This window comes from Dipteris shenzhenensis, chromosome 2, assembly GCF_047967505.1.
Source record: "Dipteris shenzhenensis isolate YYH24624 ecotype China chromosome 2, Dip_SZ_1.0, whole genome shotgun sequence".
NCBI classification, from domain to species: Eukaryota; Viridiplantae; Streptophyta; class Polypodiopsida; order Gleicheniales; family Dipteridaceae; genus Dipteris; species Dipteris shenzhenensis.
Window position 1 is genome coordinate 39,283,035 of NC_141597.1, and position 72,089 is coordinate 39,355,123.

At 42.8% G+C, this 72,089-nt stretch overlaps 1 protein-coding gene across 1 annotated transcript; it reads left to right on the forward strand.

Annotated features, from left to right (window-relative positions):
- Positions 1-28,567: 28,567 nt before the first annotated feature.
- On the forward strand, positions 28,568-54,752 carry LOC147904741 (proteasome subunit alpha type-2-A). Its single transcript, XM_087395317.1, has 10 exons — positions 28,568-28,887; positions 31,093-31,157; positions 31,376-31,422; positions 31,603-31,678; positions 31,776-31,843; positions 35,085-35,154; positions 35,273-35,358; positions 53,865-53,927; positions 54,197-54,262; positions 54,371-54,752. Exons 1-10 carry the CDS (start codon positions 28,770-28,772, stop codon positions 54,417-54,419), a joined length of 708 nt encoding a protein of 235 aa, XP_087251443.1. The 5' UTR covers positions 28,568-28,769; the 3' UTR covers positions 54,420-54,752.
- Positions 54,753-72,089: the final 17,337 nt, after the last annotated feature.

A 72,089-nucleotide genomic window follows, 5' to 3' on the forward strand; every position in this document is an offset into this window, starting at 1 on the left:
TAAAGGGCAGTCTTAGGTACCCCATCTGACCATTATTCTTATAGTGTGGGTGTAAGCATATATGGGTATTGAAAGGTATTAGATTCTAGCATGCCAATGTGTGTCATATAGCAAGTTGTGTGCTGTTAAGGCCACCTAGTCACCCACCTAGAGAGCCATGTGTAAGGTTGATGCAAAGCCTTGCATCTAGGCCGACCCAACCATTGATGACTCTCTAGAAGTCCCGAGATAGAGTTGAGATCCTAATGTCCATATTATATGTGGGAGTAAGGTAGCTTGGACTTGCCACATAGTGACTAGAATTGGAGGGGCTAAGGAGATGACTAAAAACCTCCCTTAATCTTATATAGGGTGCATGGCCCTATCTCTTCTTCTCTACAGGTGGACTTGTCCACTTTAGGTCCGTGCATTGCATTTATATAGGATTCTAAGCAGACATTGGTCCTAAGTTTGCCTACCCCATCATTGCCACATGGGCATGCGTGCACATGTAGGCTCTCTTCTTGTTTTGAATCATACTATTAGCCAGGTACAGTCTCAGAGTCTAATATGAGTGCCTTATTGATCAACTATTTGAGCACAGTCTTTGAATATGTGCCACTTTTGCCAGAGTTGCTAGGTGTTAAAGCATGAGATCTAATTTCTATTTTGTGTAGGTTTGCCACATGGGGTGCTTAAGCCCGCTAAAGTGGTTGCAGTCTGATGTTCCATGTTAGATGTTCGCTCGATATTCGCTCATACCATTATGTCATAATGAGCCACATGCCGTTAATGCCACCTAGCCCCTCACCTAGGGTTGGTGGGACTTGTAATGTCCATATTGTATGTGGGACTAAGGTATCTTGGATGCACCACATGGACTTTGAGGGCGATGGTTCCATATGGTGTATGGCCATATTGTGCCATGTCTTCTTATCTGTGGGACATCACTTTCAAGAGGATCATCATGAGTGTTCTATCCAGTTTAGGTCCATGCACCTATGCAGGGGGATCGTTGCACACTAGTTTTCAATTAGCTTGCCCCATAGCCAGCATTTGTGCTTCTTATTTTGACTAACTATCAGCTGACAGTCGATCACAATCTAATTTGTTGCAAGCACTTTACTGATCAACTATTTGAGCATAGTTTCTGCACAAGCACCACTCTTGTTAGAGATGCCAAGTGTTAAAGCATGAGATCGAACAACTATGAAGCCTAGTTTTGCCATGGGGTGCTCAAGCCCACCCATAGAGGCTATGCTCTAATACCATAGTAGATTCTAGCATGCCACATGTTGTGTAATTGGCCATATGTCATCAAGGACATCTAGCCACCTGCTAGGAAGCTATGTACGAGGGTTTCCCAAACTAGCCACTTAGCCATTCCCATCATGGAGCACTCCCCAAAAGTCATGGGATTGGATGGTGTGTTCTTGAGACACCTAGCCCTTATATGGTGGGGTCTTTGATTATGTGGGACTAAGATCTCTTGATCTTGTTAGATGGCCTCCGAGGATGAGGTGCATTTTAACCCTCCCTTAGTTTTTATTAAAATGGATTTATCATCTTTGAAGATAAGTATGATGTATGAAGATAGGGCATAAGTAGAGCACAACTAGTGGACTCAAACAACCTTCTAGTCACAACTTTTGATATGATCACGAAGACATGCAAGGTAAGGTCAGATGTATTTAATGGGCCATGAAGAGAAGCATAGGCATGGCGTGCAGGTGAGTGATGGTGGTAAAAAATGTCTTATGTAAGCTTCTACCTAAAACCATAGACCTAGCTAGGGAGAAACATAGTGTGAAACACATTGATGTGATAAAGGTAATTAAAAATGGGTTCACATTGATGTGATAGAGGTAATTAAAAATGGGTTCACATTTACAAAAGGCAACATTAATTTTATGACCAATGCACCTTTGTTCATCACCCGAACTCCCCTCTTCCCTCCCCTTCCCCCCCTCCTTCCCCCCCCCCCCCCTCTCTCTCTCTCTCTCTCTCTCTCCTTCCTATACTAACCTTTGAAAACTTTACTAGTCTAAATCTTATTCATGTGTTTCAAATTGGAGCATAATCTTTCCGTTTATAGCCTAGGTTGAGAGTATGACCTCTCCACGTGTACGAGTAATATCTTGACCAATAGTAGATATTCTATAGCGACCATTTATAGCTAATTCCTCCAAGTCAACCTGCCACAATCATAGCATGAAATCAAAGAATTGTCAGAAGTTCCTAGTATAGCCATAAAGGTATACTACAAGCCTTTACCAAAAGCCACCATATTAGAAAGACCAAACTTCTAACTCTGATCAAGTTAGTCCTACACACGTGTAATCACAAGAACTCGGATTTCATACATACATACATACGTGTACACACTCGTAATCACAAGAACTAATATTACATACATATATACATACATGGTTCACACTCCTAATGACACGAACTCATATGTTGTGTGCGTGTAGTCTAGTTCTACACACTCATATAAATATAGATAAGTACATGCATACACACTTTTTTTTTTTTTAATCTCTCTCTCTCTCTCTCTCTCTCTCTCTCTCTCTTTCAAATCTCTCTCTCTCTCTCTCTCTCTCTCTCTTTTTTTTTTTTTTTTTTTAACGCACTTTTTTGGCACAACTACTTGTTATAAATTTTTAAAAATGCATGCCACACACTTTCGACAAATTAAGATGTTAATCAGACAAAATTAGTGTATCTTGTCGACGTGGAGGTTAATATATTGGAGTTAGTGGTGTGCACCTCATCGCTGAAGAGGAGAGCTCGGATGTCGAGACCAGCCTGCTCGAAAAGCCATGCAAGGTTCTTGTGGTTCCACATGCCGCGGCGGGAGATGTTGATCACCGGCACTCTACTCCATCCATCCCTTCCCGTCAGCGTGTTATGTAGTATCCAAGCGTAGCATATTGCCGCTATGATGGAGCTGAAACCTGCAATGCAATGCAATGCTATATCATCCCATCAACCTTCCATCACGATCAAAATTTGATTGAAGACGTTGCAATAGACATTGTAGGCAAGATCAGCTCGAGAATGGATCATCGGCCTTTCATGAGGAGCTATTCATCAATGGCAAAAAACTCCATCAGATTCCTACGTTTATAGCCGCTATGATGGAGCTGAAATCTGCAATGCAATGCTATATTCCCATCAATCTTCGACTAAGATCATGTCGCTGCAATAGTACATGCTGAAATCTGCAATGCAATCCTATATTCCCATCAATCTGCGATTAAGATCACGTCGCTGCAACACATGCATGCATAAGCTCGAGAACGGATCATCGAGCTGTTTCTTCAATTACACAAAACGCATCAGCTCGACAACGGATCATCGTCCTTTCAGGACGTATTCAATCGATGCACAAAACTCCATCCGACTGCTAAGGTTTCGACCTTGACAGATTCGCGTTCCTTCCGTTGAAGAGCCTCAGTGAGCTTCCACATTTTGCACTCGTAGAAATAGAAGGAGAACAATCAGAAAAGTGAGAAGTTTTTGAACCTGCATCAGAGAGGATGAGATGCACGCGCGCGGGGTTCCTTCTCCAGTCTCTCAAAGAATTCCGTTGTTGCAACAGGAAGTCATTCACCACCTCGATGTCTCGATCCTGCGTGGGAGCTGTATGGTCGTTATCGTTATTAATGTTGTTGATGTTCTTCTTGCTCCTGAAGTTGCCGTATCCCTCGCCATCTCGAACCACTGGAGCTTCGCTTGCATAATTTGCAGAGGCCGTCGTAGCAGGAGCTGATCGCAAGGGAGAGCTTCTAGCTGACCTGCTGCGCGAGGAGACTGATCTTCGAGGGGGCTCTTCGACCACAGGCAGTCGCGCAGGAGCTCCATGTACTGGTGAAGACCTCTGCGATTTGTTGCCATTAGAGGTGCTATAGCGTGGCTCTTCCTCTCGTCTTGCCGCTGAAGCTTGCCGCGATTGCTGCCTTACTGGGGAGGATCTCTCGGACTTGCTGCCGCCCGAGGACGGCACCGGCATTCTCTGTAATTCAACTTGCCTTGCTTGTCGTCCACTTCCATTCTGCGTTCTCCTCTCGGGAGAAGACCTCGCAGATTTGCTGCCCGAGGATGCCATCCTTTGACTTCTTGCACCAAGGTCGTCTCTTGCAACCTGGCGCTGTTGGTGCAAGTGCAGAGGTGCCCATCCATTTTGCGCTCTCTTCTGATCGGGAGAGGACCTCGCAGATTTGCTGCCCGAGGATGCCATTCTCTGACTTCTAGAAGCAAAATCGTCTCTTGCGACCTGGCGCTGTCGGTGCAAGTGCAGAGGTGCCCATCTCTCCGATTTGCTGCCCACCGCCCCTCTTTTGGGTTCGTCGATGATTCTTCGGCCCGAACGGCTGCCGATTTCCTGTCGTCCTCCGTTAATTTGGTTCTGTACATTCCACCGATCCATCAAAGCTGCTCCTCTTGCACCTTGGTCATCGCCGTGAACCGCAGCATGACGGGAACGAGGAGCCGATCGGCTTCTTTGCACATCCGCTGCGGCTTGTGGCAGAGTGTCTCTCGGCAATGGCGCAGCACCTGTCCTCTCCGGCTTGGATCCTCCTAGAGCGACGTGGATCGTCGATTTTCCAGTAGGCAAGATATTCTGTTTGCTGCCGTTATTTAGCACATCATGGATGGTTGTTCCAGGCGGTAGCTTCTCCGCTTTTTGCAATGAATCTGATGAGTTCCGGCTCCCATCCTTTGAATGAGAAAATCCGCTGCGTGGTGGCTTTCCGCTCTTTGCATCCGCTGGCCCTTTCGGAGGCTTTCCTAATATAAGCTTCGAGAACCAATTCTGCACTTTGGTTGCTGCCGATGGCGAGGTCTCTAGAGGGGTCCTCCGATCGGGTTGGAGCTGGGGCGCGTCTCTCGTAGACCTGCTATGAATGAGTTTAGGTCCCTCCTGAGTGTTCATTGTCTTCGTCTGGACAGGCAAGAAGTTGTCCTCATTGGGATGCACCTTCATCGTCGGCATCTTCCTTTGGCCTTTCGCATCGAAGCCGGGCGCTGTGCTTCGTCCTTCAGTTGCACGGGAGCTCACAGGCACCTCCCTCGCGGATTTGGCTAGACGGTCGTATCTATCGTAGTGGCTCATTGCGTTGGGCCTCTGCATATTGCGGGCGCGTTCTGCATCCATCGGCTTGGGAGCAACAGAGGGCGCGCCATTGCCGCAAGACTGGCATGGAAGCTTGCAGGTCGCACTGGGGCCATGGCCAGGGTCAAGGGCGTTGTGTGAGCCCGTGGGCGTGGAGGGACTAGTCGATTTGAAGCGGTTCTTGTCCAAGCCTACGGGCAAGGTACTGCCGGCAACTCGGTCGGGGTCACGAGAAGCAGAGGAAAGACGACGGGAGGAAGCAGAAAGAGGATCAGAAGCAGTGGGGTGACGAAAGGAGGATGCGCGGGGGTCAAGGCGCTGGATAGAGGAAGAGGAAGGGTTGGAAGCAGCAGCGGGGGGGAGGCGAAAGGAGGAGGAGGTGTAGGGGTCACGGGAGATGGAATAAGCAGCGGGAGGAGGAGCTGGAGGGCGATCGAGGGATGGGGGGGGAGCAGCAACGAAGGAGGATCGGGAGGTAGATGAACGGTGGGAGGAGGGAAGGTTGAGTTGATCTGATCGGGAGCTTGATCTACGAGGGGTGGGAAGATAGGTGACGTCGAAATCATCGGGAGGGGGAGGGGGAGGGCGGGAGCTTGATGATCTACGAGGGTTGGGAAGGGTATTGAGCTCGAAATCATCATCGGGAGGAGGAGGAGGACCTGAAGGAGTTCGCGAGCGGATGGATGGAGAAGCAGTTTTGCTTGCTTCGCCAACCCATTCTAACGTTCTTGTGAAGCGAGTCATCACTTCTCCATCAGAAGCAAACCTCGAAATGTTCGCAAACTCGCTCGATCTGTTGTTGTTGTTGTTGTTCATCATTCCTCCTCCTCCTCCTCCTCCCCTTCCTTCTTCTTCTTCGTTCTCTTCCACTGCTGCTGCTGCTGCTCCTGCTTCTACCGCTGCCCTTAACGCCGAATTGTAGAAGAATTGATCCTCCATATACCCCGATAGATCCCCCGATGAATCCCCTCCCATGCTGTCGAACCTCTTGATCGTCCTCCTCGACTCGCCTGCTCTCCTCTCTGCCGCTCCGCCTCCTCCCTCCTGCTCCGCCACAACCCACAACGTCCTTTAGTTATATCTTGCACCCGCTCATCGCCGTATAATCTAGTTATATCTTGCACCCGCTCATCGCCGTATAATCGTTAATGCTCTTCGAATGCTTCTCATTTTCATATAGAAATCGCGATCAGTTTACGACCCAACGTCGTTACTATCGAGCACCCTCCCTTCGACAATATCTTGCAATGCAACAACGCGAAGCATTCTATCCTCGTTTTCAATACAATAGAGCCTCCCGATAGCTATTTACACGCAGCGGCTTCCATACACAGCAGCAATTCATCAACCGCCTACCGCAAAATGCAACGGACGACTCTCCTGGTATGTTTTCTATACAAGCCTAAAGCCAAACTCGTATCCTCCATTCCCACTCACTCCGATAATCATGCATGCGAATTCTGAAAACAGATGCCCAACATTTCATATTCACACCGAGAGTCGTTAGCTCTACGTCGCGCGAAAAACTTACAATACTGGAAGTGGAAAGAAGCTGCTGCCGTGATTTTTCCAGCTTTGCTCTGATGCGCGAAGGGCTGTACTTCTGGTCGGGGCGGGGCTTCCAGCTGAGGGAAGCCGAACTGCGTTCATGATAGGAATCCATGGAATTAGAACACTCTCAGAATGGAATGCAGGGGCAGCACCAGCAGCAACAACAACAACAACGCGAACGCAGCAGAAGCAGCATAATCAACGAACAGGTGTGAATAAATCAAAGAGGGGGCAAGCTCAATAATGTCCTATTCTCTCCGATCATCCATCCCATAAGCGAGTGGTGAAATGAACGAGGCAGCTAGTATTTGCCCATTCGCAAACGTTAAAAGCTGGCCGTTTTGCTCCCTTGGCTTCTCCCCCACAGCTAAACCCTCTTTGTTAACCAATGTTTCCTAAACACTCCCTTTCCCCTAACCATACCCTCACCAACATGCATTCGGAACTCTTCTCATTCAAACCCACTTTTAGTTTATTTCTTTAATGGCTATCAAGGGCCCAAAACCTTCGGACATTTCGCCCATTCCTCCGGTCTTGCATGGCCTTTATTCAAGAGCTCAATTCCAGACACCTAAGCTCCATAAACCAATACTTATCGATTTTGTCATCAAAAAATTGATCATGTGCAAGAATGAACTTTATTTTATCAAGTTAGAAAATATGTGTCTTCCTAGCAGTGACCTCAGGCTGCAAGTGATGTCTTTTTGCCTAATGATTAGATATTTGAAGGAATAGGTGTAAATATAAGGGTCCACCTATGATCCTAGAGACTTAAGCGAATGAAAACTTAATCGTAAGGCTTGCCTTCAAAGGCAAGGCCATCAAAAAAGCATGGAAAAAAAAATCAATTTTCCCATCGAGAAGTCTAAAGCTTGGGCCAAAATGAACTTGGTAGTCCTCATGGAACCAACAGAAACCACACACTGGCCTACTCCTCAATAAGGGGTGCAATTCACATTCCCCAATCCACTTGGGCCATCTTGAGAGACAACATAAAACCATGGAGTCATAGGAACCAACCTTCATCACATGCAAGCATGCTAGGGGGGACATGGACATGGCAAAACCAACCTTAGTCACATGGTACCATGCGAAAGGCACATATATAGGATGATAACAGTGCCCCTAGCTTATGTTGTAATAATCAATACTTACAAGTTACCGTATTTTATTCACATGATGGGCCCATCAAATTACCCAAGCATGCTAGGGGGGACATGGACACAGCAAAACCAACCTTAGTCACATGCTACTATGCGAAAGGCACATACATAGGATGATAACAGTGCCCCCAGCTTATGTTGTAATAATCAATACTTACAAGTTACCCTATTTTATTCACATGATGGGCCCATCAAAATACCCCATCCTAAAGTCTTGACCATCTAAGCCTTAAAGGGAGGCATCCAAGGTACTAACCCACCACCATTATTTAGTTTCAAAATCTTACAGTAAGGCATCCAAGTAGTTACCAACTCATTTGTAAAGTTGTTGTAGCACATACTATTAATTTGAACATTGCATCCAACCACCTAATTCAAAAAGATATAGCACCCAATATTCTCATAGTTAACATCACATACTCATCACATATCATTAATTTAAAAGATTGGCTCAATGCTTTCTAAAATAAAGACAACTAGCATTCTCAATAATGGAGGTTGTTGCAATTATAGAACTCGCCCAAGTTTTTATGTTCCTTTAAATTCTATGTAATACAAAGTTTACATCTATGTTATGTGGTATGAGGTTGAAAACTTGTTAGAATGTCAAATATGTTGGATGTTTTAACTATAAATAAGTCATGTATGCTAGAGAGTGAAAGTCTATATACTCAGTTTAGCTATATTGTATAAGACATGTAAGGTTGAAAATGTCAAACATATTGGAAGTTTTAGTTACTATAAATAAATAGACATGTTATGTTAGAAGGAGAAATTCAAAGGTGTATGTATGTTAGCATGATTTTGAAGCTTTCAATGTAGCCTTGGAACTATACATGCAATATATGTATTGTCCTTACTAATTCATATATATACGAATGGAAGCTTCCATACATATATGAAATAGTAAGGACAATACACACTTACATTATGAGAGACTCTAAATTTTGGGAGACTGAATGGGATATGGAGTACACATGCAAGATGTTCGGAACCAGATTCTATGAGAATGTTACTACTACAGGTTGGTCCATTTCCATTGCCATTTTTGAATACTATTTTGTCCCAAATGACAAAATATCATAATCAATTGTAGAGCAATGAAGTCATTGATATATTTATGGAAGAATTTTCAATATTGGTGTTTTTATTAACATCTATATACTGAGATATTATGAAGGTATTAATGATATCAACATACACTGATGCCTATAGCAATGCCTATAATGACATTGATATTTTTAAAAAATTGTTAAAAATATAAATTTCCAATAGCTCCAAAATTGATATTGCCTAGGATTTTATAGCATTTGAAGGATAAAAATAATTAGCATATCCACACCTAATTCAACGTGTCATAATGTAAGTACATGTAAAGTAACAAAGGACAAAATTCCCTCTTCATGGTAAATTAATAAAGAGGTTGTTATATAAGGGGTTGCATTTTCATCTAAGTTCATCCCACCAAATAAGTTTATCTCTTATTTATCCCAAGCTCACCTATATCTTTAGGATCTACACTAGCTAAAACTTTATATCTAGTTTTATCCCAAGCTCACCTATATCTTTTGGATCTACATTAGCTAAATCCTTATCTTCTAATGGTAATGATGATCTAGAAGGTGTGCTAGAAGATGTACTAGCCTTACTCGCCATGGTTTCCTCAAAAGATAATATATGAATCAGGATCTCCATGTGTATTAAATAAACTACTACATGGGATTCCATTTCTTACACTTATTTCCTAATGATTTGTGGGCCTTCGAATGTTTTTTACACCATAATTAGCAAATCATCGGTAGAGTTTGTGGGCACAAAATGGGTTGGTATAGGTGTCAGTATATGCATCAGCATTATATGCATCAGCATGTGCATCAGGCACACTTCTATGCCAATGTAGATACTAACATAGATACTATGACCTATACTTACGCTGGCATTCATCGATGAAATTATAGAAAGTAGTTTGCAATAGGACCCAAAATCAATTTGACTTACAAGCCCCCTGCAAGTTTGATCATGTTGAAGATAAAAGTTCAGGAACATATACACCAAGTTTGGGATCAAAATATTCATATATTCATGATAAACTTAATACATACAAACTGACATAACGCAAGTATAGAAGTGAAAAAGACATGGATAAGATGCCCTCTCAATGACAAAAGAATCAATTAGTAGCATCCACAGCAAAGGTTGTGTCTTTAGCCAAGTCACTATCCCAAATAAGTCTATCTGTAGTTTGATTCTCAACTCGTGATCCTATATCATTAGGGTCTATACTACCCCTATACTACCTAAGATTTGATCCTCTGATTCATCCTCTTCAATAATATCAAGTAATACATGATCCCCATCTTCTTCCGTACTGTAACAATTTGCACATTTCTCTATTGCGATGTCCTTATTTCCACCATCTTCCCCCATATCATGATCTTCATTTTCTTCCCTAGATCCATCAGCATCAATTGGATCCATTGGCATCTTTGTATTCACATCCCTACCTTTGAAAGTCTGTTTACTTCAAGGAGCAACTTGGACCACATACCCCTATTTTGGATCAAAATAAGACCACCTGTGTTCAAGATGAAACTACCATTAATTATATTAATTTATGCTTAATTATGAACATGTTACAATTGTTTTGAACAAAGGCTAATTAGTACATACCTATTCACATTGCTCAAGAAGAACAAAGAAGCACCTTATTGGTGGAGTCTATGGCAAAAAAACCACTACTATCTTTTGTAATTATAGCATTGAGACTGTTTTAGATAGTTCTCAACCATTTGACATCAAGAATAAAAATGCTAAATTTTTTGAATTCAAATTCTAAGATATCACATATTGTCCCACAATAATCCTCCAATAATCTAATTGTGAAAAAAGAGATTGGTATCAAATATGCTTATTATGTTATCTTGTATTCATTCCACATAAAAATGTTTTACATAAGACCATAATACACTATACCTTTTGTACTACAAAGGCAAATCATTAAAATAATGAGAATGAATTTCATAGCACTTATTGACCATGATTAAAGTAAGCAAATCAAAAAGCAAGAAACTTACATGATCACATCTTGTGCAAACTCTTGCTCTCTTTGGCTTGATGAAGAGATTGTTGTAGCCAAGCACGCGACATGTCTTTGGGGAGAAGAGAAAGGTCCCATGGATATGGTTGCTTCGGCTTGTTCCTTCTCTAAATCTTCTTCTCACACTTGGTCTTTCTATTTTGGCCTCTTTACATCTCTAAATCGATTTTTGCATGTCCTTGCTATAGAGGATACAAAACTTGATGATTTTCTCCCTCATCTCCTTGCCCATATGCCAATGAAGTTGCATATCAAGATCTATGGATACAAAAAACTCAATTATATATACTAATGATGCTTGTACAAACTAGCCCTGTGCCCTGCTTCCCTCATGTCTTACTTTTTGCATTATAAATCCATTAAAAAAATTTATAAATCATTTGAAGAAAATCCAATGATTATGAAAGATTCTTGCAATGGTGACCTTCTTTACTATATGTACAAGCAAGTGCACATGAGTTGTCATAATGCTTGAGGGGTCATTGTTTGCTTGGGTGTAGCCATTTTTGGTGAGGTTTAGGGACTTTTCTGTATATAGTTATCTTGCATGACCCATAACTTATGCATTGCTCAATGGAATTCGGCAAAATTTGTCTTCAAGTTTTAGTACACATTACAAACTTGAACATGAGAGCAAAAAATTGTGGAATAAGGATTTGGAACAAGATCGTTAAAGCATTACAAGTGCTATGTTGCATGTGAAGCATGCATCCTGAAGACTATAGGATATAGTAATTTATTCAAAAACATCAAAATTTTGTTCTATACATACATGCAACCAAGTAATCATTCAAAAGTACATTACATGAGCTTCTCCTCAACCCAAGGACACGTCTAAATGAGATAATTATGCATGGGTTAATGGGCCTCCAATGTTGTGCTAAAGTGATGCATACCCATTTGAGGACACACTCCATAACTTTTTTTTGATTTGTTGAAAACCAAAACGGATTGAAAATTTGGAATCCAAACTATTGGGACTAGTGCATGGTGGTCTTAAGACAATCATAGTTGTTGGTATTGGTATCTAGATTCACCCTAAAATGCAAGAAGCTGGAAAAGTGCAATTTGTGCATGTGAAAAGCTATTTTAATAAATCCACAACTATTTACAATTTTGAATTATTTCTTTTTCCATGCACTTGCTTGCTATATGGCTCATAAGCATGCCAAAGTTCATTGCATTTAATAATACACAACATCAAACCTGATAGCATGCCCTTTGGCCTATTTGTGTTTTGAAGCATTTTAGGCCACATTGCACTTGTTTGGGATATCCAATTCGGCTGATATGTATTGCTAGAGGGGGAAAAATCGACAGCTAAAATTTTGCTACTCCCACGAATTTTGAATTTTCACACCTCCTGCCCATCAAATCTTAGAAGATTATCTATAACCTACCCCTGCCCTATAACCCGCAGGCACCTCGATGTGACCTTGCGTAGACTTGGGTTTGCCATTGTCTTCTTTTAGGTAAGTTGTCTTCTATTCTTTGCTTACCTCACCAGCTAGCTTCTCTTGGTCTATTCTGGGCTGATCATGGCCATGGCATCAATAACAATATGCAGCTCGCCATGGCTTGCAAGAGAAGAAGACAGAGGCTGCGAGATAGGAAAGTTGAAAAGCTAGGTCAAGGCACAAGGAACAGAGTGCGGGTTGAGGAAAGCACTAGCACGGTATCGAATCGGCAATGGAAGACGCTTTTGCAACATTTGCGAAGGGAGAAACAATGAGAAGAAAGAAGACTCCTTGCAGAGCAACAGCAAGAAGCATTATAGATGCATGCATTTGATCATTACCATCGGAGCAAAGAACACAAGCTATGGTGTCACGATTGGTGGGAGCATTCGAGGCAGCAACATCAGGCCATTCGAGTGATTACCAATCTCAAGTCTTCACAAGCTTTAGCCTACACCCTAAAGTTTGTAGAGTAACAATCGTACCAACACCTCGGGAGATGCACGTCCAAGAGGCGATGCTCTCTAACCTAAGAAATGGCCTACAAAAAGTGAAAGGGGTGCTAGCTTAGATCAACTAGCTACAAAGAGGGTGACATTAGCTATGTTGGTGTCCCTTGAAACAAAGGAGAAATGGCTTGGGTGCACAATGCCAAAGATATTCTCAATCAGAAGGGCCAACGTGGCTTCAACCGGTTGAACGTAGAGCAGAAGCAATGCATGATCATTTTGATCCAAGAAGTCTTTGGGCTTCAACAGAATGCAAAAAAGGAGAGACAGCCTAAGTGCGGAAGTCATTGCTACAACTGTGATGACATTTTGGCACGAAAATACGAGAGTTTCTCCAAATAAAAAGGACATATGTAAGAAGTGGACGGGACGCAAGGTGTTTGAGGTGCACATCATACACATGCTAGATACAACGCAGGTCAATGGTGCCTAAACCATCCTGGTGGTTGTTTGTGAATTGAGCTTTGGGATAGTTTACTTGTTTCATTTCTTACACCAAGCTTGGACTAAATGTGATTGTCCTAAACCGGCCGGTAGTTGGAACATCATTCAGCTATAGGCTGGTTCAGCTCAATCACTAGTTATGTGATTGTCTTGAACCAGCATGGTTGAACAGACATTAGTTGTTGTCTAGCCCAGTGGCATGGTTGAGCAGAAACTAACAGCAATATATTTCGTAATATATTGTTATTTGACCAAACCAGCCCAGTGGTGAGAACATCATGCAACTGTGGCTGCTTCATCTCAATCACCATTTATGTGATTGTCCTAAACCAGTGTGGTTGAACAAACATTAGTTATTGACTAGCCCGGCGGTTGAAATTATTATGTTTCTTAGTACTTAAATTCACTAAATTTAATTTCTTGCTATTTGGGTCATATACCACTGTTAAATTGCGATATTTAAAAATGAAAAGCAATACATTATTATTTTCTAATGGTGAAATTCAAAAATGAAAAGCAATATACTTGTTATTGTCTAATATGTGAAGTTGAGACCATCAAGCTAAACCATCCCAGTGGTTGAAACTATGACAATATCCTAAACCATCTCGATGGTTTAAATTATGACTGTCCTAAATATGTCCTAAACCAACCCAATGGTTGATTGTCCTAAATGTGTCCTAAACTAGTCCAATGATTGAAATTGTGACTGCCCTAAACCAGTGCAGTGGTTGAAAATTGTTTTGCTTCATTATATACTTTAATTGGACTGTGTTTTGTATTCTTTTAGTAGTACTAGCAAAAAGGGGACTCATTGTTCTGTTGTTCCCGCATGTTGGATCAGCAGACGGAGTTGTATCTCAAGTTTATGGATCAGAATTTGGACATTTCAATTGGGCAGAGGACCTTTGGGCATTGTAAGCCCTGGTACATCAGGAAACTCAAAGATAGGAATGTTTATTGTTGCAGAACACACATAGGCTTTGACCTGGCCCGCCAAGCTATGCATGACTTGAGATCTGGTCGTGTTGGAGCATTGCTCCATGGGAATCGATGCCCATGCCTCCTCGATGAATGTGCAGTCTGTAGGCCATGGATCCTCATCATGTGTTGCAAGGGAGGGCAGGTTTTGTAGCCTAAGGTCTTTGTGGGAGCCAGTGGTTTGGCCAAAGCAGACCGTGAGTGGCACAGGATTGAATGCATTCGCGTCACATGCAAGCATTGTAGTTTGAAGCTAAAGAAGAAGACATTCAATGTCTATCCAAATGTCTTCATTTCCTCAATGGGTCGCATTGCCACATCCTCGTTTACATTGAAACTATGCATTTTTGTCAAAATGGTTCCCATGATAGGTCTCTCCTTTGGATCACTCCTACATAGCAAGTTTCCACAATCAACCAAGAGCTTGACTGCAATGTCTCCCTTCACCGAGTTGTCACTAAGAGCTTCTGCAACATCTATGAGAAAGCTGGCAATTTCCCTAAATAGCCAACTAATGGCAAAATAATCTAACTCTAGTGCCCATGAGCCCCTGGGATTTGCCTGTGTAGTTGTAGTGGCATATAATTTTGGTGCTAACCATGGAAATGCCTTTGGATGAGCATAATCCGGGTCTTGCAAGATATCTACTTTTGGTCCAGTGGAGGCTTCTTCCCCAATCAATAATCCCAACTCAAACAAACGTGTCATCCCCCTTGAAGTCCAGCATGTAGTTGGTTGCTTTTTGCAAATCGATGTGCGCATATCTTTGTTCGTGAACTACTCTCAAACCACTGGCAATAGCAACAGCAATGGATAATCCATGGTGACAAAACAACCTTGCTCACAACCTGGTGAGTGGAGAGTTTTAGTTAAAGCAAGGTTCTTCTTTGGGATGTATGGTCTTAACCCATCTCACAACGCTATGGGAGACACATCAGCATATCGTGCACACTTCCACCATGAAAAGCAAAGTGACGACCCACCCCAATACTCAACAAATAGCTCTATATACCACTGTCATTTGCTAGCTCATTCTTTAGTGCTAGATGAGCATGGGCATCGTCTCTATTACTCTTCTTGCCAACATACCACGATGTTGGCCTAAGACCTGGGACATCCACAACCTGTATCCAAAATACCTTACCTTCTCCTCCCTTGCCCACCGGTTCGTGCAAGGTTTGCGCTTACAATGGAAAGTGTACTGTGTGGGAGCACATGTCGGCAAATTTAGTCCATAGTTCTATTTGTGCTCTCCCTTCAGCTTGGGCTAGATCGGCATTTGCTTGTAACCCACTATTCATCTTGGTCATATGGACCAGGGCACTGGCTATTGCCTTTCCAACAGACCCTTTCTCCTCGCATTTTTCTACGATTAGAAATCTGTGATGCCTTCCATTCAAATGTCCAAAGTGCAAGCCTCTCCTCTCCATTGACAGGTAAGGCTACATTGCTCACCTTTGCATATAATTCCCATTGTCCTATAGGATCTCTCAACACTCGAGGGACAAATTGATCAACTATCACTTTAACATTCGACCATGCCATTCTCGACCACAGTTGGGCCAACTCATGTACATAAGGTCAAATATTTGGGATACGATTTGATCGCATAAAAATTTTGAGATCTCGTGGGCATGGATTTATCCTATCAAGTGTTTGATCATTGTCTTATGGACAAGCATCAGAACCTGAGTGTTCATCAATTGCTCTTGTGTTGCCATCAAGGATGGCTGTGTAGTGATCTAGTACATGCAACAATCATTTTGTAAGCACCCAAACATCTTCAAAATAAAGAACACCCAAAATACACATGCAAATTTGCAATGCTAGTGTAAATTAAACCACTCACAGGCAACATGCAACATGCAACATCATTAATGTTTCTAAATAACTTTCACATAACTTTCGATCCTTAGAATAATAAACTACTAAATACGTTTTGCTTTCCAAGGCAATGGTATATTGCATCAAGTAATTCGTAGCTCATGACATAATCCACTACTATAGCAGTCACTACATGATCTACTATTATAGAGCAAATTTTGTAAAGTCACTATTGAGTGTCAATCTATCAGCTGGTGGAGGCTAGAACAGGAAACATATAACAGCACCACATAACCAAGATGATCTAGATTGGCTTTGCCAATCACACATCCGATTGGAAAAAGTTTTATCGGGATGAACCAATCGACAAAAGCGGGCCATCATCGGGATAAAATCCGACTCTACTAACACCTATTTACATAGATAGATATGGTATATAAGAAGATCAAAGCAAGGGGAATCGACTAGTAGATGCTAGCCATCACCCAGCTTTGATCTTTAATACCGCTTGGTATGGTTATATACCACACGGTGTTTGGAAGCTCATACCATGCGGTAAGAGGACAAATCGCACAGTAGGCTCCCGATCGATAGCCAGTGTGGAGTTTAGGGCGTTAGGTCGCTTTTTTAAGTCAAAAAGTACATATTTTATTTTTTTGACATACTTTTTAAATCCTTGCCTGCCATGTACATGTCCATATTAACATCTTGTACTTCCCTGCCACAAGGAGGGTAGGCATAAGGTGTGTCTTTCTTTATTGTCAATCATGGTGGGATTTAATTCACCAAAACTATGGGCTATTTTTACCAAGACATCAAGCGTAACTTGAAAAGGATTCATAGCACAACAATGACCCCTTTGGCATCTAAGCCAGTGTTCCTACCAATGTCATATGCACCAATAGCCATTCTTCGTAAAGGTTCCCTCAACACAATACATCAATGATGGATACATTTTTAGAGACAGGATACTAATGTTCACAACCAACATAAAACTACATGGTCTTCAAATGAGCTAGTTGGACCTATAAGGAAGTACATGGTCTTCAAATGTTAACAACCTACATAAAACTACATGGTCTTCAAATAAGCTAGCTGGACCTACATGGCCTTATAAGGAAGTACATGGTAAGGATCAATATGGATGTATGTGACCTTATAAAGGCTTGTATGGCAAAATGAACATGGAGCTACACGTTTCTTAACTACAATGTTTTTTAAAATGGCCTATATAAATCATGGTATTATAAGGACCTAAATGGTACTTATAAGGGATATCTTCTATGCTTAGAGCAATAAATTTTGAAACAAAAAAAAAATCATTTGTGATCCGCTTAGAGAAATAACCAACCTAATTCGTCATGGGACTACATGGTCCTTGTAAAGAACTAAAAGGTCCTTAAATGACCTACATTGAATTTAAGTATCTTTGCTCCTTAAAGCTCCATATGGTCCTATAAAGACCTTTATAGCCAAAACCTATGGTACATGGTCCTCACACTTGCATAGTGAGTGGACCTAGCCTCGATAGCTAGTTGATATCGGGTCCTAAACAAAAATTGTCACAATTTCAAATGGGTGTCAAACCCATTCTATCAATACCTCACCCACTCATTTCTAAAGTCGATCTCAATTATCCCTTAGAGAAAATTTGTGAAAAATAACCAAAAAGGGCTACTAAAGAATAGGAGACAATCATGTGTGGTAGTGAGGCAAAGCATGTCAAAAGATTAAATGGACTGGTCACAATGTCAAACCCATGATTTATGAATGCACTATTTTCCCACCTTGGTCTCAATTACCCCTTCCCCATCTTGAGCTCATGAAAAAGGCTGAAAAGCGAGGAAATTGTAGGAAAAGAACATATTTGGTTATTATGACAATGTAAATGAATGTCCATGCCTCATGCACTCTTTTTCCACCTCGTCTCAATTACCCCTACCCCATCTTGAATTCATGAAAAAGGTTGAAAAGCTAGGAAATTGTAGGAGAAGAACATATTCACTTATTATGACAAGCTAAATGAATGTCACAGCGGGCAACCTTATTTGACCCCAATGATACTCATAATCTCCTCTGTCCATCCGGCACCTGTCCAAACTCAACCTGAGATTCTCTCATAGAGTGCCACAATAGCCCATATTATCTCCTGGTCATACCCCACCTCCTACAGTGCCTAATGAGGTGAGCCCACAGGCTTTACAGAAGTCCATAAAGCAACAATATACCTTTTTCTTTCGTGATCTAGCCTCCTCTATGATGCTCTAGAGTGTAAGCACATGATCCATGGTCCCATGGTCTTGTCGGAATCCTACCTGCCCCTTGCTCTGAGTCCCTGCATCTTTGCGAACTAGCGAACCTCTGTGTCAAGTACTGATGCATATATACATGACATGCCCAATCATAATAGTCGTGCAGTTTCCTAGATTCATAGGATCCCCTACATTTTGAATAGGAACGATAGTGTTAAGGGTCCAGGCACATGGGAAGCCAAGGTAAATCGCGTCATTGAAAAGCTTAGCTAGGATCAAGTCTAGGATATCCCATATGCTACAAATTTCACTCAAGTTGGGGTATGACCAGGAGATAATATGGGCTATTATGGCACTCTATGAGAGAATCTCAGGTCGAATTCGGACAGGTGTCAGATGGATAGAGAGATTACGAGCATCATTGGGGTCAAAAAAGGTTGCCCACTGTGACATTCATTTACCTTGTCTTAATAACCAAATATGTTCTTCTCCTACAATTTCCTACCTTTTCAATCTTTTTCATGAATTCAAGATGGGGTAGGGGTAATTGAGATGAGGTGGGAAAAGGGTGCATGAGGCATGACTAATGAGGTGAGCCCAAATCGCATCATTGAAAAGCTTAGCTAGGATCAAGTCTAGGATTCAGTGCAGAGTCCATGATCTTTTGCTCGACCATTGTGAAGTTTCAATGTCGTGTCATTGATGCCACCTCTAGTGAACAGGATGCAAATGGTGGGGCAGGGTGAGTGTGAGGGATCAAGCGTAGGCTGGTGTGGGACATCATAAAGGTTGTGTGCATATGCGTGCCAATTTGGGTATCGTGAGAGGTGAGGGTGATTTTTGCTCAAGGAAATTCCACCAAAATTCCTTGGAGTTGTTACTAAATAGTGTATCAGTAACTCTTCCTCATTTTCATAAACTTCTAACGTACTAGACGACGGTACTCACATATCATGTTTGGACTATTCAGAATATTATGTTTGGCGTAGAGTCTGAGCTTCAGTGAAGGGCCTTGCACTCCACATCATACAACTAATGCAAGCCACATATCAAAGACGCAAAGGTCTAGTGGAGCGAGGGAAAGCATGTAAGGCAGTCTCATGGAGTGAGCGGCAAATCAAGGCAGCACGATCCTCTAAGAGGGGTATATGATCAATGTATGTGAGTAGTGTGTAAAGTCGTGCAAAGTAAACTGGAGCTAGGTCATGCTCAAAATCTATATCATGGTATGTATTGTGAGTGATCAGAGTGGTAGACGGCATTGTGAGATGGGGGGTAGGGATGTTGAAGAAGAGATAAGTGTGGTCTGCCCCCGGAGGGAGTGGTGAGACAAAGAAGTCAGTGATGTGTGATGCGAAGGCAAGGGATCCCATGATATAGTGAACTATGCTAGAGCATCCCCCCCCCAACCCGTGTGGGAAACAAGTGAACCCACCTGAAGAGGGCCATAGCTAAAGACCATTATAAATGACAAGATCATGCATCCTCCCCATATCTAGAAGTGTGTGTCCGTACGATGTGACTAGACTATGTCTGTCAATTGATGCTCATGTCATACCTGCCTCATCCAAGTCAATATCAAGTAGTAAAACAGAGTCATCTCAAAAATCTAGTAGTGGTGCCTAACGTGTGCCCATCCTAGCATTGAAGTCCCCAACAAGAAGGACTTCCCTGTGGCTCAAGAGATCTAGAATGTCTAGGACGAGGGCATATGGTGATGGCTCACCCTCCTCGCACGTGTCTCTGGAAAAGTGAGACATCTCAGGTGGGAAGTAGCATACTGCTATAAAGAGGTCACGACTACCAATGCGCTGGATTGAGACCCACATGAACTTGGAGTGCATATCCCTCTTCCCACCAACAAATATGGCTCCAATGAGAGAGGATATGAAAAGCACTGCCACTCCTCCCAACCCTCGTACCCCACCTGTCTCCCTTGTCTCATCTTTGACTGCTGCTGCTGACTCCCACATTTACAGATGATCTGAAATCAAAAGAGAATCTATCCTATGTAGGATTCTAAAAAATTCCATGGGTCTGCAGGTACCATTGTAGTTCCAAATGGCACGTGCAAGGGATTCGGTATCTTGAGTCTCATAGACCCCGCCCCCCTATGTGGGAGGGCGGGTGGTTGCTCAATGGGGTAAAGTGAAGAGATTGCCATTACAAACCACAACCCACTTCTCCTCCTTGCAGGCCACATCCCAAAGCAGTAAGATGGCACGCCTCTCCTCAATCTGTAATGGTGTTAAGTCCTCGTCCATGGAGATCATGGGGTGGTCACGTAGCATACATGAGAGTCCCTGAAGTGTATGACAAAGGGATGCTCCCGGTTGGGGTCTCCCCCCACATGCCATACACCCTCGCCTCTATGCTCTGAGACCCCTAGAGTAGTGGTCATGAAGGTGATCGCCTCCTCTACTAGTATGGCCTCTATGTGAGTGATCCGATGTACTCTAATGTTGAGGGCCTTACTGGCCCTATGTTGCTACTCTAGGAGAGTGGTTGAAATGGTCAACACATCGAGAGGTCTCTACAATCACTGTCTGCATGGTGGCAATTTGAGCCTCTACTACTGTTGATCAATGATGACGTACCCCCTGTGGCCCCCTTTAGGGTGGTCATCTCCTCCCTCAGGTGTATGAGCTCTTGGATAAGAGCAGCCTACTCTTGTATGACACGGGCCTACTCCTGTGCAAAGCATGTTAGCTCCACCTCTCAGGCACATATGTTATGGACCTCCACCAAAAGGGACTCCCAAGGATCGGGTATATCAACCATGGCATAACCAAGTCCTCGTGGAATCTGAATCTAAAAGGGTTATGGTACAAAAATAATGGGCACTAGGAAATGAGTGAGATGTGGAGATAAGTGGGAGGTCGTCTAGATGTATGCTGAAAGGGTGGCTAACTAAGAAAGATAGGCAAGGGGAAGGATAGGGAGTACTGTTGCAACCCTAAGTGAGAACCCTCTGGTGATAGTAAGAGATCAAGGTCCCTGAAGGATGAGATCTAAGTTGATGTCAAGGCTGCTGATGATGCTGAGGGTGATCCCATAGATATCCCTATAGTTGAGGCTGCCAATGTTAGCGCTGATGTCAATGGCAGCACTGATGTCAGTGTCAACACTGAGGTACAAGGCAAAGGACTAGGAGAGGTCATTGCGTCAAAGGTGAAGCCGATGATATAGAAGTGGATGTGATCCCCTTATGAACCATAGTGCTATCTACCTAGAGCCCAATACGGTTCAAGCACTTGTTCATGTCCTCGATCCTTGTTTCCTTCATGGCTTTTGCCTCCTTGGCTATGTTCTAGTCTTTTCCCATTCCACCTTTTACCATATTTCTCTCTTCTTTTGTCTTTGTTGTAGAAAGTGCAACCTAGGTGGGCCTGTGAGGCCTAACCTAGGCTGTGGATTCCCCACACAATTCAGGTGACCAGAGGAGATGTTTTGGGTTGCCCTTCAGTAGCCATGGTGATGTGGGAGAGGAGAGTTGGGGCTGAGCATTGGTGGCGATGAGAGCTAAGTGAGAGAAATTATGGGTGGGTGGGAGGCAAGTTGAGAAGGACAGTGAGGAAGAATGGAAGGAAGGAGAGAGAGAGAGAGGGGGGGGGGGGAGAGAGAGAGAGAGAGAGAGAGAGAGAGAGAGAGAGAGAGAGAGAGAGAGAGAGGAGTGCACACGATATAACTACATGTACACTATGTTGTATTGAACATAAACATAAATATATACATGAGAACCCCTTAGGGTTAGAGTTAGGCTTAGCATTTTCCCCAATGCCCTTGAGGTATTGTGCAATTTACACCATCCTTAACACCCCCTCTTAAATTGCATGTACAAAGAACTTTTGTTTGGTGCATATGATACCATCCAAAACTAAGAAGAATCAGAGTAGTATGTGCATATGTGAGCATAATGATTGCATAGCAGAAGCCTATACAATGAGTACAACTTACTAGATCATGTACCTAATGGGCATTTCCCCCTGAATGGATAGAAATTAGAGCCCATGCACTTTGGTTCCTTTGGATTTCTAGGAATAAACTCTTTTTCAATAATGGAATTCTAAGCCTAATTCTATATCCTCTGCTTGGTTCCATAGGAGGAAAATAATGTCAGAGCAGAAATCACAAAGACCCAGGAATCGATAGTTTTCCATCAAGTGAGTTCTAGGTTTGAGTTTACATCAAATAGGTTTTGAATTTTGGGTTTTGCTAAGGCTTGAGTTCCAAGTTCCTAGGTTCTAGCAAGAGTGTTTTGAGAAACCAAGGATCCATCTAACAAGTCCCAAGTTCTAGGTTCTAGTTCGAGTTTTTCCTTTCAAGTTTCGAGTTTTGAAACCACAAAGACTTAGTAATGATTGAAAACTTTCCATTAAGCAAGTTTCGAATTCCGGGACCGCCGATGAAATGCGTTTTGACTTTTGGGCGTCTAAATTCCAGGTTTTGGGCTCCAAGGTTTTGGCAACAAACTTCCAAATTTTGGGTGGTTTTAGTTTCTACCAAACAAGTTATGGGATTCGAGTTCTAGGATTTATCAAACAGATTCTTGGTTTGGGTACCAACAAGAGATGCTTAGGTTTTTGCAAAGGGGATCCTATTTTTAATCTTTAGGTTCCAACAAAGGGCTTTCTATTTCTAATTCCTATGTCCATGTTTAGTTCCTATTTTTGGGTTCTAGATTCACGATTTCGAGTTACAAGGCCCATTGCCTAGTTTTCAACAAGAGGATTTTGAGTTTCAAGCTCCATTAAATTGATTTTGGGATCCAAAATCCTATTTTTTGGATTTTGGGCTCTATGTTTGAGGCTTTGAAGTTCATTTCTTGGGAAGTTTTGGGTTCCAACAAGGATGGCAAGAGACTTTTGGGTTCGAGCTTGTAGTTATGTTTTCTAGGTCCAACAACTTTTGGCTTTACCAGTTCCTTTGTAATGGGTTCCCAAATTTCTAGTTTTGTTGAGAGGATGATGAGTTTCAAGTTCCAAGAAAGGGGACCTTGGGATTTCAGTTATGAGATTCCTCTTCTTTGGGTTCCTTTTTCAAGTCTCTTTGCTAGTTGATCCGGTTGTGAAAGTGAAACAAAAATTGCTACCTACATAATAAAAATCAATATCAAGTGTCTTGCCCCAATAAAAAAGGATGGGTAGGTGTTTGCTTAAATGAAAAACACTAGCATAAAATGGGTTTTGGATAGAGGTACTACTGAGTGTATATTTATTAGTTCAATATGGCTAAGGCAATTTGAGATGGCAATCCACCCAAAATGAATGGTTTTAAAAGATGTGAAAGGAGAACTGATGACCTCCATCACTTTCATGGAAGTGTGCATATTTCAATTGGTATTGAATGGGGTCTCCAAATTTTAAATCTCTTAACTACATCTAAAGAATGCTTGAAAACTCAATTCCCTTCAGATAGGTATTTAAAAGAAATTTTGAGAAGAAACCAAGGTGAAATATAGAAAACAAGGGTTCAACTTTGGTGGGGCGTGGTAAGTTCTAGTTTAATTAAGTTTCTTGTTACTATTATATTACTCATTTGAAAGCCGTTGAAAAAAGGAAGCCATTATGACCTTAAGTAGACTTGACAAGGACTTAAAAAAGAAGCCATTATGACCTTAAGTAGACTTAACAAGGACTTAACAATGTAAATGTCAACCTTTTTTGTGTGGAAAAAGACCCTAAGATCCTTGTTAAGACCACTTTGTGCATAACTACCTATAAATTTGAATTTTGTTATCATTTTTTGACCTTAATGTATAGCCACTTCATATATAACATAATGAATATCTATAGACTAGAATTGTGTGGTTTTGTGTGACCTTAATGTAAGTGAAGTAGTTATCAAAGCATACTAATGTAACATAATGGTAAGTGGGGAAGGGCCTTTTACATTCAATACATCACTCTCTTCACCCCTCTCCCCTTCTAGCTAACTTTCCATGCCCCCCTTCTAGCTAACTTTCCAATTGAGGTGCCCCCATTATTATCTTTATAGAGTAGGCATCTTGCATCGAATCCTTGGAAAACACCCCCTCTTACTAAGTGTAGGGATAAAAATTTCCAAAAACATGTGCTACATGCTGATACAACCCTTGAGGACGCACATGCCTTGCTGATGAGGATAGTATAATGTTTTCCTAGGCCATTTTATGAGTTTATTGTGTATCTCTAAGGAGGTTTCCAACATCGTATTCAATAACAGGAGATATGGAACCTACAAGAAAATTTTTATCCAGCTCCAATTTTCTAAAAATAAGATTCATACAGTGCCATGGTGACTAGGTTGTGCTTGAAACTAGTTAGCGTCCATTTTTAGCTCTTTTAAACCAATTCATCATGACTTAAAGTAAGGGTTCATTGTGTGCATGTGCTAATATATGATAGTTGTAAGATAATAATGCCTTAAAGTAAGGGTTCATTGTGTGCATGTGCCTTATTCTTCAATATTGTATAGTGAATGATAACAACTTCTAAGCTGAAGTTAGTATTGGCACAAATTGTGTACCAAAATCTATAGGCAATTTGATAATAAGCTAAAAGAATTAGGTTTGTAATTGACAAATACTTTAGCCTTAGGCTCTTGAGAGTTAGGTTTACAATGGTGAAATACTTTAAAGAGAGAACCTTTTAGTTTGCAAACCAACCATTTAGAATTGATTCCTTTACCAATTCCAAAATGGATGGTGGCTTTCAGCACACTACTCCTTGCTCCTTATGCTTGATACTCGCCTACATTCCTTGCTATAGAGGAAATGTATGCCAACATTCTAACTCAAAGGCCCTACTTTTGGAATGTTAACGATTTTGAAGTGTATGGAATCATTTTCTTGGGTCCTTCATTGTTCTTGTGTCTATGGCATTGTGTATTACCAACTTTTTTCAAACATTATTGACTATGTAAAGCTAATTATGCTCTCTATGCGGTTACTAGAGACAAAGAAGGAGTCTCACATATGTCAAAGGTGTTACATGGGTCTATAATCAATTTCAAATATTGGAAGGAAATCAAGGTAAAAGTATACATGTTGATAGAACACATAAGTCAACAACCCATCTGCATTATTAGTTAATTTAGTGTAGTCAAGTGACATGGCTGTGAACACTTATGATAATTACTGTGGCATAATGGAGCACCATTTCTATGATTATCATGGAGCCCATTTCTAGGAGAGTTTTGTGGGAAGTCCCACTACATTTGTTTAACAATAAATTTTAATGGTATCTTGGTTCTTTTGGACTACTTTTGGCAATGTCAAATTCTCAATCCATTTGTCCAATTTTTCACGATTGCTAGAATTTGTGAATGACATGCTCTATTTGATTCTTCTATTGACTATTAAAAATTGTAGTATACAATATTGTTAGAGCAAGGGCCTTAATTTTTTGTCTCCACATACATTTTGACATATGGGTCAAATATTTCCCCTTTGAGAGCTTATGTGAAAAGGTTTAAATATTCTTTCACCTATCTTTAGGTTTCTCCTAACCATCTCTACTCAAACTAAGAAATGTATTAGCTCTATTTGAGAACATGGGCATATATGTAAGTGGATCATATTCCATGCCAAGATCTTGTGGGATAAGTAAACTTAATAGAACTCTTTTAGTTATATTAAGGTTAACAACACAAGTCCATTTTCGTTATATTATTTTTAATATCATATTATGCTATCTTAAAAACTTAATAGAACTCTGAGTTCAATCTGAGTATGAGTTATGGAGTTTGGTATGTTTTATGGTTGTGAAAGTGGCTGTATGATACAGCTTAATAATGCCATTCTTTGAGAGTTTAGGCCTAGTTCCATTGTTTAAAGCCTTAAAACTGGCTAATTGCTGACCAGGATGATGGGATTTTTTACGTTGCATACGTTGTGGACATTCTTCTTCCCAGGCCTGGAAGAATGGGCTGATCTTATATTTCTTTAGATGGAGGAAAACGTGTTGTCTCTGATTGCCATTTTCCCTTTAACAATGCTAAATGTGGTATTAATATTTGTGAAGGGGCCTTACTACACAATAAGATGAGAAGCAGCTAATAACACAAGTCCATTTCCATTGGTAGCCTTTTCTTGCCTATCATTATGTTAACATATCTTTGAAAACTTAAAATATCTTCTTTATCACATTATGGTTAACAACACAATTCCATTTCCATTGGTAACCTTTTCTTGCCTACCATTATGTTATGTTAATAAACTTAATATAGCTACATTATTTAACCTAATAACTCCATTTCCATTGCTACCCATTATATTATGTACAAAGTAGTCCCAATAAGAAATCTTGAATCTTTTTCTAAACAAAATAGTATATCTTTACGGTATGATGTCCATTATTTTACAATCAAAAGAGCTTCTTCTTTTGAAGAACTTTTAGAATTTTAAATCTTTTTTCGCACAACATGGTATATCTTTCTAGTGTGATGTCCATTATCTTACAATCAAAATGGCTTCTTGTTTTCAAAGCTTTCAAACAAGTACCCATACGGTTTTTACCCTAAAAAATTCTTATAAAAAATCTTAAGTATATCCCCATTATCCAACATGATCGATGAGGTTTAACCCTTATTTTATGCACTTCATCTTGTATCCCTTCACAAAAGTTAAGTTATTGGCATGCGATGGATGAAGAATTCAATGCTTTGATAAAAAGTCAAAGTTGGTCATCGATAGATCTTCTAGAAAAAAGGAAACCTATTGGATGCAAATGGATACATATAGAGTCAAGCTTTATCAAGATGGAACAATTGATACGTTCAATTGCAAATTATTAAAATTTTGAAAATGCTAGCATGGATGTATGAAGAATACAATGCTTTAATAAAAAATCAAGCGAGGTCATTAATAGATATTCTAGCAGAAAAGAAATCATTGGATGCAAATGCAAATATAGAGTCAAGCTTCATCAATATGGAACAATTGAAAGTATAAGGCCAAATTACTTTGCAAGGGTTATTCGACACAAATTATAAAGAGATATTTGCACTAGATGTAAAGATAACAAAAGAACTAATGTTATCCTCATTTTGATTGCTCTATCCAACAAATGGATGCCAAAACTACTTTGTTAAATGGGTATTTAGATGAGAAAATTACATGACAGCTTGAAGGGTATATTGTCAAGGTTAAAAGTGCAAATTTTGCATATTACTCAAATCCTCATAAACACTTTTATTCTTACATCATCAATGCTAGCACTAGTCCACACTGCTTTGTGAATGATAAGCCATATGTTGACATTTTCTTCGGCATGGGTTTGAGCTAGCCATAACATCTCAAACCTATTAATCCATATTATTGTGGAGTTTGTTTTCTTCTTGAGAGCAACGACCAAATTTGAGTTGTTAGTCTTGGGGGTAGGGATGGGAAGCGTTAGATCCAACCCAACTAAACTCCTTCACGTAATGGAGTTGGGATCCACCTCTCCATAAGTCTTGGTTTGTCTATAGAGCAAGCCTTTTGAGGATAAACTCTCTATCCCCAATGTTTAGTTTGAACTCCTTCTAATCTCTTGCCAAATTTCCATTTTAGATCCGCTCTATTCTAAAGTTGCCCGTAGGTCTTCGCAATGAGCTCCTTGCTTACGCTACCCTGGATTTATTGATTGTTGGTACTCCAAAGGGGTCGAGCTATGTTCCTCACTAGTTATAATTGAATTAAACTCTTGATTGCAAAACAAAGGGGATAATCCATAATGGCCCAACCATTTCATTTATTTATGGACCACATGGAGGTTTGTTCTCTACCCTGTTAAAAAAAAGAATTTCCTTTTTTTTGGGGGGTGAACGCACCTACCCATGGTTTCATGGAGGAGCAATTGCCCAAGACGTGCGCCGTTTGGCTTGAACGAGGGTAGTCGCTCTGGTAGGTAGACGCCTTATTGTCTGAGTTGCTGTTGCACCTTGACTTGGGTGACAACCCGCGAAGGCTAGCATCACGTGTCGGCCATCCTCCAAAATGTGGTGTGCTGCCGTCCTAGTTGGCCCAATAGGAGGTATGGTCCCGGACACTGACACAAGATTTGTGTCGGTTCCATGAAGGCCGTCCACTCCATGTGCCAACTCCCCCAACCGCTACATGACTGGCTCATTCCATCTCCTCCAGACATGAGCCATCTCCTCCAGATGCTACACCAATCACACGTTGGTGCCATAAGACCAATTCTCTTTCGTCCTCCATGGGCGGGTTCTGAGCGCACCCTAACTCGTAGAGTGGAAGTTGCAAACCAGGGTTGGATAGTAAATGCATACAAGGTTTGAGGGGTGTCTTGGAGTGCAAGCATTCCTCAAGTTTTCAAGTTAAGCTTTCCAAACACTTCTTACCTTTTGAAGCACTCGCCTTTCTAAACGAGTGACCACATTTTAGGGTCCGATTTCATCGAGTATCAGAATCATGGGAGACAGCCAATACTCATTCTCCTTGACTACTTTCAGCCCCTCCGGGAAGCTCGTCCAGATTGAACATGCTTTGATGGCCGTTGGAGCCGGACAGACCTCCCTTGGCATCAAAGGTAAGACACTCTTTCAGATTTTCGTTTAGGATCTTCAAACCACATTTGACGCGGGACTTAGAACTTTAAGCACGCTCACCGGAGTAGTTTGTATTCACAGAAATATAGAACTTATTTCTTCATCTGCGTGTCTTGAAACGTGATAAAAGGCATTTACGACACGATCTGTATTATGGTGCCCATGTTTCATGTTTGACTTTAAATCAGATGTTTCCGGATGTCAGAAATTAGAGCCAGACTGTGCCTGGGGAGGTGTCCATGCTCAATTTTTACATGATGAGCTTGGCATGTTTCGGGCCATGTCTGTATATTGAATGAGTTTTTCCCCAGATCTATTTGAAGCGACAAACTTCTTTCTTAATTTATAAACTGCCGCTTACAAAGTGTCTGTCAACTGGGGTACGCTCCCTTTTTATCATTCCTTCTTTTGTACATACAGTTTGGGATTGTTGTTCCGAGCTTTGCTAATTGGGACGGCAATAGGCATGATATGCTTTAGTGTAACAAAGGCTTCACTAGCTAGTCTTTGTTAGCTGTCTTTATGGCTAGCTAGAGCTCAGAGAGTAGATAGGTTCACATTATTCTAAGGTTGTACCAAGGGTTATTAGCCATTAGTTTTGTTTTGTTTTGAGAGCCGACTTTGCTGCGTTGGGCTTGGACCCACCAGACATCTCATGGAGAACTCTTTCCCCCCACCTTATTTATTCAGCGCCACCTCAAGTGTGGACCCTTTGGCAATCAATACATCTCAAAGAGTGGAGAAGATACCAGGGCCTTGACGAACCCAGACATGCGGGACTTGCCTCCGATCCCCAGGGCCTCAGGCTCACCACGCTAAAACTCCATAAACTGGCGGGTGCTCGAACTAGAGCTGCCATACAAGTAGTGTTTTACAAGTATGACACGTGCAGCCAGTGTAGACTGCCATGAGCATTGGTAATAGAAAAATGACTGACATGAATTCCCTTTTTAATGTAAGGTTGTACACCCAACACACTGTCAGCCAGCTATGAAAGGCAGTGGGCGCACAAGTCAAGAAATTGGAGGACTCAATCTTTTTGATTTTTTGTTCAAAAAATTTACGAATGTCTTGTGACTATATTTTTTTGCAAGCTCTATAAAAATTGTCATCCAAGTGGTGGGATGGGAGGGGATATGGGAAATGGGGGAGAGGATGGTGTCAAGGTTTTTTTCGTGTCAAAATCTAGCTCTTCCTCTTTATGATTGCAACGTGTCAATCAGCCTGTTGAGGAGATTTTTAGATGCCTCATCTTATTTTTAGGAGTCCTAGTCAGAACGCTACAGGTGACACATGGCAGCTCACACAAGCCCATAAGACACCTTCCTTAAGGGCTTGAGGATAAAAAAGAGCCATCCACTCCCCTCATTTGCAGGTAACTTGTGCACTTAGCTTTGTGCACACTTGAGGACCGATGTTGCAACATAATACTGCATTGGTGTGCAATTCTTCTCTACCTCGTTTCCTCAGGATTCTTATTTCAGCACACTTTCGCTTTATTTAGCAAGCTATTCTTGGTCAAGCATGGGACTAGAAGCAGAGCGTCCCCATGCTTGTTAGACCATCATTCAGCAGCATACTGGCGCTCTGCTCAGCCTCTGCATAATCTCTCTGCTCAGCCAGCTCACCTCTTGGTTGCTCTTCATTCCCTGTCAGCTCCTCCCTGTCGCTCCATTGAGTTTGCTCTCCATTGCTCCAACTGTCTGCTCGGCCCCATCTTCACCCTCCACTCAAGCTCTCCATCTCAGCTGGGCCTCGTGTCCTCTACTTATGTCCATCTCAGGCTGCAACTGCTTCTCTCTTCTTGAAAGAGTTCTCATTTTCCTCTTCTCTGTAGACTCCATATTCCTTTCTCATATTGCTGCAAAGGGATCAGGATGCAAGTATTTCTATGAAAGTTCTCTAGCTTTCATTTGGAAAGGTGTTTGCTATGGATTTATGTGCATGTGTTAAGCTCCCTCTGTTCCTCCCCTGCCAAAATAAAAAACAAGGGAAAAATTCGTGACCCTTTTGACCTAAAAGCTTAATGGTTTTTAGGGTCTCGTCTTGTAACACATTTTGAACAAAATGACCGGTGCCGCTGAGTGCAGTCTTAGACCCTCGTAATCTAGTTGTCTGTACCTAAATGCTGTTTCGTGGAAATAAATCTGCACATTACTGATACGTATATGGGTTTGTGATTATAGCTTCAAATGGGGTGGTGGTGGCTACGGAGAAGAAATTGCCTTCAATCCTAGTTGATGAAAGCTCGGTATGTTTTCTTCCTTGTGTGCCAAAAAGTACGTCTCTTTCTCTTTTTTTACAGATTTTTGGTGATGCTTCTGACGCACACATGTATAAGACTTGCCTATTTGCAAGCTCACAACACAAATTCACCAATAAAGATGAGCTTGAATGACGATCCAACTGTCAATATCCTTATGCCAACTTTCCTATTGTTGTTATAAGCCTGTCTATTTGCCTTCGTAGGTTAAGAAGATACAGTTGCTGACGCCAAACATTGGAGTCACTTACAGGTTTCTCTCCTTCTCTCTGTGCGTCTCTCCCCTTTTTGATGTCACTTTATACAAGGATTAGAGAAAGTTGGTAAGCCTAATGTAACATATTTAAAATTGTTAGTATAGTGCAGCAGAGAGCTTGAAAGTGGCTGCAAAATGTTTGTAAAGCTTTTCAATTCGGTTTATTGCTCATGACAGTGGAATGGGACCTGATTCTCGAGTCTTGGTGCGAAAAAGCAGAAAACAAGCTCAGCAATATTACAGAGTTTACAAGGTACAGATTGGCATGGTATTTTAAATGATGCAATGATCAGTTGTTAGCTAAGCATATTTGCACCTTTATGGTGTTTGATGGAGCTTATGTATTGTAGGAGCATATTCCTGTCCTGCAGTTGGTCAGAGAAACTGCAGCAGTCATGCAGGAATTCACACAATCAGGGTGAGTTTTGCATAGACTGTTTTTTTAAAGCTATGTAGGAGTCTCCAGAGGATAGCAAGTTAACTCTCCTCAGTCTCCTTTAACATGTTATAAGAAATGTTGATGGAGGCTTGCACTTTGCACGAGTTCATGATGTTTTTACCTCCCTTTTGAATGTCTATCAAAATGAGTATTCAGATTACAGAAAGGCAGACAGTAAACATTGCCAGCTGATATATTCAGATAGAGGAGAATTAATCATCCTAGAGCCTGCTCTAAATTGTCCTGCTACTAGAATGTTTTGAACTTATATTCTTTAAAAGAATAAGAGAACATTGAAGGCATTCATGCATCGAAAGGAAAAAATTCTTGTTCTCAGGTTCATTTATATGGGCATTCCCTGCGTTGGATGCCCGATCTCAACATGACTATTCTGCTGAAATGTTGAGTGAGTTTATTGCTTCCTTAAGATGAAGAGTCACCTTGGTTCCTGTATGAATCGGGGTCCCCACTTGCTCAAAGGAATTTTATGGGAGAATGGGGTGCTGGGGCTTATAGATTTGCAAGCGCATTCTATCCAATAATACTTAATACATAGTGGCCTTAGTGTGAAAGTACCTCTATGTCAAACATTGTCTCAAAATTTGCACTTTAGCTATTGTATAGTTGACCCACAATCAATTTATAAGGTGGTGCTTGTATGGTATAATTTTTTGCCTCTAACCATGTATACTATCTTGGAATCCTCCTTGTCATCAATTATCACACAATCTCTTCCCACATTTTCACAAGTGCAGAGCTGCATTCTGTGGTTTACTTTTAGTTATTCCAAATGGATGATCTGGGACTAGTCATACTTCCCTTCCTTACCATGCCTGGAATTCAAACACTTGTAGAAGTCAGAGCTACGAAGCGATCCTATCCATTGTTTGTATCCAAAGTGTCACATGTCAAATAACAAATGAGACAAGATGTCTATAAGATGTGAGGGACCGACTTGATTCCTAAAGGCAGCCCAGAAAGCCCTCTGCTTATGGACTGCTTTAGCTCCTTAGATGCTTCTTGTTGTTATTATCTCATTTAGAAAGAAAATTTGAAGATTTGCTCATGTGCAATCAAGGTACAACAGAATTCCTAATATTTACTCAAGTAAATAATTGCAAATTCGGGAGGGCGGGAATGGATTGTCCATCAATGTCATAAAGGTGCCCCAGGAATATCTCACATGGTGAATTTTTAATATTTTGAGGGTAAGCTGTGAATTCACATAATGGGTTGCGGCCACCCTAAGAAAGAGATTAATAGCACGAATCGCACAAGAGGATGTGTTAGTAAAGGATGATGATTAGGTAGGAAAGGAAGCTTACTGACTGTTACAACCCACTTGGTACATTCTTGATACTTGAGGGTAAGCTGAATTCACATTATGATGGGTTGGCTACCCAAAGAGTTAAATAGTAACTGTCCTTTTAAGGATGATGTGGTGAGTTGTATATGACTTTGATTTTTCTCAAAAAAAATATTTTGTTTGTTTAAGAGGTGGATGATGACTTGCAAAAAGAATCACTCCAAAAGATGCCCCACCGTGTTGGAATTAAATATGTGAAAGTAGACGAAAACCAGAACATTTACTGTGTTGGGATGGACTACTTAAAAGTAGACCAAATCAGGACATTTACCGTTCCTATTACCAAAGGATGGTTATCTCTTGCTGTTTATGTAAATTCGATTTTGATTGGCCCTTGATAGACCTAAGCCTAGTTGCTAGGGTCAAGGCCAGGTGGCAGTGACAACTGGCTGCCTAGTCAGCAAATTGCAGCATTTCTGGCAAGCTTTGGGGATTCTCAAGGGCAGCACACAGTATGGACGGAGGGCAAGGGGGGCACGCTGCATACACAGCCCCAAGCTTAGTTATGGGGACTCAATAAGCAGAGGAGGGACCATGTCTGGGATATTGTCTAATTCTGTATTTTGTCCCTACCCTGGACTAGTGGTAGTACCATACTCCATTAGCCTCTCCCTCCCAACCTTAATTGCGCATTGGGCTGGCTCCCGTCTTCACCCGTATGCGTTTACACCTTGTGAGGCAAGGTTAGGGGGGAAATATTTTTCCTCTGGCAGTCATTATTGCAGCAAATGATGGGTTTACCAGCCTTCCATCATGGACCCGTCCAATAGAGCATCTCTCAGGCAAGCGTTCAGGGAGCTTGATCATCTCCTTGAGCAGAATATACTCTTTTCTGAGCAGCCCAAGCAGGACAAGAAGACAAAGGGGGATGCAACGACATTAGACCGTTTCTGGCTTCTGTTGGAACAGGAACGCCTTGAGGCGGCCGCGCATTGATCCAGACATCATGCCATCTTGGCTGTATAGGAGGTCCAATGCAAGCGAGACCGAGAGCAGATGCTTGAGCATCAGCAGTTTCTCATGGCTTGCTCACAGTTCCTCTCCTCATCCTCAGTACCCACAAACCGTGCATCAACAGGAAGTCCTTTATTTACTCCAGAGTCTTCCATCTCCGAGCATAGTTCAAAGGACTATTTTGCGTCTGCCAATCCAGGGGATCATTCAGTTTCCACATTTGCTATTTAGCAGGGGAGCAGATTGGTGTGTCTTCCACCTTTGGAGATATCTTAGACTCATCAGCATTTGCCATTGATGAGCCTCTTGGGTCCACCGCCCGAGATGTCACTTCCATAGATAATTGCATTGAAATCATCTAATTTTGAAGGGATAACACTTTTGATGTCTTTGTTTTTCTCAAAAAAAGAGAAACATCCATTTTGATGCAAAAGAATCAATCAATAGGATTTACATCAATGGCTTTGTCTTAAGCAAGTCAATAAATTAATACTTGAAGGCACCATCTTACACTTGGTCCCACTATATCTTACCCAACCAGGGTATGGGGTGTCTAAAGGTCACTCATAGGTGATCAATGCAACATGATTATTTCAAAAAAGGAGTTGTCTATTCCCCACAGTTAGTTCTCTTGGGGCTTCCACCCAAGGGGACACCCTAGATGCATCAGATAGGTGTAATCGTGAGTGTCATTCTTGTGATCTTTGAAGCTATCATAAAATGTAGTAGGTACTTAATAAGTTTATTGACCGTCCTTGCAACATAGCATATCTTTTTAGGGAAAAGATTCTTGGTCTCTATTTGATCAGAATAATCTCTTTTTACTCGATACCATTATTTCAAATTCTCCCCCTAATGCTATTAAGATTTGTATGCTTTTCATTTTGGCTTATTGTGTAGAGGAGTGAGACCTTTTGGAGTTTCTCTATTGGTTGCTGGCTATGATGATAATGGCCCACAACTATATCAGGTGATATAGGTGTTCCAACTCATTCAGCAATAAAAAGCGTAATTGTACTTTTTTGAATGTCTTGTTTTAATAAATACATGATGATTCTGAATTGACTTTTGGGAGCCATTTGAAACAGGTGGATCCATCTGGCTCTTATTTCTCATGGAAGGCATCAGCAATAGGAAAGAATGTGTCAAACGCCAAAACTTTCCTAGAGAAGAGGTCAGTTGTATTCTAGTTGGGTTTTTGATTTTATGATTATTGCCATTTATGAAAATATTGTAAGGGATCTCTCTTATTTACTTAGCTAGGACATGCAAATGGTTTGGTTTGGATAACGTACGATGTTTGTGGATGTGAAAGGAGATTTAAGGAAGTATGTGCAGTGCATGTGTGTGTGTGTTTTTTTGGGGGGCATGCGGTTTCATGTGTGCATATATGCCTAGATTCGTGTACTTTTGTGTGGTAGAGGAAACTTAGTTCTATTGAGATCGCTTTCTTCGATGCTTCTTTAAGGTATTGTTTGAACGAGTTTGGTTTCTTATCTCATTAACTTTCTGAGAGGTACATTGGTAGGAAAGAGTTGGATAATTTCACCAATTGTGTACGTGTTGTGAGAGCGTAGATTAATAACATATGGTGTCATTAGTGGCTCTTTTGATGCCCAAAAATCTCCTCCTTGAGAATCACTTAACACTTAAAAGTCCTTGCAAAGAGAGAGAGCAACCCATTGGAGGTATAACATGGGCACCTAAAGCATGCTCTACGATACCCCTCTCTAAATCCTCAGATCTAGCTTTAAATGGAGACATTTGGCTCTTTGCTTTTGTGGGAAGCTTTGACTAGATGGACTGCATGTTGACAGTATCGTTTAGGATCTTTGAGACAAGGTTGTAGTAGGGGCATATAGTGCACGGTTGGTTTTAGGCAAAAGATTCGTCTTGCGGGAGCCACATTAAAAATAGATGAGATCTCATCTTCCTTCTTGCAACTATTTTAGTGGAACTATGCTTGAGTGAAGCCATGTTTACTTGGCATCTGATCTAGTTGTAGGTTGAGTATAGTCAAGATCTTTAGGGCAGGGGTTTTTATTGGACCTTGTAGGTATGTATTGGTTTTTAGAAACCCGGTATAGCTGCTTATGCTTGGGCACTGATGACGACATAATTTTTCATAAAAGTTTTTGTTTACCTCTTTTTTCTTCTCATTTACCCTTTTATTTTGTGTAGATTTTTGGTCTTTAGAACAACCAAAAATCTAAATTTGTATGATTGGACTTATTCTAGTCTTACAAAGGTGTATATATATATGTATTGGTTGGTTTATCTTAAAGATAGATTGCATGTTGGCAGTAGAATTTAGGATACTTGTAGCCCATATTGTGGGTCTTACGCCTAGTCGTAGATTGGTTTGAGGAATCCCACATTTAAGATGTATGAGAGAGCTTCTTTCTTTTCTTGGTGGAGAATTGTTATGTTCACATTAGGACATATCCCACGTTTAAGATGTATGAGAGAGCTTCTTTCTTTTCTCGGTGGAGAATTGTTATGTTCACATTAGGACATATCATGGCTATTGTTATGGAGATTAGATTAACCTAGGGTCACGTCATGCCAAGACACCTGAGCCACCCTACGCTTGTATTATAAGCCTGAGCTTTGGTTCATTTGGGGCTTGGAAGTGGGGTCCCGTGCGAATAGTGAGCTAGGATAGAGCCTCTCTAAGCCTTTGTCTCTCTTAAGAGATCTGTGTGCATGGTATGGGGTGAATAATCTTACTTGTGCATATGCTAGTCCAATTGTGCTTGACCTCTAGCTAAGGGGTGATTCTTGCTAGGGTCTATAGTTGGGTGGTGACGCACTAGCCCATACCATGCAAGGACAATGACAGTGCCTTTCCATTGTCCACATCACTCCCACAACAATGCCACCTACTCTCTACTTTTGTTTTGTTTTTTTTTGTAGCTTAGGCTTTGGGCTACTAGATAAGAATGTAGGACTTTGAGTTCACGGGTTTTGCAACTCCTAATTAGGCAAGCAAGAACTTTCTTATGAAAACTACTACAATGTCAGCTATTGTGAGGCGTTCGAAAAGAGATAAGACACTAGCTGCCCTGCTGTCGTGCACGGATTGGTATCTGACATGTACTGGGGTACACAAGACTAGCTCAAGCAGCCTAGGGAGGCTTAGGGCTAGGCAGGCTTGATTCTCGGGTTGAGTGGCAAGGGTATGAACTAGATTTAGGTCTTCGCTATTTTTGGTGCATTGGGCCCAAGTCTATGGGAGCCGATGGGAGCAAGTCTCGTTCCTAGGTGCTAGGTCTGATTCTGGATTGGAGTCGCAGATGTGCGCCTGCATCTTAGCGTAGCCCAAGGCCTAGCAGCAGCAGATCCAAGGCCTCTAGGCGCCATCTGGTGGTATGGGATGCCAGGTTGGTCGGGATATGGAGCTCAACTCGTGGCTTGGAGGGGACATCTCCTGATTCGGGATTGCATCCCGTAGACGTAATGGTTGGGTGGTGAGCAGCCTGCTTAGAGTCCTCACGTTTGGTGTGTTCTTGTGTTTGCTTGCAGATCAAGGGTTTCAGGAGTACTGGGGTCATGTCAGTTGGTATCAGAGCCAACTCCTGAGTTAGGAATCTCTGTTACGAGTAAGTTTGGACGTGATTTTCTCTAGGTATGCGGCATATGCCTCAAATTTGAAATTCATGTTCATGCCCTACAAGTGCTTGTTGGTTTATCGTTTAGGGTTGTCGGTTGCCTGGAGTGGGATAGAGGGAAAGCGAGAGTAGAGGAGTGAATTCGTTGTGAGATGTGAAGGTCTATGAGAGAGAGAGAGAGAGAGAGAGAGAGAGAGAGAGAGAGAGAGAGAGAGAGAGAGAGAGAGAGAGGTGTAGTTAGGAGGGAACAGTGAGGACCGGAGAGGTGCGAGTGGAGCTGCTAGGCAAGGTGGGGCTGGGGCAGAACCCAAGAAATCCCACACACGGACTGGTTGTGCAGAGATCATGATGGCGTAACAGAAGGGAGTGCGCAGAGGTGCGCAGTAGGACTGGGCCGAGCTGTTTCGCACCACCTCTCCAAGTTAGTAGGGTGGGCTTTCTAAAAGCTTGAGCCACCCACCTTATAGCCTGGCGAAATTGTAGCCCTGCACTAGTTCGTTGATTGCACGCACCTGAAGACCTCTCCACACCCCTCTTTCGGATTGCGTCACCTAGTAGATGGCCGTACGTCACAGTTAGGAGCGGAAGTAGCAAGGTTCAATGATTTGTTAGCTTGGCTGATTGTTAGCTCCGAATCAGCCTATCTTCTTCTCAGCCAGCCTTTCGCTTCTTTCGTTATCTCCTACCCTCGTGGCAAGCTTCCACGCCGTTCTAGTTTCCTAGCTCCGAGGCCACCTATTAGTTCTCTTCTCTAGAGTCCTCTCTTCAGCAAATCCAATTTCGGTTATGGCCGATTTAGTTGAGCCTAGATTTCAAGAGGGTGATCAAGATATGGATTACCATGTAGGGGATGACTAGGGCCTCTATGATGATTTGATTACAAAGGCTGCCTGAAGTGAATTCACCACCGCTCTCGATGGAAAGTTTGAGCTGGTTAATGCGGATCAAATGGGGTTGACACAGCAACTCCAAGGGATTTAGGCTTCAATCACGCTCTTGACCACCATTGTTCAAGCGCTCACACATGTGGATGCTTTGGCTTTAGTGTTGGGTTCGAATATTACTCCCAATCCCTATCCCGGGGATCAAAAATCTAGGACCAAGGAGGTGGTTGACACTTGGTTACACAAGTGGCAAGTACACTTCCAGTTTCGCTCCTACCTCGATGAAAAGAAGATGCAGCTTGCAGCAGGGTATTTATCAGGGAAGGCTTTATTGTGGTGGAAGAAACTTCGACCAAAGCTTGCCACATGGATCAAATTTGAAGAGGTCTTCAAGAAAGAGTTTCTGAAGGAGGAGGACTATGACATCGTAGGCAAGCTCAAGGCCCTCGATATGTCCAAGCTGAATTTGACTTCTGAAAAAGTTTTGTTATTTGCAGGCGAGGATCATGTCACCTTGTTAGGTTTCTTTGTGGATGGTTTGCCTGACTCATATAAGCTTCAGATTAAGAATAACAAGTGTATCACTTTGCGAGGCCATGAACTATGTGCGCATCTATGATGATACCATGGCAAGCGCAAAGGGAACTACTATTGACCAACAAGGGGAAGTTCTTCCAGTCAACAACTGGTACCAGCGAGTCGAAGTCAATTGACCACGCCTCCATGAAGAACTTGACTCAGATGAAGAATGGGCGAGCCCGTTTCCTACGCACCTTGAAGTTAAAAAAGAAGGACGTCGTTTTATTTGCGAGGGCGGGGCCATGCTCAGAATGATTGTCCTAAGCGCAAGAACCGGATACAAGTGTCGGGACCAAAGCTCCATGCGGTACAAGGTACCAAAGCTAAGGGAGCTAACCAACCATCGATGACAGGTATTTCTGTAAATGTTATTTCTTGTAATTGCTCTTTAAATAATTCGTTATTTGGCCCCCATGACCTTTTCCGAGTTTATGGAGAAGTAAGGGACCGAAGAGTCTACATTCTCTTTGATCCAGGCAGCTCTCACATTTTTGTGAACTACAAACTTGTGCAGAGGATGGGGCTGTCCACGACAAGACTACATAGCTGCTTTTATGTGCTATGTCATGCACTTGGAACATGTGGACTTGTTAATCGGAATAGAGTGGTTTAAAACCCACGATATTCGGATTGGATGGAAAGATCATACACTCTTTTTTGGACAAGGATACCCAATTTTGTATTCAATGTAATAATATTCTCTCTTCTCAGGGACCTATTGTATGTGCGATGCAGCTTCGGAATATAATAAACACTTCTCATTATGATGTGTATCAGTGTGTTTTGATTCCGCTTTCTTCATTTGTTGTCTCTGTTTATAACAAAAATGATTTAAGCGTGTTTGAACACTGTGAATTGAGAACGTTGTTAGATGATTTCATGGATGTATTTCTTGCTCAACTGCCAGAAGGTTTACCTCCACAACGGGCAGTAGATCATTGCATATATTTAGTACCTTGGGGCTCAGCTTATTAGTATTTCACCTTATAGGATGAGCCAACTTGAGGAGGATGAGTTAGCTTCACAGCTACAAGATTATATGAATATGGGCAATATTCGCCCAAGTAAATCACCTTGGGGTGCACCTGTGTCCTCTTAAGAAAGAAGAAAGATGGTTTGTGGAGAATGTGTGTAGATTATAAACGATTGAATAAAGTGACAATTAAGAATAGATACCCTCTCCCTCGTTCAGATGATTTGATATACCGTTTGGCTAGAGTGAAGTACTTTACTAAGATTGATTTGCGTACGGGTTATCACGAAATTCGAATCTATGCTAAACACAGATAGAAACGTTTTTCGAACTAGGTATGGCCGCTACGAGTTTCTCGTATTACCTTTTGGTTTGATGAATGCTCCTACTACCTTCCAACAAATGATGAACGATTTGTTACGAGATTATTTGGGCAAATTCGTTGTTGTGTTATGACATCTTAGTATATGGCCGAACGCTAGAGGATCACTTTGGACACCTCCGGATTGTCTTAGTTATTCTAAGACATCATAAGCTCTATGCTAGGATGAGTAAATGTGACTTCTTTATGAAGGAGATCATTTACTTAGGGGACAAGATTTCTTCTGAAGGTATTAGCATTGATGTAGATTGTATCTAGAAGGTTTTGGAATGGCCCGTCCCTTAGACAATGAAACAACTTCGTTCTGTCCTAGGATTTACGGTTTTCTACGGAAGTCTGTGTGTGATTATTCACATGTCATGGCACCCTTGACCAACATATTGAAAGGTCGCAGACGCAGGTCTACCCAGCTGATCTCTTGGAATGATGCATTGAACAAGGCTTTTGAAACCTTGAAGCTAAATATCAAGGAAGCTCCTGTTCTTGCATTACCTGATCCTACCCAGCCTTATGTTTTAGAGGTTGATGTGAGTGCTTTTGCGATTGGGGCAACTTTATTCCAAGAGGGCAGACTTGTCGCTTTTGAGAGTAAGAAGCTAGACGACACCTAATATCGTTGGCCCACACTAGAATAAGAACTATATGCAGTTGTGTATGCTTTAAAGGTTTGGAGACACTACTTGTATGGTTTGAAGTTTCTTGTATTGACAGATCATCAGTCAATCAAGTATGTGTGTGATGGGTTGGAACTGAGGGGAAGAAAGGCTAGATGGGCAGAGTTAATGCAAGATTTTGATTTTGAAATATGTTATCGAAAGGGTTGCATGAATAGTCTAGCGGATGCCTTAAGTCGAGTCAAGTTTGTAAATGCTATATCATTTACAAAAATATCCTCAGAGCTATTTCAATCCTTGAGGGAGCTTTGTGCAGCTGCTAGTCTTGTTGGTAGAAAGTCTAGGATGGGAGCTCCATGGTTGACCAGGACTCAGGGATTGTGCCACCTACGGTATAGGCGGCGGGGGGTCAGTGGATGATTTGTGTGCCAGATGTTTCGGATCTTTGATTCAAGATTCTTTGGGAGTGTCATGATGCTCCTAGTGCTAGACATCCAAGATACATCAGACTTTGTGTCTTGTGAAACATACCTTTTATTGGCCTAAGATACGTGCCTTTATTAAAAGCTATGTGGTAGGTTGTCGGGTTTGTCAGGTTACTAAGGCAGAATGCCTTAGAAGCACGGGTTTATTACAGCCATTGCAAATTTGGGGTCATAAATGGGAAAGTATTCCCATGGATTTTATTACCGGTTTGCCTAGAACACGCAAGGGTCATGACTCCATTTGGGTCATAGTTGACCGCTTAACAAAGATGGCTAGATTTATCTACTAGATCGACCGTATCAATTGTTTAGTTGGCTCACGAGTTTGTGGACCAATTGTTTAAGCTATATGGTTTGCCTTCTGACATAGTCAGCGACAGGGACTCTAAGTTTACAAATAACTTCTGGACACTTGTTTTTTAGAAGTTGGAAACTACCCTAAGTATGAGTTTCTCAGATCATGCACAATCTGATGGCAGTACAGAGAAGGTCAACCAATTGGTTGAAGATATCCTTTGGGCATATGTTTCTAAGAGACAGTCTTCATGAGAAGATTACCTCTCCATGATAGAATTTGCTTATAACAATGCATTCAAGTACTGGTTACAGTCCTTTTATGCTTATGTATGTGTTTCAACCTAAGTCACTAGTTATGGTTGGGTTCAAGGGAATTCAAAATGATGCTGCAAGGACATTCTTGCAAGACATGCAAGAAATGTTGCAGTTTTCAAAGGAGTCTATTAGAAGTGCCCAAGATCGGGACAGATTTTATGCTAATAGACATCGTCGTTCACCCAAAGAGTACTCTAAAGGAACGATTGTATATTTACGTATTTCCAAGGAATCCAAGAGCCTAAGTATTGGTTTGGTTTCGAAATTATCCCCCAGATACTGTGGTCCCTTTAACATTATTAAAAGAATTGAACGAGTGGCATATAAATTAGAATTGCCTCTTGATGTTAAAGTACATCCAGTGTTTCATGCCAGTAGATTGAAAGAGTTACTGGGTGCAGTGTTTCTTCTCAAGAAATAGTAGAAGTTACAGATCTGACTTAGACGGATTCATAATAGAACTATCACGGAATACAAGATCAAGTGGAAGGATCGTGTTGTCATCCCCTTATGAGGATTTCCACAGTGCAAAGAGTAGGAGTTTGCAGGTATGATGGATGAACCATATTTTCCCAAGAATGGAGCAATGGCACAACACATTTGGAGAGAGATTGCAGAGCCTCTTACCAAAAGCCAGCATGAGGGTCTGTTTACATGGTGGAAGGAGCCTTCTTTGCTTTTGTAGCCCTTGAGATGGCAACCAGACATGAGTCCTTGGTGTGAGATGCAGTCACGGACATTGACTCCAAAGCACATCCCTTGCTAGGGGCTGTCCACTTTTGGGGCCTCCCCTATGGTCCTACTATAGACCTAGGTGGTAGCAGCCTGGCACATTTGGGTTGCTATTGCAGCCTGGTTACTTCCCTAACAAGATTGACTAGTGCATCTTGGAAGCAAGGGGCTGGGACAGACATTGACTCCAAAGCACTTCCCTCGCTAGGGGTTGTCCACGTTTTGGGCCCTCCCGGGACTATGGTCCTACTACAAACATAGGTGGTAGCAGCTTGGCACATTTGGATTGCCATTGCAACCTATTTACTTCCTTAACAGGATTGACCAGTGTTTGAGCATGATTGTTAGATCTAGGGTTAAAGCTAGCATCTGGTTGGGTCTAGCATCTAGGGGCAATCAAACCCAGGGGTTGGTTGAGACTAGGCTAACCCACTATTGGTTTTGGCTGAGGGTTTGCATAGTCTAACTTGGGTTAAGAAATAACCTAATGTTGAGAGTGGAGCTCGCAAGAAGTGTGGCTTGATGGAGAAGCAAGGCTATTTAAGGCACAACTCCTAGTAGGATGCTAAAGATAGAGGAGCGAGGCTTATATATATACAAGCCACGGCCTCAGTCATGGGGACATGATGAGGTCAGTGAAACCAATGACGGTTCTTTTTTGTAACAAAATAGATAGAAAAATTAGAAATCTTCGTGATAGAAATAATCAAATGCAAACTTGGCCAAGTGGTCTTCTAGGGCACTAGGCAGCCACACGCCCCTCCTCCTTTATCTTAAACACTTGCTTTCTGTACAGAGATTCTTGTTTTTCTTTGGCATTTCTTGCACTTTAAGAGTATTGGGCAGCCATAGACCCTTCTTTTTCTTGGCATTTCTTGATCTTTAAGAGCATTGGGCAGCCATAGGCCCTTCTTTGTGGTTTAGGGGATTGATTTTTCCATCTAGGCATTTTCCATGCCATTGCTATGCAATAATCCTCTTACTATGGTCAACCCAGAGTCCTTTCGATGTGGTGCCATTCTCGATCATATCAATATTCTTGGTCCAAACTCCTTGGAATGACAAAGCTCTTGACATCTCTATTTCTAAGAACCAACATAATGTCTGTAGATACACTCAGAGAAGTTTCCCATCCAGTTCTTATATGTCCTTTCTTGGCAAATCCATGCCCCTTTCATTGCTTCTTCTTTGACTTTCACAAGCCATACTAGAGAAATAATTGCTTCTTCCAAGGGCTCTGTATTACCCTCGGCTTCTTTGGCTGCAACTACATCTTTAAATTCGAATAAAAAGGAAGCCATAAATCGCATAGCCAATATTTGGGCGGCATAAGCTGCTCAAACCCATAAATTGGATATAATAACTGTGAGATTCTTTTGTCCTGGTACTATGTATACAAAAGTTTGATGCGACCAAACAAATAGTCCATAGCCTTGACCACACAAGTCATAGAAAACTGGTTTCATAATAGAGAGTGTATCACTCGTGTACAATAACTTGGAATCCTCCAAAACTGAAATATAACTCGGAATAACTAGCTTGTCCCATCAAGGAATACTTTCGGACCACATATGCATGTATAAGCAATCTTGTGTGCATGGCTTTTGATTCTTGAAACAATCAAGGAAACAACACACTTCTTTCCTTGTAATAAGATACTAGGGTTAGATCTTTAAATTAGAACTAGTACTTAACCCGCGCATTGCTGCGGCATGTAAAAGACATAAACTCCAATTGTTCTGTCACTCACCTCCAACAATTGATCACATGAGGAGAGTAAACTTGATTTCATATTGTGATCAAACACAATTGTCGAATTTTGGAGTTAAGCCTTTGGGAGTTATTATAAATGAATCCTTATAAACAATTACAATTCATGCCCATTTCAGAGTAGGTCAATCATGGCATTGATGCCTACCTTCTCATCCTCATTATGACTGGTATCTCTCTCTCTCTCTCTCTCTCTCTCTCTCTCTCTCATCAGCATTGTGACTGGTACCTCTCTCCCGCTCCCTCTCTCCCTCTCTCCCTGTGTGTGTCCCTCCCTCCCTCCCTCCCCCCCTCTCTCTCTCTCTCTCTCTCTCTCTCCCTCTCTCCCTCTCTGTGTGTGTGTGTGTCTCTCTCTCTCTCTCTCTCTCTCTCTCTCTCTCTCTCTCTCCCTCCCCCCCTGATGGGAACAAAGAGCGGAAGCAAGAGGGAGAGCGAGAGTGGAAGGAGAGAGCACAAGTTTTGTGGGAAGCAAAAAGTCTCTTGTGTGACTTCCCTTATTGCCTTTTATACAAAGAATAGATAAGGTGATGACGTGGCATTATAAGTACCACTTATACAAGGGATAGCACATTGTGCCTTTATCCCCAACAATCTCCCACTTAAAGGCAATGTGTCCAAAAAGAGGAAGAAGTGTATATAAAAACATATACACAAAATACAAGAGAATCTCAACATGAGAAACTCAGCCAACACCCATCTGTACTCTACAATGTGCAAAGCGTTGCGGGTTAAGACTCTTGGTCAAAAGATCTGCAAGATTGTCATGAGTGTGCACTTTGACAAGCCGAATGCGCTTATCCTCAAGTACCTGTCTGATTAAATGATATTTCACCTCAATGTGTTTCGTTTTGGCATGAAACACAGGATTCCGTGCTAGTTGAATAGCACTCTGACTATCACAATGCAAAATAGGAACCTCTCCTGATAAACCAATATCTCCCACTAGACGAGATAACCATATGGATTCTTTGCACGCCTCTGTGGCTGCAACATATTCTGCCTCTGTGGTAGATAAAGCAATGCATTTTTGCAGCCGAGAGATCCATGAAATAGCACCACCACCTAAGGTGAAAACATATCCTGTAGTAGACTTTCTTTGGTCTACACATCTTGCAAAATCTGAGTCTGTGAACCCATGAAGAACCAAGTCTTTCTTCCCAAAGCAAATGCACACATGCATTGTGCCTTTAAGATATCTCATGATACCTTTCACGGCTTCCCAATGCTTCTTGCCAGGTGTTGCCATGTATCTACTGACAACTCCCACTGCAAAGGCAATATCTGGACGTGTAGCCACCATTGCATACATGAGACTACCGACCGCGGATGCATAAGGAATCTTGGCCATTTCAGCCCTCTCATCATCTGACTGTGGGCTGTCTTTTTGACTGAGTTTCACATATGGAGGTAATGGAGTATTAAGAATCTTTCCTCCCTCCATATTGAAACGCTGCAAAACCTTGCCAATGTATTCCTTCTGAGACAAATAGAGCAATTTTTGATTTCTGTCCCGTATGATACGCATCCCTAAGATGTGATTTGCATCACCAAGATCCTTCATATCAAAGGTCTTATGCAATCCCATTTTCAGTGCATCAATCTCATACCGAGATTTGCCTGCAATAAGCATGTCATCAACATAAATGATGAGCAAAATAAGGCTACCATCCTTTGCTTTCTTGGTATAGAGACAGTGATCAACATCACTTCTCCTAAACCCCTGAGATTGCATGAAAGTATGGAATTTGAAGTACCACTCCCTTGGAGCCTGCTTCAACCCATATAAGCTCTTTTTCAGCTTGCATACCAACTTTTCTTTGCCTTCACTGACAAACCCTTCTGGCTGTACCATAAAAATTTCCTCATGAAGATCACCATGAAGAAACGCAGTTTTGACATCCATCTGGCACAAGTCCATGTCCTCATGTGCAACCAATGCCAAAACAGCCCTCAATGTTGTCATTTTCACCACAGGGGAAAAGATTTCATCAAAGTCAATGCCCTTCTATTGCTTGAACCCCTTGGCAACCAATCTTGCCTTGTATTTGTTCTCAGCATTAGGAGTGACCTTGATCTTATAGACCCATTTGCATGGTAAGGCATTCTTTCCAGTTGGTAGTTTCACCAAATCCCATGTCTTATTTTTGATAAGAGAATCCATTTCTGAATGCATGGCCTTCTCCCACTTTCTCTTATCATGCCTTCTCATTACTTCCTGATAGCATGAAGGCTCACCACAAACTGTCAACATGACAAAATCAGCCACATAGTTCTGTCCTGGAACAAACCTATCAGGAGGTTTGGATACTCTGGTGGATCTCCTTACCCAAACATCCTGATTGGCTGGCTGTTCAGCCTGCATATCAGCCATATTATGTGGTTGTACCACCTCTTCTGGCTGTGCTACATCACCAAGGTGTGGCTCTATCTGTGGCATATCAAAGGCAATTTGATTAGGCTGATTCTCAGCCTCTATTCCCTGTGCATTAGGACATTTGCAGCAGCACCTTGCTGCATATTATTGGGCATATTTTGCTGTCTATTCACAATGATTTCTTCAAAGACAACCTTCTTATTTTCTGATTTTTGTGAGGGCTGCCTGTGCATGCTTTCCTCATGAAAAATCACGTCATTGCTGCATATAATCTTCCTTCCAACGGGATCCCACAATCTATACCCCATTTCACCACTATCACCATATCCAATAAAGATGCATCTATTTGACATTGGTTGGAGTTTGTTGCGCTGATCTTTTCGTACGTGCACATACGCATCACAGCCAAACACTCTCAAGTGTTTATATGAGGGTGGCTTGCCATACCACTGTTCCTCAGATACTTTACCATCCAACCGCTTATTTGGTGACCTATTGATGACATGAATGGCTGTTTGAACAGCCTCTGCCCAAAAACCATAGGGTAAGGCAGCATGAGACAGCATACTACGGACTCTATCTTGAATAGTCCGATTTGTTCGCTCTGCAACTCCATTCTGTTGAGGATTATGAGGGCTTGTGAATTCCCTCTTTATCCCCTTTTTGTCACAAAATTCCTGAAATATTTTGGAGACATATTCTCCTCCATTATCAGAGCGTAAGCATTTCAACTTTTTTCCTGTCTGATTTTCAACCAAGGCAACAAACTTTTGAAATGTATTAAAAACTTCATCCTTCCTCTTGATGAAATAGACCCACACTTTCCTTGTGGCATCATCTATAATGTAACAAAGTATTCATGACCACCCATAGACAACTGAGGCATTTGACATACATCACTATGTACCAAATCTAAGGGTGTCACTCTTCGTTGCAATGTCACTTTATGTGGTGACTGTGAATGCTTACCAAAAATGCAATGCTCACAATGCTTAAATTCTGAAAATTTCAGAGACGGTAAATAACCCAATTGAGACAGTGCTTGCATTCCTTTAACACTCATGTGTCCTAACCGGCCATGCCACAATGAAAGCTTTGGCACCTCAGTTACGGCAACCACATGATTCTTTACATCAGAAACATGCAAAGCATACAAAGTATCACACTTATACCCCTTTGCAATGACTCTGGCTCCCTTGGTTATCTTCCACCTACTATCACCAAACACAGTGTAGTAGCCTTGATCATCTAAGTGACCAGTACTAACCAAGTTCTTTTTAAGCTTTGGCACATGCCTAACATCATGTAGCATAAAATGTGTGCCATCAGCAAATACAAGTTTCACATCTCCAATCCCTTCAATAGAGCATGCATAATTGTTTCCAAGATGCACAACACCCTGTGAACCACCATTATATGAGCAAAACCACTCCCTGTGTGGTGTCACATGGAAAGAAGCACCCGAATCAATGATCCAAGTGGTCATATCACTATCATCATCAGTGATCAAAGCATGTGCATCAAGTGATGAAACAAAAAGAATGTCATCCTCACACTCTCATGAGTGACTGCATTTATCTCTTCAAACTTCACACCACTGTTACTGCTCTCTGCATGTTGCTTGCCTTTATCTTTTTTGGTATCCTGATTGTTGTTGCTGCCCTTCTTTTGCTCCTTTTTCCACTTAAAGCAATCTTTCTTCATGTGCCCCTTCTTTCCACAATGAAAGCACTCAATGTCCTTCTTAGGACGTGACTTACTGCGGGATTTGTTCCTTTGGCTGTCATTACCTCTATGCTGAGGTTAAGGGCAGTGGAAGACTTGAAGCATTATTCTTCCTATTCATCTCCTCCATGAGGAGCTGGCTCTCAACATCTGCATACACAAGAATTAAGCTGTCCTGAAAATATCCCAACTCTCAGGAAGAGTGCAAAGCAAGAAAGTTGCTTTAAACTCATCATCAATGTTGAATTTCTGATTTGCTAACTGCTTGATGATAGAGTTAAACTCATTTAGGTGCACACTCATAGTCATGCCCTCCTTCATCCTGAGATCCATGAGCTTGTTATGCCAATAAACCTTGCTTGCTGCACTTTGTTGAGCATACAAATCTTCCAACCTTCTCCACATATCCCATGCAGTGTCCTCATTCTCAACATTGAACAAGAGCACATCTGAAATAGAAAGCATAATTGTGGAACGTGCCAATTCATCAACACTTTCCCATTCATCATCAGACATATTATTTGGCTTTACCCCCTTTTCCTTGATAGGACGGGCTTGGTGCTTTTGAAGAAGCACATTGTAGCCCTGCTTTTGCCAAATGGCAAAGTTGTGTGCTCCTTCTAACTTCTTAATGTTAAGAAGTGAACCACCTTCACTCCCACTTGAAGCCATGTGTGAGCAAATAAAAAACAGCAAAAGCCAAATAAAATAGCAACTACACATTGAGTAGGTTGAGCATAAGCCCCATAGAGGCAACTTAGATTTCTTGCAGCCAATATACCTTCCACCTTTGAATGAATGCATAAATAGTCCCAAAACTGTAATAAATTTCCTGCACCACTATGACTCCAAAACTGAGTCAAATATGCCTGCAAGACTGAGTGCAACTCACTCAAAAATCTGTCCCAACTTGTGACAGAGATAGAGGCATCCAAAACTCAGAGAAACTGTCCCAAAATGACAATCAAAACAGTCATAAAACTGCAGCAAACAGTATTCTTGTTTTTCTCAACATAAAAGCATCCAAATTGACATCCAAGATACTATTCCAGTGTCACAAAGAGTTGCTGAGCAGTTGTGCACCAAAAGCCCCAATTTTTTAGGTCAAAAGTCAAACTTTGACCACCACAAATGTGCACAATCCAAGCATAAAGCAAATCAGCGCCACTTTTGCAACAATGTCAATGCATCCAAGTGCTCCAAGCACTGTTTCACAAAGGCATAACCTCTGGCATCGAACTCGAGGAATATTCTTGGAATATTTTAAATTCTTTGAGATTCCCCCTTCCAATGTGTAAAATTGCAAAAGCCCCAAATTTCTCTGCCTTATCCACTGCCACGTGATGTACAGATCGAAAGCTCCTTGTGCAAGACTGCAAAATGGCATATGACCAGTCCCGCAAAGTGCCCAAGCAACAGCCTCAAATCAGCCTATCCACAGCTAATGTCCACAAGGCGTACTTCTCGTTCTTGGAGGTCTACCACCGGTGCCAAGCCTGCAAGTCCACCGCCCATGATCAAGATTTCGGCCTCCAATTGGCTCAAATCCATGCCACTCTCTGATTTCATGAGGGAAGCTTAGCTGTGCATGCAAAAAAAGAGCAGCTCCCAAGGTTGAAGGAGCACGAATTTGATCAAATCCATATGCGCCAATGCTCCGCCTAGGCTGTCATCCAAAGTTCTTATAATCTCTCGCGCAATGTATAAGCTGTTGGTCGAAAAAAAAATGCACCATTTCTCTTGTAATTTGCGCATGAGCTACTTCCAAGCATCAGTGGTACTGAAGGTCTAGCAGGAGCCGCAATGAGCTTGCTTTTTCCTTCGTATTAATGACTGCTTCCCTCTCGGCGAAGAAGGCCTCTCAAAAGCGAGCGAAGGATTAACGCCTCGCCAGATAAAGTCTATGCAGGTTCGTTGGAGCTCCTCTCCTTCAGCATCATCAGGATCGTAGCCTTGGTTCTACGCCTTCGATTGCCCACGTGAAAAATGCATTTTGAGTTTCGCCGAGTCGAAGGCCACAAGCTTCTCAAGCTACCTGGAAAGCTGGAGTACTTCTTAGATTTTCCCCACAGATCTGAGTCCTGACGAGCGATGGGAACCCCTCTTCACCAATCGGTCTACATGTTGATCGTCGACGTATTTTTGGAAGAAACCCACGTCTGTCCAAGAGGGCGTTTGGGCATCACGTTCGAGGGCTGACCCAGCTAAAAGTCATGCTAGCAAATCACGCAGCGATATGGGGAGAGCGACTCGTCTGATGGCTCTGATACCAGTTGATGGGAACAAAGAGCGGAAGCAAGAGGGAGAGCGAGAGTGGAAGGAGAGAGCACAAGTTTTGTGGGAAGCAAAAAGTCTCTTGTGTGACTTCCCTTATTGCCTTTTATACAAAGCATAGATAAGGTGATGACGTGGCATTATAAGTACCACTTATACAAGGGATAGCACATTGTGCCTTTATCCCCAACACCCCCTTCTCATTTCCCTTTGAATCTTGCTTCACCCTCCAAACTTTGAGAGTTTCCCTCTTTCAATCTAAATGCTTCTTGTACGTGCTTCTCTCTCTCTCTCTCTCTCTCTCTCTATATATATATATATATATATATATATATATATATATATATCTATCTATCTATCTATCTATCTATATATTTGGCGACTCGCTAATAGCCTAGTTGTAACGTTTCTTGCAGAGTCCGCATAATCAAAAAATGCTAGACCCTCTAGAATAAATTGTTGAATCCTAGCCAAGGTGTCTAGCACAATGTACATATATACTTGAAGACCAAGCTAGACGAAATTCGATGTGAGTCGACCTTTGTAAAACTCCATTTTCAAAGTTCCTTGGACTGTTGTGTCTGGTCTGATTGTATCAAATTCCAAGGCATAGAATAGGCCCACCACATCGTCTTGTCCATCTTAGCCATCATTTCTTGGACATATCCATATTCATGTCAACTCCAGTCGTAGTGGAATAGAAATCTATCCTCTTTTCCAACTTTGTGGTCTGACCCGTGGACAAAAGGGTCCTCTTTGCCCTCTTGCAATATGGTTTGAGCCTTCTTAGAGTTCTTGTCTATTCTCTTGAACTCTTGCATGAAGTGGTTTACCATTCATATATCAAAATACTCACCTTAAACATATCCATATTCATGTCAACTCCAGTAATAGTGGAATAGAAATCTATCCTCTCATACAATGATCCAACTCTATGGTTTGAGCTGTGGACAGAAGTCCTCTTTGCTCTCTTGCAATATGGTCTGAGCCTTCTTAGAGTTCGTGTCTATTCACTTGAACTCTTGCGCGAAGTGGTTCACCATTCAGATATCAAAATACTCACTGCCAGGATGCGTATCACGGGCAGTCGACTTGATCTCATAGATACCCTCCTCAATTGTTAGAAGGGAGACATCAGAGAAGTTGACTCATAGATGCCCTCCTCAATTGTCGGGAGGGAGACATCAGAGGTATCGCCACTCAAATAAAAATAATAATTATTGTCAAGCCCATAGGTAATAGTGGCGACTGTAGGTATGATTCTCATCACATTCAAGCATGTGATCATGCCAATGTCCTAATTTCATTCTCAAAACACAAAACCTATCTACGTTAGAGTTTGACAGCTTCCCACATTACAGCATGACAGAGCTTATTGGATTAAAAATATTGTTCTCTAATGATAGAGTTTCTCGGATTTAAAGTATTGTTGTTTAATGAAGTTGCAATAAACTTTCAAAACTGAAAATATTGATGTTTAATGAAGGTGCAATAAACTTTCCAAACGCACAAAGCATGCCTCCCCCAACGTGTCAATGACCAGAGCTTTGAAAACTCACCCATTAACACAACCCCTCTAAATTGGTAGCTGGTGGCCACCATATCCGAGCAAACAAACTTTGAAGCTTTCTTCTCCCCCAAGTACTCATGCAAAGACTTGCCCTTTAACTTTTATGACATAACTTGCACATGCTTGCAAACTCTGGTTTTTACTCGGCATGTTGCTGTTTACCTATCATGGTAGAGCTTTCACTTTCTCGCAAGCTTGCTATCTCTTTCCTAATTTTTTGTCTCTCATATGCAAGCAAGGTGCGCAATGCACAATGCAACCTATGACACAATTACCTTCCATCATCACACTATCCATTCTTTTTGTGTGGTTGCTGGTAATTATGGACCATGGCAAGAAATCTCTCTTAATCCAAATACCTATATCGGTAACACGAACGGGAAACTCGGATGGTACTTTTGAATAGCCAGCAAATTGCAAACAATGCCCTTTGTTGGAAGCTGACTTCTTCCACTATGTCCTACATCCACGATCAAAAGGCAAGCGGACCCTAAAAGGTTGCATTATCACTCACGATTATCTTGGGAGCACTGTGGAAAATGTTGTTGACTGAACTACGATCATGGGCTTCTAAGTTGTCATGAGGCCCTGGTATGATCTTGAAAGGCCAGAGCTTAATGTCACTTTGGACATACAAAAAATCTTTGACCAATCAGCCTCTTGACATCTGCAGATGATGGTTGGAGGGGGTTTTGGCAAGGAGGCAGTCCTGATAGTGGAGAGAAGAGGGGCAATCTAGCTACTATGAGGGGGAAAGAAGAGGGATAAAGTGTATGAAGATGGAGTTGTGTACTTGCCTGCTAACAACTCCTTGCCTACTACCTTTTGTCTTCCTATTATATGCTTTGACTCCTTGTCATCCGTATTTTTACACCATCTTAGAGAAGTATTGCATTCTCTCGACTCACTTTGCCCTTGTCCTCGTCCGGATTTGGACTGTGCGTCACATTTTATAAGCAGAATACTTTTTGATTGAAACATCTTAACGGAGTTTTATGGATTACGCAATGAAGTGAAGGTTATTTGCCCTGGAAAATTCAAGTCGCCAATATTACTGCATGCAAATTCTGCTTTACATCTTTCAAATTTTTACAGATACACAGATGACATGGAGCTCGAGGATGCTGTTCATACTGCTATTTTGACCTTGAAAGAAGGGTATGCTTTATTTTCATATTCGGGCAGAAAAATTAATGATTACTGTATGCTGCCGGAATGAAAGACAGTAGAGAACTTAGATGCCTTTGCATCTGAGCGTGCAGTCGAAATGCTAGCAGAGTTTTAATTTAAGTTGCCAGAGTCTGCATGGGTAAATGTTAGGGATAATTATCACGCTAAAAAACAACAATCCCATGTTTATAAAGTGTCAAAGGGTGAGTTGAATTATGAATATGTGAAATAATTTTAAGCTTTTATTTGTCTTGCAGTTTTGAGGGCCAAATATCTGGAAAGAATATTGAGATTGGCGTTGTTGGATCTGATAGGATTTTCAGGTTAGTAAACTTGGAATTTGGCAGGTTCTGCTCGGTATGTGTTTTTGCGTGTTCTGTTTGTGGGTTCTACTTGGTCTTTTATGAAGTAAGTGCATTTTGAATCTGCAGAGTATTGACTCCAGCTGAGATAGACGATTATCTAGCTGAAGTGGAATAAGGCACTGTTGTCAGTTCATCTTTTGGTTCCCAGTGCTTTCCTGCACCGGTGTGCATGCAGTTGCTTTTCAGCAGACATATTTTGTTATGCACGTCTTCAAGAGGACTTTCCTCAATTTCTTGTTAGTAAACATTATGAGAACTTGGCATGATGGCAGAGGTTACATAGGCCACATCAGTTCAGAGGCTGGAACAAAGAGACTTTGACACGGTGTGTCCTTAAAGTTGGGGGTGACACGGGAGGAACATCCCCCCATCCAACCTTCCTCCTTACATGACATAATGGGGACATTTGTTTTTGGGACTGCAAAGACTTAATATTTCATTTTCAGAATGTTCTTGGTTAGTTTGCACAGCAGGTGGTGACATTATCTTTTAGACTCTTCAAGACCGTCCTCTCTATAGGAAGGACGAGGTCTTATCTTCGTCCAAGGTTTGGGTTTGAAATAGTTCGGTCAGCCACAGCATCCAATACTTGTGGGCAATGGTAAGACGGGCAGTGGATTTTGTCTTATATGTTCTCAGCATCGGAAATCAAGTCGTTGTCGCCATTTGTCCCTGGGAAGAGTCTCAAAGGTGTGGTTCCCTAAATAGGGTGGAGTAAATAGGGTGGAGTGGAGGGGTTTGCATTTTAGTTTGTTAGGCAGTGGCCTCAGAAGTCGTTGATTTGGACGAGCTTATCGCAGGACGAACAGTTTGGATGGGTCTTTGAGTGTTGGTGAGTCCAGGATAGTGATCTTGAACATGTATGCATCTGGATGTAGACAACACGGCCTTGCTTTCGAGAGGTGGTTGACTAAATGCCTTAAAGATGTCTACTCTTGGATTGTTGGAGTTGACTTTAACAACCAAGAGTTTTAGGGACAATTAGGGAGGTGCTTCTTTCTTTGAGATGCTTGCTGCGGAGAGGAGTACCCAGGAGCAATTCATCTTCGCGATCAGTGGTAGAGATCCATGGAGAGAGGCGGAGGGAATTGGGCATTGGATAGGGTGGCTCTATGGGCTTTCTAGTAGGTACTACGATGTCATATTAGAGCAGTGCCACCGTGGACTCCCCCAAAAGGAGGTTCACATCCTAGATCTTTAGGAGGAGGTGCAACATGCAGTAGTTGAGATTTGGTAGTAGCCAAAGGAGGACGCAAGGGTGGGTGGCCTTCTTCGGTGTAGAGAAGCAATGAGGATCTAAAGGAGACGCGCTTTGCAGGGGCAAAAGAGAGCTTTGAGACGAGACCTGGTATCCATAGACTTAGAAAGCATGATCCAAGCTCCCAGTGGCTCAGTGATTGGTATGAGATCGTAAGGAAAGCCGAGTTCTCATACCACTCCTCTCGAGCTAGATGGGTTCAGTAAGGAGAAAGGATGACCAAATAGTTCTTCCAAACCGTTGGGTCACGTTCAGCTAGGACGCAACTTCAACAGTTGCGATATGCGCATGAGTAGATGCACATTGAGATTCTTGAGATGACCATAGACTTTTGTCAACAATTCTTGTAGTTCGAGGAGTCTCTCTTGGTTCTTGTAGCCCAAGAGGCAGTGTGGGATCAGATTTCGATAGTAGTCCCATCAAGCTTGAGCAAGCCATCAAGCTTGAGCAGGCATCTGGAGGCACCATTCATTGATGAGGAGCTTTGGCGGAAGTGTCTTAGGGAGGATAGCTTGACCCCGGTCTTCTTTCGGAGCTTTTGAAAGCTTATCCTCACTTCATTGCGGTTGGCTTATTAGGAGATCTTTGATTCGGGCTCATTGCCTCAAACTAGAGTGCTTGTCCAGCTGGGCTATCTTGTTTTTTGCTATCTTGTTCAATTGCATGTAACCTTTTTTAGAGATGTTGTTCGGAGAAAGACAAATTCCTATTCTTTGCATTGTAAGCAAATCTATTGTCATTCCACTTCGAGCGAACGACGAGGAGATGTATTTCAGAAATGTATAAATAATAAATCTAAACGAAATTGAGCCAGAAGCATGCAAGTGTGACAGGAAAAATCCAAACCCAAAGCTGCATTGCATGTATGACAAAAGTTCCAAGACCATTTGCAACTTCATTGGATCCCTTTTTTCGAAGGCACAAATGTATATTTTTTGGGTCAAATTATGTTCCTACGCTTTAGGAAATAGTACTTCCGCGCTCTGGCCGGATGGCCCTCGAGCGTGTTGTAACCTAATGGACCTACTGTGTTGTGGCTCCTTATGTAGTACTGCTCTAAAGTTCGTGCTTTGTCTACGGTGTCTGTTGTTTCCAAAACTTTGATTTCGAAATTTTCTTCAAAGGGCTTGTAACGTTGCAAGTCCTCTTTCATTTTCGCCGGTGGTTTTTTATTGTGCTGTTTGATCCTCTGCGGCAGGTCCGTCGTGCTCCCTATGTACTTTCTGTTGTTGGGCTTGCACGTGATGCAGTAGACGACGAGGCTCGCGCGATTCCCTTGCGCGGGCGCTTCAGTGGAGGCTCCTCCTTCATCTCGAGGCTCGCGTCTTTCAATGTCGTACCTGCGAAAACATTGACAATTACGTTAGTCATCGAGGTTTTCGGTCTTTTTTTTTCATTTGACGTCCATAATAGAATGCATTTATTTACTTGCCCTGGTTTTTCTCTGTTGCCGTGAAAGGATCGTTTCCAATCCTGAAACGCTCCTCGTATAAGTCCCTGTCGAAAATATACGTTAGCTTCTCCATTGTCGTCACCGGGTGCGTCGCGTCGTGCGTCCCTCCAAATTGTTCCATGAATTGTTCGAGTATAGCCGTTGCTTGATCGCGCGTCGTGTCCCTCAGCAACTCCAAGGATACGTTGTACCCGTAATGCAGCAGCTCGCACGCATACGCTGTGATCCCTTTCGTCTTCGTGTCTAGTAGCTTCTGCCCCTCCAAACTTTCCATCATCCTATCGGTCTCATCGAACTCAATGTCAAGCTCGACAAGGATCTCTTTGAGGAGTCCTGCAGGAGAAGTGCAATCGATGATGAGTTTTGTTGTTCTTGCAACTCGTTAAATCTTTTTCTCAATTGTTGTGTTTCTTTTAAATTTTCGGAAGCATTACGCACCATTTGCGAATCTCAAGCCTCCCGGCTCTCTTTTAGCTGGCAAACGCCTATTGCAGTTGTCAATGAAGTCGCGTAGTTCTGCATACGTGTTGAAGCCGTTGATGTAAGCTCCCGGACGTTCTCCTGCATTGTTTGCTAGCCGGAATTGCTTTGTGGTTAGGAAGAACCTCCTCTTTGCTGGTGGAGGTTTTGTTGCCTTCGCGTTGCTTTTGTATAGCGCAAATAGCTGCTTGCAGGCACGACTTATTACACCGTCTTTTCAAATGAGCCGTCTTTTTAAATCTTCAAGAAGAAAAGATTCTTTCACGCTGGTGGAATTTACCTTGTCTGCGTCCATGTCTTATGCTGCGATGTCCCGAGCTTTATGATTCTCTGCACCTGTTCTCGACAACAGACAAGATATTAAAACCATTTTCCTTGCACGCATGTTTGACGCAACATATTCATGACTTGCCTCTGCCTTTTTCAATCTCTGGTAGTGAATACCTTTATGTGCGTGGTTGTGTTGTCGGCTGTGAGAACTCTCGTGGAATTGGTCTAAATATGTCTGGTTGTGGGCAATGTAGTATGCGCAGCCTCGTTCTCTCAGTCACTCTGGACAATATCACGTATGCCAGGCCAGGGGCAAACACTCCTCGGAATATGAGCAGTGCTTTGTTGGATATGGTTGCGCCTTGGGATTTGTGTCCCGTGATAGCGTATGCTAGGGTCAGTGGAAATGTGGACTTGTGGAACCATTTTCCATTTATTGCCTTTCGCTGATGCTTCGAGCGTCGTAATGTGAGCACGGCCGCTGTTGTGTCCACGACGACAGTGATACCGTTGATTTTCCCCCTGCTAGTTGCATTGATGCTCTTGATTTTGCACATTGCTCCATTTGCGGCACCTATTGCGAGGTCGATGTTTTCCGTTATCATTGCCTTCGCCCCCACGCAAATTTTTCCTATCTCGTTGAAGCTTTTGTCCTCCAACCATTCTTTGAGAGCTGGTTCGCTCGCGGCGTTACTGTGTATTTGAACATGCACAATCGTCTCGGGAGTGTTGAATTTCTCCACAAGCTCATCGTTGAAGGTAGCGACATCGACTCTGTGTGTGCAAATGATGGTTGTTTCGGCATCAATGAAGTGGCATGCACCTTCCTTGTCGACAATGCACTGTCCCAAACAGTCGGAAATCTCATCAGTTGTGGGCGTCCTGAGTCTTATGGTATGCAAGAATGCCAGGAACGGCATGTCTCGTGCATGTCGCACCGAGAATTGCATGTGGTACATTTTCGCTGCAGGCCAGTGCGCGGAGGACGTGATGTGGCACGGCTCGCAGAGATCCTCGCGGTGTTTGCAGACTGGCGGTAATTGTGCCAGGTCTCCAAAAATTATCAGCATTTTGTGTTTGAATGGCTCATGCAATGTGCCATTCGTGACATTGACGATTTGTCTTACCACGAGATCGAAAGTCATCCTTGTTAGCATGGACATCTCGTCAATGATGATCGCGTTGGCTTCCTTGATTGCGAGGTGTCGTTCATCCGTCTCATGGATGTTCAGTGGGTATTGACTGCTGCGCACAGGGATCTTGAATTGGTAGTGTACAGTGGTTGCAATCCCGCTCAGCCGCGTCGCAGCCGCCCCTGTTGATGCACAGAGTATTGCCGTTTTGTTTTGCGCTACCAGATGCGAAACATAGTATCGTATCAAGAAGCTTTTGCCGCTACCTGGTGTTCCACAGACAACGTGTAGCCCCGAGCTTGTTGAAGCCAAGCTTTCGAAGACTCTTTGTTGTTCTACTGTCAATGCGGCATTGGCGACGGTGCGAAACTCGGCCATTTTTTGCAACATCCTCGCGCGTGTTGGCCCTTCGACGGTTTGCTGGTCGATGTTAGGCGCTTCCATCGGGCAGTCTCGGATGATCGCAACCTTTTGCAATATCATATTGATCAACTGGTCCGTGTGGTCAGTCGCTAGCAAGTTCCTTTGCGTGTATTCGGTCACATACATCTCGAGGTCCTCGTTGCTCAATATGAGGCCGCGCATTTGGCATTCGACAAAGTAGGATCCAGCTGTGTTGGCAGGTGATATGAGCTCCGTTTCATTCCTGAAGCTGAGTTTTCGCAAGAGCACGTTGTAAAAGTACCCCTCTGGTTGATGTCCAGGGTGGTAGTCAGTGAATCTGACTACTCGCTCACATTTTGCGATCCTGTTGCCGAAGAGGTCAAGACCGACCGTTCCACGTTGCGTTTCCTTGGGCTTTCGTATCACATACTGCCTATGGTAATCGTAGAACGTGCTCTCCTCGATGACGCTCGGTCTCCCGCAGTATATGTCGACCGGGTGCAGGGTGACGTTGTTGTTTCGCGAGACGATGCGCTGTCTTAGAGATGGTGGCGAGGAGTCGACATAGTGAACGGTCTCGCTCCTTGTGATTATTGGTATCTGCATGCAGTTTAGCGCGGCCTCTGTTGGAGAGGTTGGTTTTGATAGGAGGCTCGCGGCGATGAGTTTCAGCTTTACTTCGTCGAGATGTTGCAATCCCAAACGTGAGGCGTCTTCTGAACGGATGTTCAGTTTGCCCATTGGTTCAGATTTCATCGCGTACTTGAGGAGGTAGTGAGAGATTGAAGAGTTTGTCACCCGCTGTATGTTCATGTGCGCACCCCACAACAGTAACACGGAAGGGTGGTAGGGGACGACGTTTCGGTGCGCATGTCCCGGCCGGTAATACAACCAACGTTGCGTCAGAGGGTCGAGGATGGGTTCATATTCTGGCTGTGTTGCGAAAGGGAAGCCGTGCTTGCAACTGTGGTGTGACGGTCCGACATAGCACGCTTTCCTGCATACGTGCGATTGCTTTCTGAGAACTAGTTCTCGCAGCCTTGTGTTTCGAGGATCCAGGGTCTCGTCCCTGGGGACGTAAGCTGCAATCTCATTTGCAATTCACCGACGATCATCATGGTGGACCCACAATATGACATGGGCGTGTAGGGAGCCCCTGTTTTGTATCTCATAACGAACGACATGGTGTTGTATTCGGCCAAGCAGACCGTCGGATGAAAGCAAATGCTTGCGCATGAACATGTGGAAGCGTGCGTGGAAAAGTGCCACGCATTCAACAGGACAGTCCTTCCAAGTGAATTGCGCATTATAATGCGTTGCGATGCTCTCGATCACATTAATTTCTTGCCACCGTGTATCGGTGACCTCGTCTGCAGTGAATGTCAGAAAGAAATCTGGGAGGCCCCAAGCATCGACCATCGTTATGAGGTCCTTCAGTTGCCGTCGATGCCACGATGGGGACCCCGGCATTGTTGATGGCATGCTGTAGCGAAGCACGTGTCTCATTGCGTCTTCATCGGTCGTGGCAGGGTTGGCTTTCCTATATTGGTCGATGTCTCGTTGCAAGCATGTAGAGTTGCTTGAATTGGCAATCATCACTGCCTGTTTTAACTGGAACATGATCAACAGGTACGGCTTGTAGAGCGTGTAGATAGAGAATAAGGTGCATATTCTCATTTTCACATAGTTGCTGAACTGTATGCAGCCATCATAGTAGCCCCGTCCGAAAGGGAACAGGAATGGGAACACTGCTGACTCCATGGTTATGTCAACGCACGCACTGCCAGCTGCTGCTACTCCGTCGACGTGGAATAAAGCGACCCTCTCTGAAAGCATTTCTGTACCCCGTAGCTGTATGGAGGCAAACTCATGCTTGTCCCTTGCATCAAAGGCGCGACGGTTCGCGGGGTCCACCATGTTTTGCAAAAGCAGGAGCTCAGGCTGAGATTCCGCTATTGACATTAACTCGAAGGGAGCTGTCTCATCGTGTAGTTCCAAGATACCTGCAATGGTTTGAGGACTCAAGATGCACATACCCATCTTGATGTCCGCACGCTCTGCTAAAGAATTGTACTTGCGCAATATTGGATTGTTCTCGATGTTGTATGCGAGCACACTTGACAGCTCGTTCGTCACGATTTCTTGAGCCGAGCTTAGTGGGACGTTTCGCCAAGATATCAGAGGATTGTCTAGAAGTGACCTTCGATCGAGTGTGCCACGAGCAATCGCATTTGCAGTCGTGGTAACTGAAATGGATACATCTATGATGCTTAGCAGTTGCGTGTGGAGGTGGTTTGTTTTAAGCAACTGCCGAGAGTACTGTGGCATCAACCGCACAATGTATCTGCTCCGCTGGGCATCTCGTGTGCAGCTTTGGCATTTCCAGTAAGTCACTTGCATGCCCATATTCTCGCAGGCATCCAAAAGTATCATGTTTCCGAGTGCGGCGGTGTGGCTTGAGATCCCTATGCCTTGCGAAGAAACGATCCTTTGGTTTGCAGACACTAGCGTGGTTATGCCACAGACACCGCAGATTTGAAGGCTAGAGAAAATAGCCGCGCAATTACTAACCCATTGCTTGTATCTATCTGCGATGGTCAACCACGATGACGTAGCTGGCCTCAAGGACATCTTTCTTGATGTTATATCAAGTTGAATAGCTCGATCTCTGGCTGCTCTGAGCGTTGACGAATGGTCATGTTCGAAGGAGTTTCCGGTGGTCATTTCTACATCGTGACATGAATCGATGTCTTATGTTCGGGTTTAAACACCTACATGGATTAATAATAAAAACCATCCGAAACTTTGCTACAATTTCACTCACGTGGTTTTGTCTAAACGCAACAGGAAAAACAAAATGGACTGAACATCTATCTTTAGAAGGTGAAAGAATTGATAAAATAAATTGAATCAAGCATGCTACAATTTCACTCACGTGGTTTTGTCTAAATGCAACAGGAAAAACAAAATGGACTGAACCTCTATCTTTAGAAGGTGAAAGAATTGATAAAATAAATCGAATCAAGCAAATACATTTTGTTGTGCGTACCTTTAGGAGAAGAGACTCATTTGGAGGCTGCAAACATCTCGAAAACAGAAGTGTTGCAGACATGATTAGTATGTTGGTCGAACCAAGCAAATGTAATGTTCCCTTGCGGAAACAGAATGTGCGAAGAAGTGTGCGTGCTCAAGATGAGGAGTAAAAAAAAAAAAACCATACGTAATGTATGGTGGAGAGCCGGCACATGTCTCTCCAAAAATTTTATATCATAGGGGAACGTGCCATCCCCCCGTTTCGAATAGTCACCTCCAGTGTTGGAGGTGTAGCGCATTAATGCGGACCATAGCAACAAATGGTGCAGATATGTTTCAGAATTGAAATGACCATACATGCTACTTACGTGGAGTATCCTTTGTGATGTCAACAACTCGAGGAGAAGTCACCTATTTCTTTGTTGGAATGTTGGAATCTGAAAAACAATCATGATTAGTCAATATTAATTCATTGAGATGAAGTACATCTCGCAATAGGAATCTGAGAAAAAAAAAAAGATTTGTTTGTGGTTTTTCTGCAGCTCATCCGCGAGACGAAAGCGATCGAACAATTCCAATGGACGGGAGCGATTGGATAGAGTTAAAAATTTCAAGGACAAGTTTCAGTACATAACAAAATAAAGGACATGTAAGAAAAAGCTGCGACATGTGTCTTTGCGACGACCTATGGAGCTTAGGACAACAATTTACACAACTCGACGTTCTTGCAAATCCTCTCTCTGTCAGTGATGCTATGCATGCATAATTGGTTCTTGGATAGTCGAGTGATCACATGTAGCTACTTTATTAGTATGCACCTATCAATAATTGATGAGCGGCCATGGCATCTTCCGTTCATGTTTGACACAGATCATAATAAGTTGATACATGCCGGACTTTCGTGGATCAGGATCCAGATTAGTTCCACGGGCTCTGGTGCAGTGCCCGGCGATGCGCTCGAAAGCCCGAGTGGGCCATGTATCCCCTTGGACAATTCTGAAGAGGGCTTAAAAATGAGAATGGAGGATTTAAGCCCCTTGCACCTGGTTCATTGGCATCACCCTTTGTGGGCCATGTATCCCCTTGCACCTGGTTCATTGGCATCACCCTTTGTGGGCCAGGCAGTCTCACTAACGATCACACTCAGTTCCAGGTGCCCACTCCCTTCGATGGCAAAGTAGAGGGCATCCAACTGTGCACCAAAAAGACTAGTATATTGCAAGTTTGTATTGGGATCAACCACAAGCGATTTGAACTCAAAAAGAGCGTAGTCCAGGGGCAATGTGGCTGGATCAGCAGTGTACGCCAGGTAAGGGTAAGCGTTGATCATGAGAACAGACCCAATGGATGCCAAGTAGTCCAGCAATGGCTTCATGAAAGAGGTGGCAAAGCTCTGGTTGAAGCCAGCATAACAGTTTCTAAGCAATCATCTTGCGGCTAAATGACCATGAGCTTGTTAAGGAAAGGCCAGATTACGCAACTATTATGAAGAAGAACTACGTACAAATACCCATCATCTTGCTCAACACTCGGGCAAGTCTTCGTGTTCACAATTCGGCACAAGGAAAATCTAGTCGCCTATCTTCCTGGAGTGATTTTGATTGGATCTTATTGCCCAAGAGATGCTTTTTAGCCCATGCTTCTTGCTACAGTAGGAGCAACACTCGGGCAAGTCTTCATGTTCACAATTCGGCACAAGGAAAATCTAGTCACCTATCTTCCTGGAGGGATTTTGATTGGATCTTGCTGCCCAGGAGATGCTTTTCAGCCCATGCTCCTGCCCAGGAGACTTTGGGGGTGGAGGGAAAATGCGATAGCATTTTTGTACTCGGTTAGCTCCCGTCAACCGGGAAGAAAAATGCGCATAGCTTTTTCGCACGCGGCTCAGAATGGGCCAACCAAGGCGCGGTTCCGATAGGAACCCAGGAAAGGACAAGGTAAGCGCGGCAAGCGCTCCTTTACCTCATTCCGGGATAACCTTCGGAGCGCACAAAAGAAAAGCGCCTCCTCGCCTCCGGCCCAATAATGATCGGATTTATATCTCCCCGAAGTAGAAAATGAGCCTAAAGATTCTTTTGAGAGGGACTCAATTATGAACAAGAAAACATTGGTGGGAGGGGGGGGGTTCATTAAGCCCCTCCCCCGAGGCAAAAACCTACTCCAGTCTAGCCTATTTGTTTTCGAGTAATATTGAACATTTCTGTTAGGTAAGGGAAGAGCCGGAACCAGCCAACCAAGAAGGGGGGGTGTCCCGCAAGGGCCACCCGAAAGGATCTAAAGCCTCTTCTGTGATGCTATAAAGTGTGAACCAACCCCCGCAGTATAAAGAGCAAAATAGTAAAACATGATTGAGGAAGACCTCTCGGGACTTGCAAAGCTGACCAGCTACCAACACGACTTGTTTATGCCTATCGAAGAACCTTTTGATGCTAATTCGCGGGAAACTATACGAGACATACAAGATAACTAATATACGAAACGAAAGCGACCGGTGGAAATACGTCAGTTTCTTACTCATGTAAATGAACTATTTCTTGGCAACTTAGACGACTTGTTTAGAGTTTTGTTTCGCACCCGACCAGAAGGAATTATATCTTAACAAATGGCTTTATGGAGCATTCGTTTTAATTCATATTTAGCCGCAAGCTTTCATAGGTTCTGATCTCATATATTCTTATTAGACACCCATATAACTTCCTTCAATGACATATGACTAAACCTTGACATATAACTCAACCCTTTTTTGCGACCTTTCCACTCACCTTCCCCATATTTCCGAAATTTCGTACGTTTTGGATATAGCACTTGAAATGAGTCCCTTTTTGAATTCGGAATATGAGATCCACACTTCGTATCCTGAGATCTTTTTGTACAAATGGCTAGGCTCGTCTCGTCTTCGTATGCCCTACTCCCCCCCGTTCCGGGTCCGATGGAAACCGATTTGACTATGTAGTAGTCGTTTGGTTATGTCAAGGGGTGAGTGCTGTGTTGAGCTCTGTATCACAAGCATAGCATTTGGCTACCCATATCCACGCGGTTGAGGGCCTAGCGGACTGCGTGCGGGCTTTTCTTTCACTCATCAGCGAGTGCGTCCGCTTCTGGAGCGGAGGGCCCGGCGGCCTCTGAGTCTGTGTCGCCAGCTTGTTGACGAAACCGGCGACGTGAAGCATATCGAGGTATATAAAAGCCATATACCAATTATATCGCGGGGGGAGCCTTAGAGGGGACGGGGCGATTTCGCGTGGTAAGGGTCCCCGGAAGGCGAGGGTTGTCATTCTTTCCTTTCGAAAACGCGAAGCTTTTTCTCCAAAATGCCCAGGGCGCCAAAAAATCACTCTGTGCGCTCTCCCAATCAAACGTGGGTCGAAGGCTCGGAAAGAAGAAAACGCGGAGCGTTTTCAGTCAAAGCCTTCGGCCTTGGCTCACTGACAAGCAAAAGTGAAAGCGGATGAGATCCGCGTGAATGGACTCACGCAAATTGGAGGGGGAGAAGCGGGATCTCGTTGATGCGGCTGATGAAGATCCAAAAAGATTGGAGGATAGTAAAAATTATACTATTCGTTTTGAAAAACAACGGGCAATTGAACAGGTTCGCCAGCAAGTCTCTCGCCTTGCCTCAGAAAGAGCTCCGGAGAGTCCGAATAGTCGTTTAGATGGCGAATTGCATTTGCGCATGAACCGGAGATATATAATCTACTTTCATTGACCAATCTACTGGAGAATTGTAAGGGAACAATCTTGAGTACTATTCGTGACGCGGAGGAACGTTATAAAGAGGCTACCGAAAAACTCAAGCAGGCTCGGACTCGTTTGCAACAAGCAAAAGTGAAAGCGGATGAGATCCGCGTGAATGGACTCACGCAAATGGAGGGGGAGAAGCGGGATCTCGTTGATGCCTCAGAAAGAGCTCCGGAGAGTCCGAAGAATAGTCGTCTAACCACGAGCAACGTCAGGGATTTGAGCGGGCAATTGAACAGGTTCGCCAGCAAGTCTCTCGCCTTGCCTCAGAAAGAGCTCCGGAGAGTCCGAAGAATAGTCGTCTAACCACGAGCAACGTCAGAGTGCAGCTTTCCTGGATTTTTGGCGCAAGCAAAAGCACTACTCTCTAGATCGTGACTGCGCAGTTCTGAAATCAGCTGGCTAAGCTCGAAAGTGACGGGGGAGGCTATTTTTTTGAACATGATGCAATAACATTAGCTGTCAACCTATTAATGGCTCCAACAAATTAAGAAAAGCACATCTATTAAAGGCTTCCTACATCTCACGGTTCCTTTGAAGCCACTTGGCTGCCTAGGATTTGAGATTTCTGAAAATCGTCCTAGTGCTGGCCAAGTAATCATTGAGTAGGGATGGTTTTGCTTGCTTCGTAAGGGGGACAAGTCAAACATTAGCTAGTGGAGATTGATCATCTTACTAGATACCACATACAAGATGTTAGTTAAGGTCTTGAGCTTGGAGTTGAGACCCCACCTTTCAAACATTAGAGGTTTCGTTTAGGAGCATAACATTCGGTGGATTCAATTGGTAGGAGTTGTTGAATCGGATTTCGTAGATGACACGGCCCTGTATGTGAAGGGATTGGCAGCGAGCCTTCAGATGGTGAGGCTAGCCTTGGTAGAGGCGGTATGAGATTGGGGGGATTGCCTTTAGCTTTCGGTAAGATTTCGAGGTGACAAACAGGTATCTTGATTGCTAGGTGGGTATTGAAATTTCAGCATAGTAGCAGATCGCCTCGGTTCTAGAGTGTTTGGTGCAAGCTTTTGTATTGGAGCTCGGCCAAACTCTCCCTAGCAGGCGGAGCTTTAGTGGCAAATCATGCCCTTCTAGCCATGGCTTCGTATATAGTCTCCTATTGGTGCTTCCATAGGGGGTGCATGGACAGCTTAGGCGTTTGGTGCACAACTTTTTGTGGGCTAGGTAAATGGTACAAGGAATACCAAGGTTAGCTAAGGTTGCATGGCAAACAGTGATCATGCCTCAAGCATGCGCAAGTTTGGGCATCATTTATCCGAAGATGCAGAGCAAAGCTCTCTTGATGCGTAGCTTGTACAGGGTCTAGCAATGATTGGCAATCGAACTCATTAGGGCTTGATCTTGATGTAGTAGGAGTCCGAGCGACAGTGCCTTATCCATAGGTTGGGCACAGTGGCACAGTGGCCCAGCCAGCTCCGTTGGGACATGGAGTAGGCTCCAAAGGCACGGCTGGAAGCCATCTCTTATCTCCGAGGGGTAGGGCTTTCTAATCATCTCTCATCTCCGAGGGGTAGGGGTTGAGGCGCATTCATCCTTGAGTCGAGGCGAGCAGTGCTACCTTAGACTTGGGCGGCAAAATTGCAGTTGGTTGAGCTAGTTTTGTAGGACAAGGGTTCCATTGAGGATTATGATTAGGCGAGGTAGTTTTCTTCATAGGGATCGGAAGGGATCCTTGAGATAGACTGGGAGCCTAGATTCGCTTCATTGGGAGATGATGAGGGTAGAGAGCCATTTCGGTAAGGAGTGGTTCATCGATCCTCCTAGCATCTTTGTTTGGGACACCCCCTAGTGGCGTCTTTGGCTCTAGGAGGGTTAGCCTCTTCGAGAGGTTCAGTGGGATCAGGAGAGTGGTTTTGGCAATCTAGAGTAGGCCACACAGAGCGAGGAGAGGAGGTGGCCTTCTCTAGATTCTCTCTTGGATGCTGACATTGCGATAGATTTTGAGGCTGATTTTGTGGCCATTAGAAATTCTGATTTTGACTCAAAAAACCTATTTTAAAGCTGTATCCACAAGTTCTTTTGTCTCCCATAGGTTTCTTTCTCAACCTCTTCCATAGGGGTGGCTCCCATAAGTACCTCCATCATCCACCTCTTCATTCTGAGTAGCATATTCTCTAGTTGGACTTCAAATCTATGCTAGAGTTTGCCTGTGGTCAAAATTTTGAATTACTTTCTCATATTCATACTCTTTATCATCCCTCCTATCATTCCATTCCATTGTAGGAGGCTCTTCACACATTTTCCTTTCATTGTGAGGGTTAACTTTTTGAGGGTCCAACTATTCCTTTACAAACAAGGGATCCAAGATCATGTGCTTTCTTCACTAATCGCTCATTTTCAGCCTGTAGTGTCTTGAGAGCCTGTGATTGCTCCTCAAGTACCTTCATTATGCATCGCATGCCAATGTTCTCTTAATCTTCGATAATTCTAAAATTTTTAATTCTTGAATTTGAGAAAAGTGAAATTTAGAATTGAAATTAGTACCTTTGATGGAATCTAAAATCAAAGTCTAATCTTTTTGCAACATTCAAAATCCTCTTTCAAAATTTGTGTTTCTTTTTAAGAGCCAAATCTTGGCCCTCTTATACAAAAGTTTCCCAAAATGAATCATCTTCCCAGAAATATTCCTTTTCCAAAAGGGTCAGTAGGCGTATTCCAATGACAAGAATACCAAAAATGTGATAACAAAACTTACTAACAAAATAGAGTGTAGTGAGCAAGGACCTAGATGTGGGGTTTCTTAAATGTAATGAGCACGTCGATTAGTGATGCGATTTATTGAATGCAACACAATGTAATAAGCACTTCTTTTGAGTGAGAATGTGGTTTATTGAATGCAATTGCTTTTGGGTAGGCCATGGATTTCGGAATGCTAGATAGAAATGAATTTTTGGCCCCTCTGCCTTTGTCCTATGGAAATTTTATAGAGTGAGTCTCTTGGGAGTGCATATAGCATCTCCAAATATTTATTCATGGATAATCAAATATAAAATGCTAAGAGGGGACATATTTGAGGGAGTAGGGTAGGGATATGACGAGAGGAGAGGGGAAAGGGGAGAGATATGTATCAAGAGAGAAAAGAGAAAGAGCAATAAAGAGAGAGGGGGTAGAGAGAAAAACAGGGGGAGGGTAAAAACCTTTCTATGCAGTGAAGAGAGAGAGAGAGAGAGAGCACGTGTGTGCATGCATGTGTGTACGGGCATGTATGCATGCACGTGTACGCACACGTGTGTGCATGCACACGTGAGTAAATGAGAGCAATAGCAAGTGTGATATCATTCATGAGTAGAGTTACATATAGTGGAATGCCCTTGAGTAGGTGGCTCCAGATCCATGATTATCTCCTTGATTGTCTCCGTCACTAACACCCCCAAGTCCTTTATCAAACTGGCTACCAAGTCCCTAACTTATCTCAATCACACCTAGATGGGTGACACCTAACTGATGAGTCCCCTGACACACCTACCATGGTGCTCACTAGCACTCACACCATGTCCTACACAAACACTAGCACACTGGCACTCACACACCACATGACCATGTCCATAAACGTGTGCCCTAAACATCAATTTATCCAACATACCCCCCCTTAAATTGATGACCTTCTACCCTGGTAGTAGACAATGGGATACTACATGGTTTTCATGCTCCCGACCTTGCTCTCACTCCAGTTGCATCGGCAGTAGACTCATGTGAACACCCTAGCTCCACCATGATCTCACTCCAAATTAGGTTACCTCAGTTTACAATAAGAGGTTGTTCTCTACAGCGTGTGTGGATGGCTAGATAATATGCACCTGCAAACCACCGAGAGGCCAGGCTATTCATACAGGAGCAAACAGTAACAGACATGCAGTTGCGACAATCCATTGCTATGGTTCATCATACTACATTGCCAGCCGATATACTGGGTATGTGTGCAAATCGAGGAGGTGAAACTTTGGAAGATGCCATGGTTTGCTGAGACTCTCTCGAAGAGGCGGGTGATGCGGTGTGTTACGATGGAAGGAAGAAGCGATAATCATGCAGCCCTTGGCAAAGACGAGTGCGGGCTTGTTTGTTCGAACATTGCATGCAGTGTGCTGATCAGTGGAGGCGTAGCCTGGATCAAATGCGGCCATTTCATCATGCGACATCAAGAGCGATACCTGTCCAAAAGTTGTTGCTACTGCTACGGGATCTAATGTGGATGCGGTGCCACTACTATTGTAGTGTTGATCTAGATTGGTGTAGATGCTGTTTGAGGGCTATTGTGGATCTGGTCGACGTATAATGGTGGACTGCTATGCCACACTCAAGTCCCCGCAATCAAGAAAAATGTTCGAGGGGTTCTACTACGAGATGCTACATGCATGTGGAGATATGTTGTTGTGGTTGCATGATCATCGTTGTTGCGAGATAATCTAGTGAGGAGGTCGTTGCAATATTGCGCAGATACGGTGCTGCAGAGCCTTGTTTTGGCTAGTGTGGGTGCTAAGTGGTGCAGGGTCTTACTAAGGAACAATACGCATCAAGAAATGGATGCGAGTTTTAGTAGAGCAAACAGGGTTGGCGGATTGCAGTTGAATTGTGGTGTGGTTGCTATTGTGGGGGCTGAAGGTGCTTGTGGACAAATTGCATGAAGCAATGATGAGGGTAGTGGAATCACAATGGTGCATAGTAAATGGTGACATGAAGTTAGTGGGCTAGTTTGCTTCATTTCTTTTGTAACTTAATTACCACACACTTGAAGGTTTTCTCTAAGGATAACCAAGAGAAGTCTTGTCGTTGAGAGAGGCCTAATAGGGTGAGGAGGCCATACTGACATGAGAGATCAGATGGAGCGCTTCCACCAAGTGTTTGGTTCTTTGCATCAAGAAGACTTTTTGCAGGGTTGCACTCAGGAAGCCGGAGGGGCGTGGTGGTTGTGTTGGAACTAAGTATTTGCAAAGTGTGCAACATACCATGCCTACTATTTTTATTTTCATTTATGCACTTATAGGTCTCTGCCTCGGCGGCTCTGCCCAAAAATGATTGTTCTCCTTTGCACTCTTTCTTTGGCATCTGACTTCCACTCAAGGGATATTTGTGCATGTGTGGTTCGCACAGTCCACTATGGGTGCCATGTGTTAAGGCATAAACACACACTTTTAGCCTTACATGGGGAATGCCAAGAGACCCATGTGTGTGGGGATACCAAGGGGTGCATGGTGTGGGCAACAAAGGGGCATTATCCTCTATATAAGTATTCATGCATGGAGCGGTTACTACAATCAGTTACATTCTTCCTTCTTCCTTGTGTCGTATCGTCTTGATTTGAGTTTTGAGAGTCTCTTATGGGTTCATTCCTTGTAGGGGCCAAGGGCCTCTATAATGAACACTCACTAGCATATGTATGTTTTCGCACATATAGGTATGTTCAGCCAATTTCAACCTAGGGCTCAGAGGTGATGAGACTGAGTCCTAGCAACCCTATGGATTCCCTACAAAATTAAGCATATAGGAGGAAATCCTGTCTCACTAGTCATGCATACAACACTCACACACGTTTCTAAGCACCATGAATAAATTACACAAATAAAAGCCCCAAGAGAAACTTGTTTTGGTCCGTACACATAGCACCGTCATCATAGAAAGAGTAAAATGTATCAGCCCCACTAACAAAAGAAACATGCACTATTGACACATGACACTCTTACCACGTGGCATTGTTGGCACATGACACTGTCAGACTGGAGCTAATGCATCTGTGAAATGCCAGGCTGAAGACTTCTCAATAAGATGGGAAAAGGGCCTACATCACCATGGGCAAAGCAACACCATGCCAAATGGCCCAAACCTCAACAGTGACAACCCTCCCCAAATCAACGACCTAAATAAGGACAAGATCTAGAATCAACAATCATAGTTAACCCCAAAACGACCAGGGATGATGGATTTGGATAGTGATGATAAAATTAATGAAACATGCCAAGGAGAGATGTCTCAATCCCCAAAGACCTTGGAATTAAGAGACCTGGAGGAAAATTCATTGACTATGCA

Bases quoted from the DNA above. Each gene is read 5' to 3' on its own strand.
- LOC147904741 (XM_087395317.1), top strand. From the start codon at position 28,770: ATGGGAGACAGCCAATACTCATTCTCCTTGACTACTTTCAGCCCCTCC. The intron at 31,423-31,602 runs GTTTCTCTCCTT...TGCTCATGACAG, and splicing joins AACATTGGAGTCACTTACAG to TGGAATGGGACCTGATTCTC. The intron at 54,263-54,370 runs GTTAGTAAACTT...TTGAATCTGCAG, and splicing joins GGATCTGATAGGATTTTCAG to AGTATTGACTCCAGCTGAGA.